This window comes from Sinohyriopsis cumingii, chromosome 6, assembly GCF_028554795.1.
Source record: "Sinohyriopsis cumingii isolate HCF-2022 chromosome 6, ASM2855479v2, whole genome shotgun sequence".
Taxonomy (NCBI): domain Eukaryota; kingdom Metazoa; phylum Mollusca; class Bivalvia; order Unionida; family Unionidae; genus Sinohyriopsis; species Sinohyriopsis cumingii.
Window position 1 is genome coordinate 5,601,167 of NC_142966.1, and position 72,089 is coordinate 5,673,255.

Below are 72,089 nucleotides of genomic sequence, written 5' to 3' on the forward strand. Positions count from 1 at the left end.
GAATTTTAGACAGAGACAGAAAGAAGAATTGGAGAAATTTATACAACGACAAAAGGAGGCGGAACAAGCTTTTCTCCTACAGCAACATCAGCAAGAAGAAGAGGTAAGAAAAAAACTAACAACAAGAAGAAGTAGCAGCAAAGAAACAAGAGGGTGAAAGTCAAACCGTCACGGTACTGTTGGAGATTTTAGCGGAGTTAAGAAGTCTGAAACAAATGTATCAGACTTCTTTATCACGACCGAAGAGAATACGACCTTCCCGAGCTAAACACGCCAACCCTGTGACTAAGCCTACCGTACCACCCTTAGTGATTTCAAACAAATCATCATCATCAGAAGTAGGCCTCGGCCGTGGCAAAGGCTTAAGACAGTTAAAGTTGATTGCTTAAACTCACCCTACACCAATAACCAAAGGCCCTTTTCAGGGCCACCCACTTCTCTCGAAAAGAGATACACTTTCAATTGCCAATAATTCAAAAAATACAAACCATTTTACCCCTATAGTACGTGTATATGAGTGCGTGAGTATACGTTCTTATTTTAAAATCAAAACCCAAAGACACTTACCTTATATAATTAGTGTATTATTTTATCAATAGTTACAATCCAATTCACAATTCACAACAGAGCACTTTAAAAAGTTCATACAATTCTTCTGTCTCACTGCTTAATTTCTCTGTTTTTTAAATTTCTTCACCGTCACAGTCTTTTCCTCCTCCTCTTCCTCCTCACTTTCTTCCCTTCTTTTCTTCTCCTGTTTCTTTTTCTTTACCTGGCTGCTTTCTTCCTCTGAAGAATCCCTCTCTTCTTCTGAAGAATCCCTCTTTTCTTCTGACTCCTCTTGTTTCTTTTTTGGGCAATCTGGAGACCAATGTCCTTTTTCTTGACAATAATAACAGGTATCTTCACTTTTGTCTTTTCTAGCCTCTTTTTTATTTTTTGACGGTCTGGACACTCTGAAGACCAATGCCCTTTCTTCTGACAGATATAGCAAGTATCTTCACTTTTATCTCGAAAGGAAAGAGTAGTCCGTCGGCTGGTCTGAAGAGAATTTTCTAATGACCCCTCGCAAAGCTCTGATGAAACGTTCCATCTGGGTAGTCTCTTCCATCGTTGTGCTCGGTTTGAAAGTGAAATGAATAGTGAAAGGACAAGACACACACCCTTTTATATACGCTGGTCTGCCAGGACTATAAATTAGTCCATGGTGTTTAAACTTGAGTCATTTGACTTTTTTCACTCAAGATGAAACGATCCAATTCATTTGAGAAGAAAGAAGAAGAAAGTAAGAGGCAGAAACGTGATCTATCGCCTCGTACCAATGCTGAAGTCTTGGCAGAAATTCATGCCAGTGATTTTGAAGAGGACATGAGTGAACCAGAATCCGAACCCTCTAAACAAAGTTCACCACCCTTAGTCAACCCTGAAAAGTACTATTCCATTCGAGAGACGGAAAAGCGCTCCTCTAGAAAATTTAGAACCACGGCTTACAAATACACGGTGAAGTTTAAAGATTTCAAGGCCGAAGTACCGTTAGAGAGAGCAGAAGGGTTCATCACCGGGGTGTGGGATTCTTTGCTCACCACACTCAAGCGACAATGTCAACCCAAAGAAGACGATCGGTTGAGACTTTCCATACAACACGACGGTTTGAAATCCCCTGTTTGGATCGAGTTTAGCAGCCCTGCAGAATTGACTGCTTCCAAAGTCATGGACAAGATTCAACACGTGCAACAATCCAATGACCAGTTTGACATCACCGATGGAAAAGCCACACTGGACATGACCCACGTGTCTCCTCCTCAAGGGACCGGACAACGCAATAAGGTGTTATTGGTGAACGACCTTCGCATCACCAAAACGAGCATCGTCCGAATTCACAACCCTCAAGACCAGATGTGTTTAGCCAGGGCTATCGTGGTGGGACGAACCTATGCCAACAAGAACGACACGGTGGAATGGAAAAGAGCCTGGGAGAACATTCGAAAATCGAACCGAGCCAAACAACGAAGTGAAGCAGAACTCCTGTTACAACAAGCTGGCCTGTCCAAAGACACACCCTGCGGTATTCCTGAAATGCAAGCATTGCAAGATGTCCTAGCTCCATTCTACACCTTGAAAGTGCACCCTCAAGAAGTGCGCGGACCTCTGTTGTTTCGAGGCCAAGACTTTAAGGATGGAAAATACGTTCACCTTTATCAACACGATGACCATTTCGATACCATTACCACTATCACTGGATTCCTGGGATACAAATATTACTGTGAGAAACGTGACTATGGTTATAATAATCGAGAGCAACACAAACATTGCGGATTGAAATGCTCAGGATGTTTGGCCTCTCCACCCTGTCTGAGCGAAGGACAAGAAAGAGTACATTGTCATGCTTGTCTGCGCACGTTTGTCAGCCCTGCCTGTTACCAACAACATTTGAAGACGCACGGTTCACAGCAAAAATGTGCTTGTCAACTGCTGAGATTGTGCCCTACGTGTGGACAAAGCCTACGTACCAATAATGCCAAGGCACACGTATGTTCAGGAAAGAAAAAATGTCGCATTTGTCACCACATAGTGGACTTGGAACACGAATGCTACGTGCAAAAATACCAACCCCCACCAGAGAAAGAGGACGGTCACAAGAAGAAAGGCAATTTCATCTTTTTCGATTTCAAATGCATGCAAGAGACCGGCATTCACATTCCTAATTTCTGCGTGGCTCATCGAGCGTGCGAGAAGTGCATTCAGGAACCTATCTTCAGTCATTGCCCTCACTGCAGCAAGATTCCCGGAGGGCGTGAAAAAATCTTTCGAGGACCGAACACGTTAGCCGATATTGCACAATGGATCTTAGACCCCGTCGACAAGACGTGGAGCCAAGAGGACATCGAACGTAACGGAGATTGTCATCGTCATGCCACGGTGATGGCTCACAATTTTTCCGGATACGATGGACAGTTTCTTTTGAGATACTATACGGAACAAGGCACCGAACGTCCTAAAGTCACTTTGAACGGAGCCAAAATCATTTTCATGCAAGTGGGACAAGTGCAGTTTAAAGATTCGATGAGTTACTTGGCCATGACTTTGAGACGACAACATGCGTACCGAACAACGAGAAGCTTTCTACGCTTGGTACCAGGCTCATGCCTCCGACCCCTTCGACTTTCAGGAAGAAATGTTAAAGTATTGTCGTTCCGACGTGGACATTTTACGGCGTTGATGTGGAAAATTTCGAGAACTGTTCATGGAACACGGAGGGGTCGATCCTTTGAAAGAAGCTTGCACTATTGCCAAAGCGTGTTCCTTAGTGTATCGACAACGATTCATGCCTGAAAACACCGTGGCTGTCATAAGCCCTCAAACGACCCACTATGTCAAACGTCAATACTCGGTCAAAGCCCTACGCTGGTTACATTACTTGTGCGACAAGGAAGACAAATGGATTCAGCATGCCTGCAACGGAGGAGGCGAAAGACCATCGGAACGTATTCGGTCGATGACTCGGACTTAGAAAATCCCAAGATCGTGTACGAGTTTAACGGTTGCTTATTTCACGGATGTCCCGTCTGTTACCCTGATCGTAGCACTAAAAATCAGTTTTTACAACGAACCATGGAAGACTTGTACCAGGACACTTGTCAGCGACGCCTAGTGTTAGAAAAGCAAGGATACCAAGTGGTGGCAATGTGGGAACACGAGTACCATCACCGTATGAAAACCGATCCCGAGTTTAAACGCCTCGTGGAAAGTTACCTGTGGGTGGACCCCTGAACCCGAGGGATAGTTTGTACGGAGGAAGGACCAATGCCACCTGTTTGCTGTACCAAGCCGACGAAGAGAAAGGAGAAGAAATCAAATACTTGGACGTGTGTTCGCTGTATCCCTACGTGTGTAAATATTGTCGCTTTCCTGTAGGGCACCCATAATTGTTGACGGAACACATCGACCTGAAAAACATTCGACAATACGAAGGTCTGATCAAGTGCAAAGTTTTGCCTCCCAAGGACATTTACCATCCCGTGTTACCTCACCATTGCCAAGGCAAACTGATGTTTCCTTTGTGCCGTACTTGTGCCGAAACGTGCAACCAAGACTAACCTTGTCAGCACACCCAGGAAGAACGTGCCTTGACGGGAACCTGGGTCAGCGTAGAATTGTTCAAAGCTCTGGACATGGGATATCAACTGTTAGAAGTGTACGAAATTTGTCACTTTCCCAATACACAACAATACCACAAGGGTGACCCCACGCAGAAAGGCATTTTCGCCGACTACGTGAATGCCTTTTTGAAACTGAAACAAGAAGCCAGCGGCTCTCCTTCCTGGTGTCACACTCCCGAAGACCAAATACAATTCAAAGAGAAATACTATGAACAAGAAGGCATCTCTTTAGACCACATCGAGAAAAACGAAGGCAGGCGATCGTTTGCCAAAGTGATGTTGAATTGCTTGTGGGGTAAAATGGCACAACGACCGTGTTTACCCAAGACGGAGTATTTGACAGAACCTTCCCGCTACTTCCAGATGATTCACGACAGAACCAAATACATGAACCACGTGGACGTCGTTCGCGAGGATTTGATCTTGGTCAATTACGAAGAAGGTCTGGACTTTGTGCAAGACGACCCTTTTGGAAATGTCATCATTGCGGCTTACGTGACAGCTCACGCTCGCTTGAAATTGTACGAAGCTTTGGAACTGTTAGGGGAATGCGTCCTGTACTTTGACACGGACAGTTGCATTTACATCCATCACCCGAGTCAACAGCACCCTGACATCGAAGGAGACCGTTTAGGAGCCTGGACAGACGAGCAACCTGACGACAAGATTCTAAGTTTCGCCAGTGGTGGTCCTAAAAATTACGGTTACGAATACCGGGACAAACAAGGAGAAGTGCACACACAGTGCAAAGTGAAAGGATTGACTCTGAATTATCGTACCAGTCGAGTGGTCAACTTTGGGGTACTGAAAGAAGCCTTGCAGTCTGGAAAAGATCAACACTTTAAAGTGACCACCTATCAACCCAACAAGATTGTACGTTTACCCACTCACCACATCGTCAGTCGACCCTTGGAAAAAGTCTATCAAATCGTGTACCAGAAGCGAGTGCGACTTCCCAATCATTTCACTTTACCGTATGGACACGTTGGTATTGGTCTGTATATAAAAAGGAACCCTAGGCAAGATCGATAGTTCATTGTGACTACCAAGACCAAGTGAACAAGATGAATACTTTCAGAGAAACACAAAACAAGTTTAGAAAGGCACAATTCAAGTGTGGGCTTCGGAAGTGGAATGCGATTGTGAGCCTTGCGATGGGTACGATGCTGTACGTTGTGACCTTAGCGATGCCGTAAAGCATCATGGGAACTTTGTTCTCTCTACCCCTATCATGGAAAGTGATGATGTGCGTGTCAAACCTGAGGAATGCGAAAGCGATGCCGCTCGTCCTCTTGGACATTTTACTGGGTTTCGTTTTAAAGGTGGATGTTCACCTTCACGTCTACCCCCCTACGGATGTCATCCAGCCCTGAGCAAACTCCTGTCCATGTCACCCAACCCTCATCGAAACGAACCTGTGAAAGACGAATATTCGTTTCCTGTGCGTTTGTCGGAATACTGCGACTATGAAAATCGTCTTCAATCGTTCAAAGGAAAATGGCCTAAGTATCTGGGAGGACCGACCCCCGAAGAATTAGCCAGAGCCGGATTGTTCTACTTGGGCGAAGGAGATAAAGTCAAGTGCTTCAGTTGCGGTGTGTCACTTCACCACTGGGAACCGCAAGATTCGGCCTACGTAGAACATGCTCGATTGTCACCGAGTTGTCATTACTTACCCTTAGTGGGACCGAGGCATTAAAGTAACTTACCATGTCGTTGACGAAGAAGAAACCAGATTGGCTAGGAGTGAAATGTTGGACATCACCGAGACCGGTATTTAAACTTCATTTCAAAAATGATATTGAATCATTACCTAAAGAACTGCAAGAGAAGATTTACAAGGAAGTTTGGCAGGGGTTTGCCAGAGTGAAATCTCAATGGGTCACTGTAGACCTTTTGTGCCGAGAAATTCACAAGAGGAAAGTGAAAAAAGTCAACCAGTGTGTTAGATTTCTTTGGGTCAAGTGTCCGTTCGTCCTATTATATCACTCTAGGCCGTTTACATCAAAAGAGTTCAGTGAGATTCTTGGACGTTACCCTGAATGGCAGTGGTCAGAAATTACTTGCTATGTGGATTACTTTTGCTCTATGAGAAGATTGTGAATTGCACGGACTGACCTATTCATGGATACTTTACAAGAGAACATTCGTGCTTTGCCTGTGGAGTTGAGAGAACGCATTTACCGAGAGCTGGTCAAAATACAAGTCAAACGTAAAGAACAGTTGCATCCGTTACGCCACCAGATCTTTAACCACTGGTACCTGAATGGTATAAGAGAACTGATTCGTCAGAAATTGTTTCAGTGGTCAGACCTCGTTCAGTACTTCCAGGCCCCCGATGATCCACGTGTTGATCATTTTGGTTACTTCGAGATTCAACTAGTGCAACGCATTGAGGAAGACAAGTTAAAGGATTATCAACATATTTTACGTGGAATCTACTTAGCGGAAGAGGAAACATCTAAACAAACTTTGAAGTTTAGGTTACAGTATGCAAGATTTAGATTCCCCACTGGAGAACGAAGATCTCTGGCTAGAAAGTACGTGTATTGTTTCCGAAACAAAGAGACTATAAAAACAGGCTGCCATGCCACGACTTATGTCGTATGTAATTGAACAGATTCCGTGGAAGGAACTCAATGACATATTCAAACCGTGGATCATTACCATCGATTATTACGAGAACTGTATCCATTCAATTTGGGTCGACAAATGGTGTGTGTCTTAGTGACTTGTTTTCTGGGATGTCGTTTACCAGCCGATTCTTTGTGGACTCTTTACGATCAGTATTTACCACCCCATTCAACATGAAAGTGGTACCTTTAAATGTTCACGAGAGACTCCTTTTGCTCAAAGCCTTAGGTTTTCATCTGGATACTTCCCGACCTCTACGGGAAAAAAAGATTCGTCAACTTTTAGCTACCCAAGACGTGTATGACGATGTGTGTGTAGCTTGTGACTTACACCCCCATTGGACAGATGTCCGTGCCTGGAAAAAATGGGATTTTGAGGCTTGGACCCAAGAAGTGTCCCAGTATGCTCGAGAGTTGTGATCCTTCCTTTCAACGTCCAAAGAAAAAAGTTACTTTTCAACCTGTGTTAGTGACAGTACCAGAAGAACCCGTCACCCAGGACAGGACTGTCGTGGACAGGCCTGAAAGACTCTTTCGGGAGGACACTTGTGTGACCTTACCCCCTATAGAACTGGTCAGAATTTTACCCAAAACATGTTGTACAGACACTTATGTTTCTTCCACGTTGATGATTTTCATGTGCCTTTTATCGTTGTACTTAAGCCTTTGGCTTTTATGTATTTTTGTCTTTCGTATTCATGTTTAAAACATTCAATAAACGTGTTCTGAAAAAAGTATATAAACTCTCGTCTTGCTTGTTTTCGTGTCACAAGTGACATTCCTGACACTACGGATACTTCTGCTGTCTCTGCTCCCTCTTCCTCCACTGTCAAAGTCATCGAATAACACTTAGGTCGTGCCAGTTGGGAGGCTTTGTATCTTCGCCATCCCTTTAACATGCTCATTGCTGGACCAAGCTTTTCAGGCAAAACCGAATTCGTCAAACGCTTGATCGAACATAAACATCATTTGATCGATCGTCCACCTCAATGCATCGTGTGGTGTTACAAAGAGTGGCAATCGGCGTACAGCCTCTTGCGAGAAAGTCAAGGCGATTCCATCGTGTTTGTGGAATGCGTTCCTAAAGAAGACCGCGTCATCGTCTCTGACTCCCGTCAAACCCATTTGGTCATTTTCGACGACATGTTAGGAGAAGACGAAGAAGAAATTAAACTATGGTTCACGCGCAAAGGGCATCACCGTAATGCCAGTGTCATTTACATCACCCAAAATTTGTTTCAACAAAGTAAAGCCCATCGCACCATCAATCTCAATGCGCATTACGTGGTCTTGTTTAAAAGCCCTCGAGATAAATCGCAAGTGCAAGTCTTAGCCAAACCGTTAGGAACGCCTTGGCTGACTCAGGCGTATGACGATGCCACTCACACTCCACACGCCTATTTACTCGTCCATTTGAAACCTAAGACCCCCGAGGATTTGCGATTTCGTTCCCACTTGTTTCACCACTGGGGTCAAGACGGAGGGCCTGTCCTGTACACGTCTCCGTCCTCGACTTAACCGCACCAAAAAAAATCTATAAAAACGTCAGACCCTTTTCGTCTGTCTCACATAGTGTGAACATGACGTCCCTTCAATCACATATCCCCGTCAAATTGATTCGTGCCTTGTATGGCATCAGTCGAGAAAAAAATCCACAAACACGAGCTCGTGTCTTAGAAGCTAGTCTCCAAGAAGTCTTAAGATGGTTCACGGTGACAGCACGTCAATTACTCCAAGGGATCATTCAGATTCCTCATCAAACCAAACGCTTTTTTGATCGAAACAAAGTCGCTTTGACCAAACTGGCCGATCCCCGCATCGACACTCAAGCCAAAAAACAAATCATTTTGAAACCTGGAGGGAGCGGTACTCTAGGAGGGGTCATCATTCGTTCTCTCTTAAGATCGGATCCTAATGACCCCAAACTTCTCCTCAAGAAAAAAGTGAAACGAAGCTCCAAGAAGAAAAAGACCAGGTCCCCAAGGAGAACTTCACCAGTGGCGGGACCCTCCTCTTACCAGACACCACCCCGGAAAAAGAAAAGATGCCCCAGAAAAAGAAACAGAGAAAAAGTCCCCAGAAAAAGAAAAGTCCACAGAAGAAAACTAGTCACAAGAGAGGCACTTCGGCCAGGACGCAACCTTACACCCGCAAACCACGACCTGCAAAGGCGGTGACCGCGTCTCCGGCATCCTCACGTTCATCCACTTCTCCGTTGATGACACCAAGAACTGAAGAGTACTTGGAGACGTTGATCACACTAAGAACTTCTCCGTTGATAACCCCAAGAACTTCCCCAGTGGCAGGACCCTCCAATTTAGTGGCAGTGGCTGCTGCTCACAAAGTACCTTCTCCCAAAATCAAAGTCCAAGAAAGATCGGGCATGTTACAAAGTTTACTGGATTTGTCCAAGCAAGAACTGGCTCGATTTAGTCCGTTGCGTACCCCTGCACGACGTGTCATGCCTGTCCTGAAGTTGATACGACTTAAAGACAATCAGTGGCGACGCGTTCCAGTATAAAAAAAGGTCTGTGACCAAGTCGGGGTATCAGTGATTTTGGTACTGAAGACTCAAAGATGTCACCCTCCAGAAAACATCCCTCTTCTAAACAGCCCCAAGGAAAGAAAAGAAAAGGACTGCCTCCTCGCTTAGTCAAACATATGGACATGTTATCTGTCCTGTCCAAAGCTTCTCCACCCCTACGAAAAAAACTCATTCAATCAGCCTCCAAAGAGGTCATCGATACCGTGTGCGAATGCTGTTTGAACGTCTTCAAAGGCACGATCCCTTTGTCCAAACACCAGAAACAATGCTTAGGCAAACATCGTCACGTTCTTCGCCGAATGGTTCAAAAGAAAATTCAATTAGTCAAAAGAAGAAGATGTTGGTCCAACGTGGAGGCATTTTACCCCTCTTGTTATGCCCCTTACTGAAAGGAGTCTTGGGAACCATGTTGGGAGGACTGGTGGGAGCAAGATAAAATTGGCCCTCGGAAGTGCCAAGATCTCAGAATCGACCCCTGACATCCCATGGAAGGACGAAAACTAGCTTTAGTGCCTTACAAACGATGGATGGAATACCATCGTTGGCAAGAACAACACACCCCGCATTTACCTCCCAATTCCCATTTGAGCGAAATGTCGCAGTTGCAACACGAATTGCAGTCCTTGATGGATCGCCAAGATTTGCCCGAAACAGAAAAATCGGAAAAGTACGGTCAACTCTTGCAACGGCTGCAACTCTTTCACCAGAAAGCTTTAGACGAAACAGCTTTACCCACTCTGAAAGATTTTAAGACCTTGATGAAATGTCCAGCACCATCATCACTACCACCACCACCACTACCATCCCCAGGGGTCACCAGTGATGCTACCCCACGAAGACCTGAGGAAGAAGAGATGCGAGAAGTGTTTCAAACACCGTCAGCAGCTCCCCTTTCGAGTAAGATTGCAGCATCCTTGTTGACCCCGTCCCCCACACCCCAACGAGAAGAAATGAAAGTTTGGGTTAAAAAGATGATGTCCACTCCTCCTTCGACAGAAGTGAAAAAGAAAGAAGGGAAACCAGAAGTGAAAAAAGAAAAGAAGGCCAAAGCCATTACATTGCCACCTCCACCACCACTACCTTCGACTTCTACTCCCGTAGCCCATCGGACACGTAAATCCGTTTCTAAACCACCCTTTCGACCCGCCCAAAGTAGCATCACCGAAGAGTGGGTGACTTATTAACACACAAACAAACACAAAAATGGAAAAAGTCTTAGCCAGCATTTACTACGATCCCTCCCATCCTGCAGGTTACGCAGGAGTTCAAAAATTGTATCGTGCTGCCAAAACTCAACTGAAAAGTCTCCGTTTACCTCAAGTGCAACGATGGTTACAAGAACAAGCTTCCTACACTTTACACAAACCCATTCGACGCAAGTTTTCCAGAAGTCGCACCCGAGTGGAAGGCATCGATCATCAGTGGCAAGCCGATTTAGCCGATGTCTCTCATTTGGCCAGCTACAATCGCGGCTACAAATATTTGTTTTGTGTCATCGATGTCTTTTCCAAATTTGCCTGGGTCGTGCCCTTGACTTCCAAAACCAGCAACGAATTAGTGCGAGCCTTGCAACGAGTGTTGAAACAAAGCGGTCGTCACCCTCTTCGATGGCAAACGGACAAAGGTACCGAATTTCTGAATCAAGCTTTCCAAAAATAATTAAAGAAACGTGACATTCATTTTTTTACCACCGAGAATCCCGAAACCGAAGCTAGTATCGTGGAACGTGTTCAACACACTTTGAAAGAACGTATGTGGAAATATTTTACGCATCACCACACTCTGAAGTACATCGACATCTTACCGCACCTGGTGCAAGCGTACAACCATTCTTACCATCTAAGCATTGGACGCGCCCCGCAAGAAGTGACTCCCGACAACGAAGTGCTGGTGTTTGAGCACCTGTTTGGTACGTCCCCGACGAGCGCTGTCCCCAAGAAAAGTGGAGAGTTGACCGTAGGAGATTGGGTGCGCATTCGACACTTTCGACAAAGGTTACTTACCTAACTGGACGACCGAATTGTTTCGTGTCACTGGACGAGTACATGGCCGTCATCCTGCCGTCTATAAATTGGAAGACATGAGCGGAGAAGTGCTAAAAGGAACATTTTATTTGCCCGGGTTACAACGTGTCACCAAAAAAGAAGACGACGTGTACGACATCGAAAGCATTCTCGAGCGCAGAACCCGTGAAGTATGTAAATGACGTGTCAAAGAAGTCAAAGTACGTTGGAAAGGATATCCACCCAGTTTTGATTCTTGGATCGACGCTTCGCAAGTCATCGACTATAAAAAGAAGTGACCATCATGCCCTTTCACACAGACGCAGCTACGTCGACCGCTTCTTCACCTAGTTCTTCTCTGCAAGATTTACAAAAACAACCTTTGTGGGTGTGGTGTGGAGAACGTGTGCCTAAAACGCAAATCGTCTTTTTCTGCCAAATCTTCGTGGTGTATTCTGTCATCGGTGCAGCCATTGCCAATTTGAGTTTGCAACAAGGAGACAAACAATTGTGGACCATTTTATTGAGCAGTTGCATCGGTTACCTGCTTCCCAATCCCTCCCTGAAATTCTCCTAGAACGGGAACCACGAGAACCTTGTGTCCAGTGCCAGTACCAGTCACCACTTCAATAATAACAACAACGAACCCATTTTAGGCGGAGAGACGCCTCTGACGTCCAGTAACCCCTCGGACAGCCACAGAACTCTGGAATTATGAGTCACCAAAACCAATTTTACTTAACCTTACCCAGTGACAGTTCCATGGAGGTGTTTCCCAACAACACGTTGTGCTGTTTCACGGCCAAATTACCTCAGGCCATCCCATTAGATCACGAAGCCCATTGGGAAGTGGCTTTAGTGGAAATCATTCACCCGACCCAAGTCCTCAATGTCCTTCCCAATCAAAACTTTTTTGATGTGCACGTTTATGACGAGCAAATGCAACAGTACTTGGATACCCATGGCAAATATGACAAGAAAACCCCTGGCACAAAAAATCAAAAGTACACCACCTATCACTTGTTCATTCCCCCAGGCTATTATTTTAGTGGTCAACATTTGGTGAGCACCATTACCTCCAGGTTTAATGTCGTGTTTCTGAAAGCTTAGGAAAGTGTCAAAAAAAGTGTCACCATGGAATACCACAAAGGAGCTCGTCGCTTCTCGATGAAATTTGACGGGAGTAAAATCGTGTCCATTTTATTTTGTCCTGAATTGTTTGACATGTTGGGCGGAGACATGGACATGAGAAAGGCCATGCTCAAGAAAAACGAATTACCAATCGTTTACGACAACGAGTCTTTCAGCAAGTTATTTCGTGCCCCGGTAGAACTGAACCAAGGACTGAATTTGATGTTTGTGTACTCCGATGTGGTGGAGTACAACGTGGTGGGACACACCTCCGTACCGTTACTGCGTGTCATTCCTGTCAAAGTGGATTCTGCCACGGTCGCTGACGAGGAAGGTGGAAACACTTACCACGTTCACCGCGAATTTGTACATCCTCAGTATTTGCCTGTCAGTAAGTCTTATTTGGACACTGTCAACATTGCTATAAAAGGAGATCTGGAACAAAATATTCCATTCACCAAAGGAAAAGTCACGGTGAATCTCCATTTTCGAAAACGGTTCTCTCACGAGTTGTAAGTCATGTATCCAGTGTACCGAGGGGTTGCTCGACAGCGAGGACACGGTTTAGGAGATATGCTGAAATCGGCCTTTCGTTTCGGTGGCCCCAGTCTTGAAATCGATGGTGACACGCGGATTGCACGCCTTGAAAGAGGCGGCATTGACACAAGGCAAATAATTTCTCCAAAATGTCATCATCGACAAACAAAACCCTAAAGAAGCCTTCATGAGGGTAGGTAAAAATGTCTTGCTGCAAACGGGCAAAGACCTTTTGGGCCGACGAGAAACACCTATAAATGCCCTGCACACTACCGAGTCAGACATTCAGCAAGGACAAGGCAGAAAGAGACGACGAAGAAAACACCCTTTCACCAGACTTCACAAATCTAAAGCTAGAAAGACAAAGGAAAGAAGAACCGTTCGAGACTTAGACGTTTTCGATTATTGAGAAAGAACAAAATGATGCACCGAGAATCTTGCGCTTGTTCCAAGTCGGAACTGGATCTGTTTGCCATGCCCCCCACCATGACGACCATGCAAGAATGCCAGTGGGTGGAATTTCACCCCGTCTCCTCTTTGACACCCTCAGCTCCCATTGAGTTTGAAATCAAAGGACAGCTCGAAGATTACATCGATATGAATAGCAGTTACTTGTACCTGAAAGTCAAAGTTGTCGATGAGGATAATACGCCCCTAGATGGTGATGAGGTAATAGCTCACGTCAACAATTTCATGCATTCCTTGTTCAGTGGAGTGGACTTGTACTTGAATAACAAACTAGTCAGTAGCAGCATGGATACTTACCCTTATCGAGCGTACCTGGAAAATCTCTTGACGTACGGAATAGACGTCAAGAACACTCATCTCAATGCCTGTGTGGTATGGGAAGCTGACGACGCAGGCCAGTTTGAAGAATTCGAAATTAATACAACCAAAGAACACAATGCGGGATTTGTAGAAGGAAGAGACAGAATCGAAAGTGGAGATAGTTTAGAACTGATGGATCGTTTGCATTTGGACATGTGGTTACAAGAAAAGTATTTGCTGAACGGAGTGAATCTCCGCCTGAGACTGAATCGTAGTAGTGCCGCTTTCCATTTGATAGGTACTAGTGCTTGCAAAACTGTCATCGAGGAAGCCAGGCTCTACGTACGACGCGTGGAAGTGTTACCTAAAGTGGGTAACGACATCAGTCAGACGTTGAGCATAACGACCGCCAAGTATCCCATACGACGCGTGGAAGTGAAAACCTTCACCATTCCTACGGGGCTGCGATCCATGATCGAAGATCATCTGTTCCAAGGACAGTTACCCAAACGTTTGATTCTTGGTATCGTCGAGAATGTAGCCTTCAACGGAGCTTTGGCTAAAAATCCTTTCCACTTTAAACACTTTGACGTGTACAAGATCGAAGTCAGTCGCGATGGCAAGACCGTGTGTACCCGACTTTTCGAACCTAACTTTGACAAGAAGAATTACTTGAGGTCGTACTTGTCCCTGTACGAAGCCACCGGTCAGTTAGGAACCAACACCAGTCACGGCATTACGTACGAGGATTACGCAGGAGGCTACGCTTTGTGGGCTTTCGATTTCACTCCAGACCAAGGCAGCGACGAGGGACATTTCCACCCTATAAAATCTGGCCAGATTCGTGTGGAAATTCAGTTTACTACAAATCTAACAGAGACGGTGAACGTCCTCCTGTATGCCGAATTCGATAATACCATAGAAATCAACAGTTTGAGAGAAGTCATTCTAGACTATTAGAAGCCATGGAAGACTGTTATCCCTCTTTACCTAGTGGAGAAACTTTGGAGATGGAATGTGAGGAGACCGTGGAAGGAGAATCCCAAGACAAAGACGATGAAGTTATGATGAAGTTAAGATGGCCAGAACAAGAAGCCCATTTAGTCTCCTGTTTTGCCTAACACTTGGTCGAAAAAATGACGGAATTGATCAAGAAAGATTGCTATGGATGTCAAAACGATCATCCCAGTCAAATTCAGCGCGATAAATGCCTGATGCTGAGTCAAGAATAAAAATTGGACGAATATCTGGACGAAGCTTGGAGTCTCATCTCGGACGAAGTCGTGTTGCATCAGTGGTATGAAGACTTGCGTGAACATTCTTGTCCACCATTAACCACGCAAGAGATCCATCGTATCGAAGCTCTCCTGAATCAGAGTGGGGAGACGAAGCGAAGAAACGGTTACTTGTCAGACATTTTCAAGCAAAAAGTCAGGATCGAATTGACGACTTATTATTACCTGTGAAGAAGAATAAAACATGGATACCTGCGAACTTTATTACCTTTTGAACCACAGCTCGTACACGGCTTCTTGGAATCCTGTCGTCTGTGCTAAAGATGAACTCCCTCATCGCAAACCTCAAGACCATCAAGCTTATGTGATCAACACGGACGACAGTCAACTCCCAGGAACCCACTGGGTAGCCGTCTACTTTCCTCAAGAAGGATGTGTAGAATATTTCGATTCGTATGGATTGCCCCCTTTGGAAGACGATATCATTAACTTTATGAGAAGAAATGCTCAGACCACCCGATTCAATAATGTGAAATTACAAGGCACAGATTCCTTGGTGTGTGGACAATATTGTGTGTATTTTCTGCATCATCGTAGCCTGGGCTATTCCTTAGAACATTTAGTGACTCATTTTGATCCTCGTTCTTCTTCTAGAAACGATGTGAAAGTAGATTGATGGTTTTGTGACCATTATGCTTATCTTTTGTCTCAAGTTAGGAAACGTAGTGTCCATCAATGGCCTAATGACTTCCAACAGTGGAAATCACAATTTCATTCACAACGTTGTCAACCTTGTTTAAAGGAGAGTGTTCATTGAAAAAATGTTTGAGATTTGAAAAAATGTTTGATGTTATATTGTTGGATTATTTTTAAAAAATGTTAGAGTTGTTGGTTAGTGTTAAGTGATTTTGAATAAAAGAATGTTGTGTTTTGAAAAAAAACGCCTTTGTGGTTTGTTTGGCTATAAGAATTTTGATTCATGCTCTTTGACTTCTTACTATCCCTCTCAGGACACTCATTGAACGTTCCGGCTCGAAAACCGTGGAGGGATGTTTTCCTTCACGTCCGCGCTTTGACTTTAAGAACCGGGGTAGCCTCCAGTCTAACCATCCATTGTCGACTCATCCTCCTACGAAGATGTGCTCCAAACTAGCTAAGCTCAACGAAGCCTACGTGAATTTGCATAGGGTCAGACAGTCTGATACCGAAAGCTGAAGAGATAGAGAATGTTAGAATGTTAAAAGTCACTGAAGACCTGATAGAAGAGCTCTTCAGAGAAGAAGTGAACGGGGAGAAAGAAGAATGGACAGAGAAGTACGGACTTCAGAGACAGCAGCAGCAACAACAACAACAACAACAACAACAACAGCAGCAGCAGCAGTAGCAGGAACCTGAATCTGAGAGAGGCTTTGTCGATTGTCGGATCGACACCAAAGAGTTCTTCTTCTCTTTCCGAAGAAGCAGACCTATCGTCAGAAAGTCTATCGTCAGAGGACGTCGCATTCATAGAAACTAAAATATTGCCATAGCAAACAAAAAACAGCCCTTTTCAGGGCTACCCCAAACTCTAGAAAAGAAATAACAATCGATTTGCCAATGTGTGTAGGTAGAGTAGTGTGAATATAAACACTGACTCTTTTTTATAGTGTGAGTGTATGTGTTTGTGTGGATAGTAGATCATGTTCATGATTTTTTTGCTGTTTGACGTGTGGGGAGAGTAGATTTGGGGTTTTATTGGATTGCTTTGCCTATGTGAATAGTATATTATTAGTTTAATAAATTTTTTTAGAATAGTGATGGGTAGTATATGAAAGTGAGTGAATGTTTCTTTTAGGTCCGCGCGTTTGTTCGGTTATAATCTAGGTAAGATGAATTTTGTTTTAGGGGTATGTTTTCCATCACGTCCGCGCTTTCAGTATAAATTAAAAATCGTTCGGCAGTCTAGCTACCCTTGTTGATTGATCAACACCACCAGAATGAACACCAGACTAGCTAAACTGCTTGAACTTCATGCACACCTGGAATATGCCAGGCGTGTAGTGAATGAGCTGGCTGCGGAGGTCATCGTAGAAGAGGGAAGGATGAAAGAGGAGGAGAGAAGAAACAAAGAAGAGGAGGAGAGAAGAAACAAAGAAGAGGAGGAGAGAAGAAACAAAGAAGAGGAAGAAAAGGAGAAAGGAAATTTCATAATCCCAGAGACAGAAGATTGGGGTTCTGAAGCCACTTATCCCGCCTCTGCTCTCCCACAAAAAAGAGTGAAAAGAGACTGGGGTAGAAGATGTGTGTGTGATGCCAGGCCTGGAAGGTGCCATCATTAGCCAGGTGTCACTGAAGTTCAAAAACAAACAGCCCTTTTCAGGGCTACCCCAATCTCTAGAAAAGAAATAGTAATCCGTTTGCAAATGTGTGTTCGTAGAGTAGTGTGAATATAAACACTGACTCTTTTTTCCTACTGTAAGTATATGAGTTTGTGTGTGTGTGTGTGTGTGTGTGTGTGTGTGTAAACGCTCACGTACGTTTGTGTGGATAGTAGATTATTGGGTTATGTAAGAGCTTACGTTGGTTCGTGTGAATAGTAGATTAGGGTTTCATTTTAATGCTTTGCGTGTGTGGATAGTAGATTCGGGGTTTGTTTATTGCTGTTTCACGTATGTGGATAGTAGATCATATGAAATGAGAAAAGTAGGGGATGTTTTCCTTCACGTCCGCGTGTTTTAAGTGATAATCGAGAAAATATCAATTTTGTTTTAGGGGATGTTTTCCATCACGTCCGCGCTTTCACTATAAGAATCCACAGTATTAGTCATTCGCACCATTCTAAGGAATACACAAAGAAGATGGAGGTGACAAAATTATTTAACGATTTGAGACATAGCTATTTTTGGATCATGGATGGGACTTACGTAGCAGAAAGATTGAATAAGGAAGGAAGATTTGAAGGTAGCCTGAACAATGTGAATAGTCTTGAGTAGCAAAAGATCAAATAGGGGGAATGATTGAGGAAGAAGTAGAAAGAATCAGATGATTCATTGACCCATCTTACCTGAGAGTAGGTACTTTAAAGGAAGCCTTGGATCATATCATAGAAGTCAGGAGCTTCCTAGAAAATAGCTTTCATTGGACTGACTGGTGGTACGTAAAGTGGGGTTGTAACCAGTTGATAAAAGCAGAAGAACTAATTAGAGAGGTAATGAAAGTAGAAGTGATGAAGATAAAAGAAAAATGGAGCAAAGAGAGAAAGGAAGAAGAGAATCCCGATACAGTCACATATCAAAGCCATCCAATAAAGATTTGCATTGCATTGTATTGTGTTGTATTGTATTGTATTTATGTATGTATACATGTATGTATGTATGTATGTTTGTATGTATGTATGTTTGTATGTATGTATGTTTTGTATACTATGTATGTATGTATGCGTGTGTCTGTGTATGTATGTATGTATGTATGCATGTATGTTTTGTATACTATGTATGCATGTATGTTTGCTACCAAGAAAACAACATAACTAAAGATAGATTTAGATATTTAGATAGTAGAATGTCATTTATAGAATGACTAGAAACCTGTGCAACTGTTGTTAGAAAACCTATCTTATTATTTGGCATTGTAATAATTCGGAGGTAAAATAATATTACTTAGCTTCGAACATAATTAACCTCTTCATTTTGCAAATAATGAGTTAAAATAAAACCTATCTCAATTGTCTTAATTATGTCTTCTTCTTAATTATTCGTTCTGTTTTGTCACTGTTTTTGGTACAATGCAAATAAAGTATGATTAATGTCACATATCGTCCGGTAAAAGTAACATAACGTCTAATTAACGTATCATATTAACAATTTTGTACCCTCCAACCTTGAAATATCGCAGAATCTGGTAGAGGAAACTGGAGAGTCATCAGTAATGTCCCAGCGTGCATACGTTGCACGGCGGAATTTTGAGCCAGGTGTTAATGAAATAAGGTCAAAGCATTCAATGGTGTATCGTCCTGCTACCTGGTCTGCTACACGTGTCTCCTGCAGACATACTATATCAACATTATGACGGTGTGCTATAGTGTTGATGATGGTTCATTTAGCTGTTGAGCGCCAAGCGAGGAAGCTGTTAGTAAAAAATTTGAAAGTCTTTGGTATGACTCGGCCGGGGATAGAACCCGCCACCTCCCGCATCCGAGGCATATGCTCTAACCACTAGGCCACCGGAGTGGTCTTAAGTGTCTGAGAACTAGCGCTACAGGTTCAGCCAGCCAGTTTGCAGAGTTGGTTGTTTCGAATGCTAAGTGTTGCTGCAGCTTTCTTCAGGTGGTTGTAGAATTTCAGAGATCTGTCCAGAGTCACACCAAGTTATGTTGGTGTCGGGTCGTGTTTTATTTGCTGCTAATTGAGGAGGATGCACAGCTCACGCTTCTAAATTGCATTGTTAAAGTGGTAGACGCTGGCGACTGCCTTTTTGTGCTTGGCTCCAGACGAGATTTCTTGAAAAGGTCCGTCATATCCTCCATGTTCTTGTTCAGTGCCACTCAAGCTCAGTAAATGAGAGATTTTGGGTCCCGAGAGCTATGTCATCTGCATACATGAACTTGCGTAACTGTGTTATAGGAAAGTCATTTATATAGACATTAAACAAAATTGCCGGAAGAACAGACCCTTGTGGAGTCCATTAGCCTGACGCCTCCACGAGCTGCACATCTCTCTCTCTGTCTCTCTGTCTCTCTCTCTGTCTCTGTCTCTCTCTCTGTCTCTCTGTACCGCCTCTCTCTGCACTCTGAAGCACCTGTTGAGAAGGAAGAGCCTAATAGTCTCAACTATCCAGCGCAGAAATACCGAATTACTCTGGAATGTTTCAACAGCAGCACTGCATGCTAGACCGAGTCATATGCCACTGTTAGATCCATGAAAACAGCTCCAGTTTTAAGGTTTCTCTGAAACCCGTTTACAACAAATGTAGGCAGGGCAAGGACTTGATCGCAAGGGCTACGGCCATGCTTGATGCATGCCTGCTCAAAAGGTATGATTTCTCCAAGACAGGACCAATTCTCTTGATAATCAGGCGCTCCAGTCCCATAAAACAGACTGAAAGGTACAGAGCACATAGGAACTCAAATCGTCTTCCTTTGAAACACAAAAAATTGCCGAAATTAACTTGACCATAAGAGAAACAAAGATGAAATCAGCAATATGCACTGAAAATAAATGCAGTGGGTCAAGACTTGAAAGTCTATAAAAGAAAAGAAGAATTCAAAGTTTAATACACAAATTGAAGATCTCTGCAGATGGACTTGCACTGAAGGCAGTCTACAAAGGGAAATGTACATGGATTTGTGAATCTAATGCTTTTCGACATAAATCTAACGAGAAGAAATTAACCGGAAATGGAGATAACGTGAATGAACTTTGGCTGATTCGTTTGTTGTTAGCTCTGGTGACAGCTTAGCATTTTAACTGCTCGTACTGAGTTGGAATGACAATTATGAATGATTCAACGAGTATTCGACAATTACAAACTGGTATTATGTAATTAATGTGTCTGATAAATGTAGTGATCGTATTTTCTTCAAACGTAAGAGCTTTAGTTCGAACTAATTTTTCTTTAATTTCTTTACATTACAGTGTTTTATATAATCGACTCTGTCAAAAGACATTCTAATTTTAGTTTTAATTTATAAATCTGTTAAACTAGGATCCTTCTGTTTCTACATTATGAATGCCTGTATGATTTAGTTGGGCAAAAGCCATGCAAGACACTTAAACGGTAATTATGACATTTAAATAAATTTTGGTAATGACTGTGCAAATGTATTATATGTCTACATTTCTATTAAAGGTCACCACAAGATAAGTCGACGACTGCGGAAGAAATTTTCACAGATTCTGAAATTGGAGAAGAAATTAGTCAAACTGAAGTTGGCCTTGGTGGGAGAACTTGGAAGACATAATATGCTAAACATTCTTTTGAAATGACAGAAGGATTATATTTATATTTTGGTGTGTATGTACATAATTTCTACCCCATAACTTACCTATTAGTATTTTGTGAAAAGACCAAGTAAGGTATTTGTTCGATATTAGGAACAAAGTTTTCGCCTTTGGCAATTGTGACCTAATTTAAAACCAAGAAGCTACAGTAATAATCCCCATGGCAATCTCATTTGTGAGGTACTGGCCTACGGTGTATGTGTGCGTGCACATGCTATTTTGTGCGCAGCCTGGTAAAGATTTTCATGGAAAAAGGATAAGCTTGGTGTGGTTTATTTGGTTGGTGTAGTTGGATGTTTGGTGTGCTTTAGTGTTTGGTGTGTTTTGGTGTCTTGTGTGGTTTGGTGTTTAGTGTGGTTTGGTGTTTGGTGTTTTTTTTTGGTGTTTGGTGTGGTTTGGTGTTTTGTGTGGTTTGGTGTTTGGTGTGGTTTGGTGTTTGGTGTGGTTTGGTGTTTTGTGTGGTTGGATGTTTGGTGTGCTTTAGTGTTTGGTGTGGTTTGGTGTTTTGTGTGGTTTGGTGTTTAGTGTGGTTTGGTGTTTGGTGTTCTACAGTACAATAGTACAGATAGGTTATTTAGTACCTAGACAATTGCAGTAAACTGTATTGCATATGGATACAACATTATTGCTTACCCGAACTAACCCTGTGGTAAGATTCGAACATATACTCTTTCAGTCGCGAGTTCAAGCACGCTAAGCACTAAGTCATTCTGGCTCTTTCCTCCATTAGTCGCCTTTGATAACATGCAGGAGAGTCCATCGGGACTTATTGGGACTTATAAACATCCCTGAACAAAAATAAACTTTTCACAACAAACTATACAGTGTCTGTTTCCATCCCACCAAGTCATCTCGTTCCGTGTGGTTCAGATCGTATTTCCGATGCTCTTCGATATATCTGCATGCATATTTCAAGTGGTCCCACCAAATATATTTTTTCTGTAACGGTGTAGTCAAAGATTAACTATACAAGAAAAAAGATCTCGCCTTGATTCTCCATGTTCTCATTGAATTTATCAGGATGGGCATCAAGGATATGGACTTTGTGGGACATCCTGCAACCATTGTGCCGTAGTTGTTCACCAGAGTCTTAACCAGCTCCACATAGTTTTCGGAAAAGGGATTGCCCAGGAAGCCCCGAACCACTGCGACAAAAGTGCTCCAAGCCGCTTTCTCCTTATTAGTGAGAATTAATTACACTCTATGATGTTCATGATCTGTGGTCCGACGAAGACACTGGGTTTGACCTTTACCTCAGACAGCATAGAGAAGAAGTCTTGAAGGTACTTGAAGGCTGTTGACTCTTTATCTAGAGCTATGACATATTATTTCATAGGGCCCAATTTAATGTGTCGTGGTGGAATCGGTACCTTCCGGGGCTCCAGCAATGTCTCCCATTTGACGTTGTTCCTCCCCACAGAGAACTCGATCCACTCTGTTAAGTCCCGCTTGTGGTAGTATGTCTTGGTGTCCTTGTTGTTCCAAAGGTAAAATATAGCAGGGAAACTTGGTAAAACCACCTTGGAGACCCATCATAAATGTCACCACTTTAAAGTCTCTGATGACCTCCCAGCCGTACCCATCATACTTCAAGGCGTCAACGCAAGGTATTGATGTTGTTGTAACCAAGGGAAGAGACGGGTACTTGTTACCACTATGGAACAGCACAGCTTTGAGGCTCCTGGATGAAGGAGGCTCCGGATACGTGACGGCAGGTGCATTATTGCCAGTCCAACGCTTGGAAGGGTCCACCATGCAGAAGTAGCAGTTGCTTGAGTGGTCAGTGTGTTCCCGCCGAAGTTTTGGGACAGGCGAACTTCTAGGGTCTCTTTTCCCCTCTGTACCATCCTACAAAAATACGTTTATTTCACCCATGACTAATGTGTAAGAGATTCTAGCAACATTTTTCATATATGATATATTGTTTCAATAACAGTGAAACTTTTAAATCATTTTAAAATTAAACACTTATACAATTATAAAACTTTTCACAAATTTAATAACATAAAATTCCGAGCAACAATTTTCCCCACTATGTTCCAGAGTTTCTTTGCAGTGCTGGCAAGTGAAATGAGGTGCCCAGGGTTTGTCTTGATCCCCGACAGGCATGCTGAAATATACCTTGTAGGCCTCACAAATCGTGGCAGATGTATCCACTTAGGTGGAACTGAACTGATGGGCGTAAGGCTTCTTAATTTATACTACTATTTATATTACTGGAAAGTTCTATAAGGTTCTATAAGTTAGTCCAAGTTACTCAGCACTAAATCTATCTAGAATGTCCATGAAATAGGTAAGTTTCAAAATATCACTGTCCTGGTCGCAAAAGCAAAACTGGTAGCGAATAATAGACATCTTCTATATTGTTTAGGCATAAGCAATCAGGAAATAACACTTACTACCCAGGAATAAATAAAACGTTTGTTACACGGTGTTATTAAACAATACTATCTGAAAAAGTTACACCATTGCCTTAAGTAAAGACATTTTACAGTAGCCAATTTACGATACTATCGCCTGCCACCCAGGAACGTACCGTCGAATAGACAATACAAGTGAAGTATTCAATTTGGTGGAAAACATCAAATCCGTTATTTTGAGCTGTGTCGCCACATGCGTGTTCGTTGTATTATTTACTACTATTTTAATTAAAGAAGTAATGTGTGTTTTTAACATGTAACCGTACAATGCAATGATTTTCAGACGTTGTATGGGAGTATCATGGGAGGATGGGATACCAGGCCCAGAAACTGGCGGTTATGTTCCTTTGTAACACCTTTTGACGTGATACATAAAAAAGCTGATTATGTATCTCACGTAAAGGACGGCGATAAAAAGAGACTATGCTATCAAGACACTTCCAAAGATAGACAGGCTCTCGCACTAGTTTCAGAAAAGCAGCAAGAAAACGGGGAATAATAATAATAATAATAATAATAAGCTCAAGTGTTTTAGATTGTATCTTTCATAGATAAAAAAATTAAAATCATTTCTAATTTTCATGGAAAAAGAAATTAGCAATATACAATGCAAAATTATGAAAAAAGATTCCAACTAGTAGGTTTGCTTCAAAACCTTAATCAATTAAGGATATTATATTAGTTTCAAAAAAAGAAAGATAATAAAAACATCTTCTACTTCAACATCGCTGACATTCATTGCATAGTCTAACTTGACTTATTTTGCATACCATACCACGATACATTGTATAGTCTAACTTGACTTATTTTGCATGCCATACCACAATACATTGTATAGTCTAACTTGACTTATTTTGCATACCATACCACGATACATTGTATAGTCTAACTTGACTTATTTTGCATACCATACCACGATACATTGTATAGTCTAACTTGACTTATTTTGCATACTATACCACGATACATTGTATAGTCTAACTTGACTTATTTTGCATACCATACCACGATACATTGTATAGTCTAACTTGACTTATTTTGCATGCCATACCACAATACATTGTATAGTCTAACTTGACTTATTTTGCATACCATACCACAATACATTTTTTAAAATTCAAATGCACTACAAGTAAACATTTTGTTAGTTTTGCCTTTCGTTCTCTGGCTATTGAGTGCATAATTGTTTTTACCGTATCTATTTCGTTTTATTCATTTGATGAAAAATTAAAATTATGCTTTCTTTTGTTTCTCAGTGATATATTTTGATTTTGTATTCAATATGTTAAAATATATCGTTTAATAACGATCAAGATTTAGTATTCAAAAGAAACTCCAATAATTAGTAATGAGGGCATTATATATATTTATGGGTTTTAACTGCACTTTGAACACACTGACCAGGGAAACGGGGCCTAAGTGCCATTCCCAAGGACGCACCTTGAGGCAGCGACTCTGGCTTGTCTCGACGGCTTAAGAAAAAGTTGATAGCAGTTTCAAAATAGTCCACAAATGGTGTTGGTTTAGTAGTGGTCGTACACAACGGGAGATTTATGCTCATTTTATATTTCAAAACGTAAATGGAACTTGATTGTGTCATATTATGTAACGGATTGTAAAGCTAACGTGGGTGTACAAAAGAGGTTATATGCAGCATTATGTTGGAAAACCCTGTTAAAACATTACGCAAATTTCTTTTATTTCAGTCAGTGTGCCATTGTCAAATGGAAACCTTAAAATTAGAGATTTTCTTTGACGAACAAAAGTTGTTTTCGTTGTGTAATCCGCACTTAACGGTACAAATAATGTAATATTATGTATTTGTCTGGGGAAAATAATTACTGGATCTGTCAGCAAGAATTTTGATTGGTAAATAACATAAGAATGCTGAAATCTAATTGGCTCATTCAGTGGATAGACTCCTATAAAATCTAATTTTTTCCGAAGTCTTTAGTTTCCTGATCGCTAAGTGAGAAGAAGAAAGTAACAATTTGACAACAGATTGTTTTTATTTTTAGGTAAGTACATAATTTTTCAATACCAGTAGGAAATTTATTTATTGTTTCATAATTTCTGAGTTTATATTTCCTTTCAACTTAATTCAGATATTTCGGATGAGACTGGAATTTGTAAAAAAAAGTTACATCTGAATTGGTATCTGTAAGAACGTTACATTACAATTGGTATCTGTGAGAACGTTACAGTCAAACTGGTATCTGTAAGAACGTTACATTACAATTGGTATCTATAAGAACGTTACATTACAATTGGTATCTGTAAGAAAGTTACATTCAGATTGGTATCTGTAAGAATGTTACATTCAGATTGGTATCTGTAAGAAAGTTACATTCAAATTGGTATCTGTAAGAAAGTTACATTTATACAGCTATCTGTAAGAAAGTTAAATTCAAACTGGAATCTGTAAGAACGTTACATTCAAATTGGTATCTGTAAGAACGTTACATTACAACTGGTATCTGTAAGAACGTTACATTCAAATTGGTATCTGTAAGAAAGTTACATTCAAATTGGTATCTCTAAGAAAGTTACATTTACACTGTTATCTGTAAGAACGTTACACTCAAATTAGTATCTGTAAGAAAGTTACATTCAAATTGGTATCTGTAAGAAAGTTACATTCAAATTGGTATCTCTAAGAAAGTTACATTTACACTGTTATCTGTAAGAAATTACATTCAAATTGGTATCTGTAAGAAAGTTACATTACAATTGGTATCTGTAAGAACGTTACATTCAAATTGGTATCTGAAAGAAAGTTACATTACAGTTGGTATCTGTAAGAACATTACATTCAAATTGGTATCTCTAAGAAAGTTACATTACAATTGGTATCTGTAAGAACGTTACATTCAAATTGGTATCTGTAAGAACGTTACATTCAAATTGGTATCTCTAAGAAAGTTACATTACAATTGATATCTCTAAGAACGTTACATTTAAATTGATATATGTAAGAAAGTTACATTTAAATTGGAATCTGTAAGAAAGACTGATATCAATTAGAACGTTGCATGGTCTTTCTCGGAGTAATTTATACACGCAATTAGCTGACAAAAATCTAATTTTGCATGATAATTTTTTCCTTGAAAATATTTTATGATGACTGTTAACATTAAGAGTCAATCATGCATTTTTCTTTCTTTTCTCCGTCATATAAGTATACAATCTATACACTAAAATCCAATTGACATTATAAATACACTATCTATACATTAACATTCATTGAAGCTAGTTATGCATAAACGAAAAATGTAGTAATTTCTAACATACAATTGAGTTGGTAAAATTGCTAAGGACGTTATACAATTTGATCTGTTTTATGAGCTTTGCGTAATTGTCACAGTCCGGAGATTTGCACATAAAAAACAACAACAGAATTACGAGTTCTTAATCTCTTATTGTGACTTCATTAACTAGCCCAGCTCAACAAAGTGCTTTCAAGCAGCACTGAACTTGTACACGTATTCACTAATACTGACAGTAACACGTATGCATGTATGTATGTATGTATGTATGTACGTACGTACGCACGCACGCACGCACACACGCATGCATGCATGTGTGCATGTATGTATGTATGTATGTATGTATGCATGCATACATGCATGTATACGTGTGTGTGTGGCTTATGCATGTATGTATGTATGTATGTATGTATGTATGTATGTATGCATGCATATATGCATGTATACGTGTGTGTGTGTGTGGCTTATGTATGTATGTATGTATGTATGTATGTATGTATGCATGCATACATGCATGTATACTTGTGTCTGTGGCTTATGTATGTATGTATGTATGCATGTATGTGTGTCTGTCTGTCTGTCTGTATGCCTGTATGTACGTATGTATGTATGTATGTATGTATGTATGTATGTATGCATGCATACATGCATGTATACGTGTGTGTGTGTGTGGCTTATGTATGTATGTATGTATGTATGTATGTATGTATGTATGTATGTATGTATGTATATATGTATGCATGCATACATGCATGTATACGTGTGTGTGTGGCTTATGTATGTATGTATGAATGTATGTATGTATGTATGTATGTATGTATGCATGCATACATGCATGTATACGTGTGTGTGGCTTATCTATGTATGTATGTATGCATGTATGTGTGTCTGTCTGTCTGTCTGTATGCCTGTATGTATGTATATATGTATGTATGTCTTCTCACCTTAATTTATTTTAATTCACTTCAGCACAAAGATGGCTACCTAATGCCAATCGTATCACGTGTTAGGCTCCAATTTAATCTCTTAAATTGAGAGGCAGATTGGAAAGATTATTTCACACCTTAAGATATTAAATTGCAGACCAGGACTAGTCTATATACATCCTTGGAATCACTACAGAAGACAAGTATTATTAGTCACTTATTGAATATTCATACTAAAAGGCAGGTATTAAGTCACGTATTGACTACACATGCAAGCAGGCAAATATCATTTATGTTTGCTGATATATAGAATACTCCGTTTTATATATTTATATTTATCCAAAATTAACAAAGGTTCTCATAGGAAGTTTTTGAAAATGTCGGTTATTTCATGCAGATTTCAAAGTATTTAGAAGACACATGTTGCCACAAGCATATTAGAGTAACTTGAATATGAAATGAATGATACAGTATAATGACAAACATTCAACTGACATTATCCTAACCAATTTTCAAGCTTTCTTAATAATATTTTGAAGATAAATTTGAGTAAACGTTAAAACTGACATCACTGTAATACACTTTTAGGTATGCATGAAACATATGTAGAAAAAAACGTATTAAGAAAACCGGTCTGTTTATAAAATTCTTGGAACGACGTGACGCGGCACACGAAAGACAGGAATAAATCTCTTCAGATATTGTGACCAGGTTTTGTTTGTTAGTTTGAAAAAGTATTAAAAGAAATTGTTTAATTATTTGCTATGGCGACTACCTATGTTCTACATCTGATGCCTGGTTTATTCAGTGCTATTTTTATACCAGGGCCGCATTCAGTCGCTCGGAACTTACATCAATGTATACGAGCTATTTCAAACCTTTTCTCCCTCTACAATATACTGAACATTTTCTTTTTAAGGAGTTTTGTATCATGGAGAGACCCGTAATTATCCTGCAGTCTTTGATTGTGCTGTTAGCGACTTTCCACGTTGCCACTGGTTGTATGTGCAGCGAACTGGATTTAGACTCTGTTTTCTGCAATCCGGACTTAACAGGTAAGTAAAAGTGCACCTTACACCTGTTAAACATTTGGTACGTTGAAATCAATATAATAATGAGGATAACACACTTGAATGACGATGATGATAGCGATAACGATAGCAATTTCAATAACGACGACGACGACGATGATGATGATAAAACTATTGCATCAGCTAAAGTCATAACTATCTTCATTAATTGTTGTATTTATACTTGTTAAATTACTATAAATGTTTTCTTAAAGACACCATTAATCACAAGGACTAGCTTATTTTGTAAAAACTCTACTCAAAAAGTGTGTCGTTCTTCAAACCTGAACGAAAGATTATGTTTTTAATTCATTCTTCATAAACATACAAACATTTAAAAACGTTTGAACATTATACATAAAGAAATTAAACAAACTTTGTATTTGAAGTAGAAAATGTAAACATTATAATGATCATCCAGACTACTGGAATTAAAACACTTTCAAATTAGTGATCTCCACAAACCACATAAATGTTTCGTCGTGAAGGGTAAAATGTGTTCTTTATACGAAGACGTTTCAAGTGTTCTGTGACCTTGTTCAGATATTTTGATCAATGTTGTGTTGCCTGTGAAAAAAACATTCCTCTTATAATATATTACTATTTAATGGCATACATACCTATTTAATAACATCAGTCATGTTATAAAATACTTGTTTGTAAAATTATGAAACGTGCAGAATATATATCAACTAATGCAAGTTTCCATATTTCATATTGTTGCCATGTCATTTTTATGCAGCGGGAAGGATTATACGTTTGACATAAATCCGTCCACATTAGACAGATGTCATTCGTGTATAAGACACTTATGTAAGATGTCTTCCTGAAGATTATTGTATGTGTTCTCTACATAGAGGTGACCTTCAAGACGGATTTCTCGTATTTCATATAGTCAAGATAAAACATTGACGTTGATTCCCTTACCACTGTAAATATGGAATTATAGCTTGACACTGGAAACATTTTCTAACTGAAACATTGTACAAAATAACCAAGAACATTAACAAATTGCGATCTGTTTAGTTCAATACAGTCACCATTTGAAGAATAATTACGCAGCAATAAAGAAATAAAGCCACAACTCGAAACTTGTGTATGCTCGAATAAGTAAATAAGGTCACAGCTTGAATAATAATTATGCTGGGATAAGGAAATAAGGTTACAGCTTGAAGAATAATGTAGCTATAATAAGGAAATAAGGTCACAGCTTAAAGTCACGACTTTGAAGAATAATTATGATGTAATAAAAATTATTACATAATAATATTAAGTACTACTAACTGATCTTCTTGAGCATACATGTTTTTGGATTTCAATAAATTGTCAGTTACATCGACGCTCAGATTCGTTTATTGGGAAAGGAATCCAACATGTATACATAAGGATCAATGCCCTTTGGGTCGTCGTGTAGAAACACTATAATAAGGATCAATGCCCTTTGGGTCGTCGTGTAGAAACACTATAATAAGGATCAATGCCCTTTGGGTCGTCGTGTAGAAACACTATATCTGCAAAACGGGCACTTAAAAAAATGAAAATGTGCAACATATGAAAGAAATACCTTTTTAACATACGTACGTAGGTACGGACTTAATGTCAGATCGCGAACCCAGCGCTCTTACTTAAACACGAGGTGGACTTATGCGAATGAAATTTACAAGTAAAAAAAAATGAAGTCAAACCCATAATAGAAACGTTGACGATATAATCTTACCTGGTGTTCTGCAAACTTTGTTATGCACTAAACTTGATTTTAAACTCGGTAGATCCAGACAAAATGTATTATAATTTACATTATGTTTTATAATTTTTAAAGATGGATTGGTAAAGTAGATGGATATAAACACATAGATTTGAAAGAAACTGACCAAACAAACTATGAAACTGGTGTTGTTTGGTAAAAAACACATGCATAAAGGAGAAACACAAATCAAATAACAAAGACAACAATTAACATGAAATCTTACATTTAATATCCAATACGATCTTACCACTTTTTAATCGATTGAGGGAACTCTATGTTAGGCATTAGAATCAAGGACATTATTCCTACAATAACGTTCTAAGGAAAACATACCAACGTTTCAAACAATCATTCAAAGGATATCGTTTCAAGGTAAACAACGATAGCATTCATGTGATAGCGTTGGAAATACACCGATCCAAGGTAAGCATCCCAACGTTAGCTTTACAAGGAAAGCGTTGTAAGGAAAGCAATGTAAGGAAAGCGTTGTAAGGATAGCGTTGTAAGGATAACGTTGTAAGGATATCGTTGTAAGGATAGCGTTGTATGGATATCGTTGTAAGGATATCGTTGTAAGGATAGCGTTGTAAGGATAACGTTGTAAGGATATCGTTGTAAGGATAGCGTTGTATGGATATCGTTGTAAGGATAGCGTTGTAAGGATAACGTTGTAAGGATAACGTTGCAAAGAAAACATTCCTCTGCGACATCAATGTTTTACATGATTAATCCTTGAATGTTATCCGGATTATATTATTGTGATATTTATATTTCTTTAGGTATTCCTCTCTACAATAGCAACACATAATAACTTTGTAGAGCAACAAACAATAACAGCAGTAACAATTAATAACAACAACCATAAAGACATACTACTACTACTACTACTAATAATAATAATAATAACAATAATAATATCAAGAAGAAAAAGATTAAAAGTAACTATAACATTAATGAATGTACTTGAAGATACCTGTTTGAATTAGTCCTTGTTTAAGCGGCTGATTTGGGTATCCTTAGGCGGCAGATCCAATTCGGATTTTATCATTCCTGAGTTCCGGACTTCAGGTATGGCTGTAGGCTGTTTCATTCCAAAATTCTGGACTTCATGTTTTGGGTTATTTTAGATGTAAACTGTTAAGCCACAAGGCTTCTTTCCAGTATTCACGTCGTCCTGTCAGATGGATGGAGGTTCATCCTTAAAAAACCGGAGAAATTTACCCCCACTTAAATCAAAACAACAAAACAAAGAAACCATTTCCGTCGCTCCAACGTACGTAAGACCAGGGCCAGCGCCAGACCCGGTCAGACTATCTGGCGCCCTAGGCAAGGTTAGACTCTGGCGCCCCCCCCCCCCCCCAATATCAATTTCAAAATTTATAAACAATACATTTTTTAAAAAAAATGCGCCCCCTTGAAATAAGCGCCCTAGGCGGCTGCCTCGTTTGCCTATATGTAGCGCCGGCCCAGCGTAAGACTACGCATCCTGCATGCGATGAGACAGATCCCTATTTCTTTCTTGAATGGAGGGGGCCCTGAGTGGCCGAGTGGTCTAAAGCGTTCTTCATTACGGATCACTGCCATCTCACCTCTGTCTGCGGCGGTTCGAGTCTAAGATTCAGCCAATGTGGGCATGTGAGAAAGCTTGCCAGTAGCTTCTCGTGGGTCGGTGGTTCTTTCCGGGGTTTTCCGGGTTCTTCCTCCACCATTAATACTGGCCGCCATGTATAGCCTATCGTGTGCTGAAAAATGGCGTTAGACCCCATAACAACAACAACAACTTTCCTGAATGGAGCGAATATATTCGTACATTTAGTTTGTGGTTCACTGCAGCTCTGAACCAACAACCGTGTCCCTTAGATCATTTAGTGTAAGGTCGACTACGGCAAGTTTATTAGGGAAAACCGTTTAAGAAGATCTTTGACATAATCATGGATTTGCGTTGTTGAGACGGTTATCAGGTTGAGACGGTTATCAGTTGAGATGGTTATCAGGTTGAGACGGTTATCAGATGTTATTTCTAACGCTTTGTTGTCAGAGAAAATCTTTTATACTCTCAGTACCGGGTGTTCTAAATACAATCAGAAAGTGTAACAGCTTTATATGATAATGTACTGGTGTTTGTCGGTTGTTTTTAAAATAACTGTTCGTACCGACATCAGTCATAACAATATTTATTCTTTTGACCAGAAAAAAAGTAGTTTGTATTTAGAAAGTCAACTATAGACTCGATAGAATAGTGAATATTTGTGTCTTTTAAATTAATTCATTAAGCTTTCACTTTCCATGTTGCCATTTGATTTCAACGTTTTCCATGAAACGTACCACTGGCAGGGAGTCTCAAGTTTACCGTCTAATTTTAGCATAAAGCCGCATCAGTAGTAGGCTGACCTCTCGGATCCCGTCCCATTGATTAAAAGATCGTTCATTCTATTAAAATCACACTTATTTATTTTAATAACGAGTTCCAGTATTCCGAGTAAGAAGAGTGTTGGTGGCTTCTTTGCTATTCTTACATCGTGTAGAACACAATACATTCGCTGGATTTACTATTCACTTGGTCGTATGTTATCTCCTGAAGGTAGAAAACTAACGTGTAGACATGGAGTCTCGTGAAATTGCCTCGTTACTCGTATACTTGTATCTGGTGCGATGCATGATAGCAAGATAAGTGGTTGAAAACAGCCATTAAATCACATTATCCAGAGAGCTGCGATGGCTCAGTGGTTAGTGTGCTGGAATCACGACCAAAAGGGTGCTAGAGCAATCCTACCATCGGACTAGCCTGGGCCAGCTACTGTGGCGTATACTTAAACCAAGCACTTTGCTTCAATTGTCTCGACACTAAATAAACTACTTGGTTTGTTGTGCCGTAAAACACCAAACCAAACCAAACCAAACCATCCCAAACCATCCCAAACCAAACCAAACCAATCCAATCCGAACCGAACCGAACCAAACCAAACCAAACCAAACCAAACTAACCCAAACCAAACCAAAATATGCACAACCACTGATTCGCTATTACGACTTGATAAAGTGGCAAAGTGATATCACCAATACTCCAGTTATAGCAAAGAACAAACAAAAATGTCCAAGGGATACAATTATTTTGCCTATATATTTGTAACACTAACATGGCTCAGGATACAATTATTTTGCCTACATATTAGCACCATTAACAGGATTCAGGATACAACTATTTTGCCTATAAATCAGTAACACTAACATGGCTCAGGATACAATTATTTTGCCTATATATTAGCATCACCAACAGGATTTAGGATACAATCATTTTGCCTTTATTATTAGCACCAATAACAGGACTCGGGATACAATCATTTTGCCAATATATTAGTACCACTAACATGACTCAGGATACAATCATTTTGCCTATATATTACTATCAATAACAGGACTAAGGAAACAATTACTTTGCCTATATATTTGTGACACTAACAGGACGCATGATAGAATTATTTTGCCTATATATTAGTACCACTATTAGGACTCAGGATACAGTTATTTTGCCTATATATTTGTACCACTAACATGACTCAGGATACATTTATTTTGCCTATATATTAGTACCACTAACAGGACTCAGGATACAAATATTTTGCCTATAAATCAGTAACAATAACATCGCTCAGGATACAATTACTTTGCCTATATATTAGCATCACTAACAGGACGCAGGATACAATTATTTTGCCTATATATTAGTACCACTAACAGGACTCAGGATACAATTATTTTGTCTATATATTAGTACCACTAACAGGACTCAGGATACAATTATTTTGCCTATATACCAGTACCACTAACAGGATTCAAGAAACATGTTGATTATTGCTTTTAATTTCATTTTATATAAGTAAGTGTTTGCCTTTAACGAATTCACGTTAGGATCCCAAAGCTAGTAAGCCTAGATGACATTAATATTGGAATTCGTACTGACAAACTATTGTATGTATAAACTCTCTAGTAAGAGTTCTCTCTCTCTCTCTCTCTCTCTCTCTCTCTATATATATATATATATATATATATATATATATATATATATATATATATATATATATATATATATTTATTTATTTATTTATTTATTTATTTATTTATATATATGTAAGTAGATAGATAGATGGATAAATAAATAGATATACAGTGAGTAGGAATATGGATGGATACTAGTTTGGTCACATTCATGGAAGTTGAAAAAGGGGTCTTAATACTAGATTTGGCTTCATGTAACGTTCGTTTGTTTCTACAATACAGTGGTACGTGCGATAGTACTCGATGCTGAACGGGAATCCGTGGAACGTTCCACAGACTCTATAGAAGAAGAAACTTTAACGAAGGCCTTTGCCGGTACAAAATATCGAATGCAACTCCAAAATAGGTTTAAGGTGAGTGAAAAAGTATTATAATTTTGGCAGATAATACAAACGATACGTGCAGTTATTATACCTTACATGGGTACATACCTAATAATAATGTACAACGGAGATACGCAGATATAATATCATTAAAGGGAATTACACAGATATAATACCATTAAAGGGAATTACACAGATATAATACCCTACAAATGACAAATACGTATATAATACGAAACAAAGAAGATACGCATATAAAATACCTTACAACAAAGATTCACAGATATAAAATACCTTATAAAGGACAAAGGATATATACAGATGGAATACCTTACAAAGGACAGATACGTATATAATACCTTGCAAATGACAGACACAGACATAATACCTTACAAATGACAGACACAGACATAATACCTTACCAAGGATATATATATATATATATATATATATATATATATAATACCTTAAAAAGTACATACATATATATAATACCTTACAAAGGACAGATATATACATAATAACGTACAAAGGGTAGATATAGATATAATACCTTACAAAGGATAGATACAAATAAAATACCTTAGAAAGGACAGTTACATATATAATACCTTAAAAAGAACAGACAAAGATATAGTACCTTACCAAGAACAGACAAAGATATAATACCTTACAAAGGAAAGATATAGATACAATACCTTACAAAGGACACACACACACACACACACACACACACATATATATATATATATATATATATATATATATATATATATATATATATATATATATATATATATATTACCTTACAAAGGACGGACACAGATAAAATACATTACAAATGACAGACCCAGATATAATACCTTACAAATGACAGACCCAGATATATTACCTTACAAATGACAGACCCAGATATAATACCGTACAAATGACAGACCCAGATATATTACCTTACAAATGACAGACCCATATATATTACCTTACAAATGACAGACCCAGATATATTACCTTACAAATGACAGACCCAGATATAATACACTGGACAACAAATTTTTACAAAAGTCATGTTACTGAAATAAAATTAGTCAATTCTTATCAATTTTTATGTGCTGAACACGAATATGACAGTCAAATTGCAAAATTGGCTCTAGTTTTTTTGTAATCTGCAAGAAATTAATGTTTACATAACGAAATGCATTCCAATAGTAAAAGGTCAACTGTAATAGCCTACCTATAAAAAATCAAGTCATTGACTACATCTTAGATTTCTTCGCCTGTCTCTTGTACAGCTGTTCGGGAGCATCTCTGAGGAGTGTCCAGCAGTAGTCAGCCAGCATTGTAGTGGACCATTTTCCCTGGTATCTTTGTTCCATTGTTGCGATATCTTGATGAAAACGTTCGCCGTGTTCATCACTAACAATACCACAGTTGCTAGGAAAGAAATCCAAATGGGAATGAAGGAAGTGAATCTTTAGAGACATATTGCAGCCAAGTTTCTTATACTTCATCAACATGTCTTCTACTAGTTCCTTATAGTTTTCTGCCCTAACATTTCCGAGGAAGTTTGTAGAAACTAGGCGAAAAGCATTCCATGCTTGTTTCGCGTCACCTTCCAGCAAGTTGTTGAACCGGTCATCTTTGAAAAGCTCTCGAATCTGAGGACCCACAAAAACTCCCTCTTTAATCTTTGCTTCGCTGAGTCGAGGGAATTTTTCATGCAGGTATCGGAATGCTGGCAAAGTCCGGTCAATGGCTTTCACGAAGTTCTTCATCAAACCTAGTTTGATGTGAAGGGGTGGTAGCAAGATTTTCTGAGCCTCAACCAGAGCTGGGTGTTGGATATTCTTCTCTCCAATGGCTACATTCTGCCTGTGAGTCCATTCCTTCCTCATGTAGTGCATTTCCCTTGCTCGGCTATCCCACTCGCATAAGAAACACATGTATTTTGTATATCCTTGCTGCAGTCCCATTAAAAGGGCAACTACCTCAAATCACCACAGAGGTGCCAGCTGTACTTGTTATACTCAATGGAATTCAGTAGCTGCCTTAAGTTATGGTATGTCTCTTTCATGTGGACAGCATACGCTACTGGAATAGATGGAAGAATGTTTCCATTGTACAAAAGCACAGCCTTGAGACTCAGTTTCGAAGAGTCCACAAATAGTCTCCATTCTTGTGGGTCATGAGTGATTTTTAAAGCATTCATGAGGCCCTCAATATCGGAACAGAATATCAGATTACTTTTCTTTCTGAAGAAAGGCTCCAATTGCTGGTGGCGCTTTCGATATGCAGTAATTGTGACATCTTCTTCTAGAAGATTCCATTGTTGGAGTCTTGATCCTAGCAATTCTGCCTTGTTCTTTGATAAGTCCAAATCACGAATCAGGTCATTTAGTTCTTCCTGTGTTATTCTGTGTGGGGTTGATGATGCACCACAGTGAAAATCTGGATCACTGCATGCTGATGGACCAGGAGAAGAACAGGTCGACTCACCTTTGTCTTCGTCAGATGAATCAAGAGAATATTCTGCTGGAGGTTCTGGAATAGGAAGTCCCTCACCATGTGGAACTGGTCTCAATGCAGACGGAATGTTTGGGTAGACTATTCTCGACTTCTTTCGCTTCGTTATTCCGCCGGAAAGAGGAGGAACCAAGCAGAAGTAACAGTCATTTAGGTGGTTGCTTGGCTCTCTCCACACCATTGGGACTGCAAACGGCATTGATGACCTTTTGCAATTCAACCACTGTGAAAGCTGTGTTGTACATGTAGCACAGCATATATGCGGAGCCCAAGGCTTGTCTTGGTCACCAACCTTGCATCCGAAGTAAAGATGATATGCCTTCTTCACTTGAGAATTGATACTTTTCTTCTGGTTGGCAAATGTCACTTCCCCACAAATAGAGCAAAAATTGTCCGCGGTATTAACACACTTTCGAGGCATTACTGTTCTTTATTGTACGTAAATGGATAAAATAATAAGTTTTATGTAACAGTAGCTTGAACTGTCTCGCACAACGTCTAAAATATTTTAAATGCTGAACCTATCTGATTGGGCTTTATATAGTACACTGCTTACGTCAGCTTCAGCAGCCGCCTGGCATTAGTATAATAGGCCTACACATGTATAGTACACTGCTGACGTCAACTTACTTCAGCAGCCGCATGGCATTAGTATTGCATTGCATCAGAAAATGATGCAATCAACTGTGGATGATGTGAGCATGATGGTATTATGCAATGTTACATCATTATTCCGGATGTTGCTGCAGTCCTACTGGAGAAATTTACACAGTGAAACATAGAAAATGAGGTATATGAATATCTTCAAAACGAGAGCCAATACAAATTTTTCACGGTTATATTCGTGTTCGGCACACCAAAATACTACAGATTAGGGTCTTTTCAAGTCAGTAATGATTTCACTGTTGACCAGTGATATCGTACAAAGGACAGGTACAGATATAATACCTTACGAAGGACAGATTTGGATACAATACCTTACAAAGGACAGATATGGATCACTTATTTTGACAGCAAGAACAAACTTAAAGATATAATAATGTTTCCTACCTGAAATATTCTCAGCATGTTTTTTTTATAATGTTTTTCTAACTTCATGTTTGTTTTTGTAATAATATTATTATGTTTCTTATCTTACAGGTGTTGTCTGAAGTTGTAAAGCGCTTAAAGCTTCTAAAGATTAGGCGTTATACAAAGTCCTCATTATTATTATTATTATTATTATTATTATATAATACCTTACAAAGGACATATATAATAACAGATATTTATATAATACCTTACAAAGAACATACACAGATTTATTACCTAACAAAACAGAGATAATACCATATAAAGTACTGATATAGATATAATACTTTACAAAGGACAGATACAGATATAATATCGTAAAAGTGATAGACACATACATTATACCTTACAAAAGAGAGATACATATATAATAACTTACAACGGACATATACAGATACAATACCTTACAAAGGACATATATAGATATATTACCACACAAAGGAACGATATAGATATAATACCTTACAAATGACAGACACATATAATACCTTAAAAATGACAGATACAGATATAATACCTTACAATGGACAGATACATATATAATACCTTACAAAGGACAGATAAATATATAATACCTTAAAAGCGACAGACACAGAAATCATACCCTGCAAAGGACAGATATATACATAATACCTTACAAAGGGCAGATACAGATCAAATACCTTACAAAGAACAGATACAGATATAGTATCTTACAAATGACAGATACAGATATAAAGCCTTATAAAGGACACACATAGATATAATACCGTACAAAGGACATCTACAGATATAATATCTTACAAAAGACAGGTACAGATATAATACCTTACAATGGACCGTTACATATAAAACGTCTTACAAAGGATATATACTAATATAATACATTACAAATGTTAATCACATATATAATATATTCAGAAGGATAGATTTAGATATACATTTTTTATATCTGTATTAGACTTACACAATATATTTGCATGAGTTTCATCAAATTCACTACTTGCATAGAAAATATGTTCTAGGGTTTTACCCAGAATGCTTACTCTTTTTTGTGATGAAATAAGGACAATATGGCGCTTTTAAACTTGATCAGATGCAAATATTTATTGTGTAGGTGGAGCCACTTGTTTAAAACATGTATAGATAATATCACTGACAATGCAACATAACTTGTTACTACATAAACTAGAGATTTCATGATAATTATATTTATTTCCTTCTTAGGCTGTTCGTCATAAACTCTAATAGTATTATTAAAAGTTTTATTCCAATTCCTGGATCATTTATTTTGCAGTCAGATAGGTGATAATAAGATAAAATAATTTTATTTAGGAGTCGAATCGTGTTACTGATTGACCATAATATATTACGTCATGTTTTTTAGGCTGGAGCAGAGGAAATGAAATCGAGTGATTCCATTTTCGAAATTTTTTCTAGGAGGGAAGGATCAATGTGCGGCTTTGAGTTGGAACTTGGAGCCGACTATCTCCTTGCCGGTATGTGTGTGTGTGTGTTTGTGTGTATGTGTGTATATTGTTATGATAATATCGTCATAAACTAAGTAGCATAAAAAACAAAATTAATAAGTTCCTCAAAATAAAACAAATGATTTATTCTCCTGAAATACAAAGTGATAATTTAAAAGGAAGTAATAGTATTCTGAATTAAATCACACATGGTCCTAAAAGTACTACCATGGGTCCAAAAGAATAGAGTGTTTCGAACGAATTCAAGTTTTGAATGTGCTTATGTTCCAATTGTCTTCGGTGAGCTCATATGACATGACGACAATCAACTGTATCACAATGATGTAGTCTAGAATGTCCTTTAATGAATTCACAATAATCCCCAAATTTTTTATTCAGTCTATAATATTCAACGAACACTTTGTAATTTAGATGAACACACATTAAATGTGTCCTCTCAAATTATATCTGAACACAGCCTTCAGCGATTCTAGAAACTGAACTTAAAGTAGGAAGGCCGTGTTTTTTCCAAACGAAAAACCAATGCCCTGAACTCAAATCCAAGTAAACATGTTCACTAATGGTTATGATCTTAAAGTATAATCTATTCTCATGAACAAATGTTAGCTACGTATTAAAGTATAATATATTATCATGGACAAAAGTTAGCTACGTAATATGTTGTTTACAGATGACACATAAACACTACAATAATCGATAAACTTTAAATACATGCAAATAATACATTCCTTCGTATCGATAAAGAAACATTTATACAATAAAGCTTTATGTTCCATTAAATTATTTAAAATTACATAGGAAGGTTTCTTATAAATTATACAAAATAAGAATATATGAAGTAAACCGATGTTGTACTGCTACACGTGATCGTGTATCTTCAATCTGATTATTTGTCATGAATGTACCTAATATCAATTTTGCATTCATGCAACATCCAAGTGTAACTCAACAATATCTGATGTTTGCTTCTCATTTTGTTAATGAAATAAATTAGTTATGAATACAATAATCAGAGAAGATGGTAAACTAAAATACACTTCAAAGTGTAGAATAGTCAATTTCAAAGTCAAACATACCTTCTCGATTGTGTAACCCTAACCCTAACCCTATGTGATACTTTACTGATATAAATTTAAACGTCATCTTTATGTTTTTGCAGTTCAACGCCTGATGTTTACAATGTAAAATTCCGAACATACATTATTACCCTTTTAACGGATGTTATAATCAGCCTATTAGGTAAAAGAAGATTTCATTAGAACACATATAGTAAGAATGCATTCAAAAGAAATGCAAACAAGTATAGAAAAATATTGAGTTCAAGGAGAATTATATATATATATATATATATATATATATATATATATATATATATATATATATATATAATGACGTGGAACTATTTTTGTAGGAAATTAATAAGCAAACAGATTAGGATGTTACATTTGGTAGCGTGAAACCGACCTAATTATTTTGTAATCAATTGGTGAATAATATACCAAGAACAAACATGGAAGCATAATGATAATATAATTCCCAATTAATGATATTTTCAAAAACGATGTTGATATGTTTAAAACAAAACATTAATCAATTAGTAAGTAATGATTTATGTGCCATAAAACTACAAATCGTAAACTTACCTGTATATGAATCTAGACCTTAATAACTGATTACCATCGTAACTCTAGCTGTATATGGATATAGACCTTTAACAGCTTATTGACATCGTTACTCTACCTGTATATGAATGTAGACCTTTAACAGCTTATTGCCATCGTAACTCTACCTGTATATGAATGTAGACCTTTAACAGCTTATTGACATCGTAACTCTACCTGTATATGAATGTAGACCTTTAACAGCTTATTGACATCGTTACTCTACCTGTATATGAATGTAGACCTTTAATAGCTTATTGACATCGTAACTCTACCTGTATATGAATGTAGACCTTTAACAGCTTATTGACATCGTAACTCTACCTGTATATGAATGTAGACCTTGAATAGCTGATTGACATCGTAACTCTACCTGTGTATGGATGTAGACCTTTAACAGCTTATTGACATCGTTACTCTACCTGTATATGAAATGTAGACCTTGAATAGCTGATTGACATCCTAACTCTACCTGTATATGAATGTAGACCTTTAACAGCTTATTGACATCGTTACTCTACCTGTATATGGATGTAGACCTTTAACAGCTTATTGACATCGTTACTCTACCTGTATATGAATGTAGACCTTTAACAGCTTATTGACATCGTTACTCTACCTGTATATGAATGTAGACCTTTAATAGCTTATTGACATCGTTACTCTACCTGTATATGAATGTAGACCTTTAATAGCTTATTGACATCCTAACTCTACCTGTATATGAATGTAGACCTTTAACAGCTTATTGACATCGTTACTCTACCTGTATATGAATGTAGACCTTTAACAGCTTATTGACATCCTAACTCTACCTGTATATGAATGTAGACCTTTAACAGCTTATTGACATCGTTACTCTACCTGTATATGAATGTAGACCTTGAATAACTGATTGACATCCTAACTCTACCTGTATATGAATGTAGACCTTTAACAGCTTATTGACATCGTAACTCTACCTGTATATGGATGTAGACCTTTAACAGCTTATTGACATCGTAACTCTACCTGTATATGAATGTAGACCTTTAACAGCTTATTGACATCGTTACTCTACCTGTATATGAATGTAGACCTTTAATAGCTTATTGACATCGTAACTCTACCTGTATATGAATGTAGACCTTTAACAGCTTATTGACATCGTAACTCTACCTGTATATGAATGTAGACCTTGAATAGCTGATTGACATCGTAACTCTACCTGTATATGAATGTAGACCTTTAACAGCTTATTGACATCGTTACTCTACCTGTATATGAATGTAGACCTTGAATAGCTGATTGACATCCTAACTCTACCTGTATATGAATGTAGACCTTTAACAGCTTATTGACATCGTTACTCTACCTGTATATGGATGTAGACCTTTAACAGCTTATTGACATCCTAACTCTACCTGTATATGAATGTAGACCTTTAACAGCTTATTGACATCGTTACTCTACCTGTATATGAATGTAGACCTTTAATAGCTTATTGACATCGTAACTCTACCTGTATATGAATGTAGACCTTTAACAGCTTATTGACATCGTAACTCTACCTGTATATGAATGTAGACCTTGAATAGCTGATTGACATCGTAACTCTACCTGTGTATGGATGTAGACCTTTAACAGCTTATTGACATCGTTACTCTACCTGTATATGAATGTAGACCTTGAATAGCTGATTGACATCCTAACTCTACCTGTATATGAATGTAGACCTTTAACAGCTTATTGACATCGTTACTCTACCTGTATATGGATGTAGACCTTTAACAGCTTATTGACATCGTTACTCTACCTGTATATGAATGTAGACCTTTAACAGCTTATTGACATCGTTACTCTACCTGTATATGAATGTAGACCTTTAACAGCTTATTGACATCGTTACTCTACCTGTATATGAATGTAGACCTTGAATAGCTGATTGACATCCTAACTCTACCTGTATATGAATGTAGACCTTTAACAGCTTATTGACATCGTAACTCTACCTGTATATGGATGTAGACCTTTAACAGCTTATTGACATCGTAACTCTACCTGTATATGAATGTAGACCTTTAACAGCTTATTGACATCGTTACTCTACCTGTATATGAATGTAGACCTTTAATAGCTTATTGACATCGTAACTCTACCTGTATATGAATGTAGACCTTTAACAGCTTATTGACATCGTAACTCTACCTGTATATGAATGTAGACCTTGAATAGCTGATTGACATCGTAACTCTACCTGTATATGAATGTAGACCTTTAACAGCTTATTGACATCGTAACTCTACCTGTATATGAATGTAGACCTTGAATAGCTGATTGACATCCTAACTCTACCTGTATATGAATGTAGACCTTTAACAGCTTATTGACATCGTTACTCTACCTGTATATGGATGTAGACCTTTAACAGCTTATTGACATCCTAACTCTACCTGTATATGAATGTAGACCTTTAACAGCTTATTGACATCGTTACTCTACCTGTATATGAATGTAGACCTTGAATAGCTGATTGACATCCTAACTCTACCTGTATATGAATGTAGACCTTTAACAGCTTATTGACATCGTAACTCTACCTGTATATGGATGTAGACCTTTAACAGCTTATTGACATCGTTACTCTACCTGTATATGAATGTAGACCTTTAATAGCTTATTGACATCGTAACTCTACCTGTATATGAATGTAGACCTTTAACAGCTTATTGACATCGTTACTCTACCTGTATATGAATGTAGACCTTGAATAGCTGATTGACATCCTAACTCTACCTGTATATGAATGTAGACCTTTAACAGCTTATTGACATCGTTACTCTACCTGTATATGGATGTAGACCTTTAACATCTTATTGACATCGTAACTCTACCTGTATATGAATGTAGACCTTTAACAGCTTATTGACATCGTTACTCTACCTGTATATGAATGTAGACCTTTAATAGCTTATTGACATCGTAACTCTACCTGTATATGAATGTAGACCTTTAACAGCTTATTGACATCGTAACTCTACCTGTATATGAATGTAGACCTTGAATAGCTGATTGACATCGTAACTCTACCTGTGTATGGATGTAGACCTTTAACGGCTTATTGCCATCGTAACTCTACCTGTGTATGGATGTAGACCTTTAACAGCTTGTTGACATGGTAACTCTACCTGTATATGGAGGTAGACATTTAATAGCTTACTGACATCGCAACTCTACCTGTATATGAATGTAGACCTTTAATAGCTTACTGACATCGTAACTCTACCTGTATATGTTGACCTTGAATAACTGATTGACATCGTAACTCTACCTGTATATGGATGTAGACCTTGAATAACTGATTGACATCGTAACTCTACCTGTATATGGATGTAGACCTTTAACAGCTTATTGACATCGTTACTCTACCTGTATATGAATGTAGACCTTTAATAGCTGATTGACATCGTTACTCTACCTGTATATGAATGTAGACCTTTAACAGCTTATTGACATCGTTACTCTACCTGTATATGGATGTAGACCTTTAATAGCTTATTGACATCGTAACTCTACCTGTATATGGATGTAGACCTTTAACAGCTTATTGACATCGTAACTCTACCTGTATATGAATGTAGACCTTTAACAGCTTATTGACATCGTTACTCTACCTGCATATGAATATAGACCTTTAACAGCTTATTGACATCGTTACTCTACCTGTATATGGATGTAGACCTTTAATAGCTTATTGACATCGTAACTCTACCTGTATATGAATGTAGACCTTTAACAGCTTATTGACATCGTTACTCTACCTGTATATGAATATAGACCTTGAATAGCTGATTGACATCGTAACTCTACCTGTATATGGTTGTAGACCTTTAACAGCTTATTGTCATCGTTACTCTACCTGTATATGGATGTAGACCTTGAATAGCTTACTGACATCGCAACTCTACCTGTATATGAATGTAGACCTTCAATAACTTATTGACATCGTTACTCTACCTGTATATGTTGACCTTGAATAACTGATTGACATCGTAACTCTACCTGTATATGGATGTAGACCTTTAACAGCTTATTGACTTACGACTAGGACAGTCCTGTATTCATAGTACTTAAAATTGAAGTTGTCACGGAATTTGGCTAAGAGTATACACAAAACCGAATATTTTCTTTGAATGGCATAGAATATAAAAAATATTGACATTTGGAAAGTGATATAGAAATTAGCGGAGACTAACCTAACCTTGAATAATTTATTAGAGTGGCCGATACTAAAACTAATATTTAACATAATTTAGTATGAATTTTCAAAATAAGAAATAAGAATATTTATGTATAAGTAACAGCATTGGATAGAAATCATTTATTAATTCAAATTTCTGTTTCATCTCGTGAACCGAAGTGCCGCCATTATGATGATGTTGTCTTGCTATGGACCGATACATAAACATTTTACGCTTTTGTTTGCATAAACCTATGTATATATGTATGCATGCATTTGTGTGTGTGTGTGTGTGTGTGTGTGTGTGTGTGTGTTTTAAAGCGTTTATTTGCATTGAGCGATATATGGACTTTTTCACATTTTTCTTACTAATGTATATATATTTTATCTCCTCAGGACATGTAAACAAAATGGGTGAATTTAACACCAATCTTTGTCTGATAGAACATTGGGAATATTTGTCAGAAGCACAGATGAATCTTGTGGAAGGGAATGGAGCTGCTCCTAAATGCGATCCCAATAGTGAATGACCCGATTTCAGTCACGTGTTCCAGGCTATGATGAGGATGTGTTTGCATCTTATTTCACTGAGAGTATTTTAAATCATGTATCAGTGAAAAATTAAATATAATGAAAGAATGAAACATGTATCTGAGTTGCTTTATTTTATTACCCTGCTTCACCTGATATATATATATATATATATATATATATATATATATATATATATATATATATATATATATATATACTCTATCGAACATGATGCAGAGACTGTATGCTATTAAAACAACTAAAATAATAATAATAATAATAATGAGGACTTTGTATAGCTCCTAATCTTTAGAAGCTCTAAGCGCTTTACAACTTTAGACAACACCTATAAGATAAGAAACATAATAATATCATTACAAAAACAAACAACATGAAATTAGAAAAACATTAAAAAAATAAAAACCATGCTGAGAATATTTCATTTAGGAAACATTATTAGGTCTTTAAGTTTGTTCTTGCTGTCGAAATAAGTGAGCTTTGGGAGCCCTCTTGAATGTGATCACCGTGTCTTTGTGTTTACGTTCAGTGGGCAATTCATTCTACGTTGCTGGGCCCTGGTATGCAAAAGAACGCTGTCCATATGACTGTTTTCATGCTTGGAATACTGAGTATACGATTGTCAGAAGAGGAGCGTAAGTATCTTGCTGGTGTGTACACATGGGTGAGGTCAGATAGGTATGTTGGACTAGAGTCCGACAGTGATCCGTAGCACAGAGAACAAATATTGTGTTTGATTCTGGATCGAATGGATAGCCAGTGTAGGATACAGTGCAGCGGGGAGATGTGCTCTGATCGTGGTACTCTAAGTATGATCCGAGCAGCTGTGTTTTGAACTTTTTGAAGTTTCTGGAGTAGATATTGAGATGAAGCAGACAGAATTGAGTTACAATAGTCCAGTCTTGAAAGTACTAGTGAACACACAAGTGTTTTAGTGGCATCAACTGAAAGACATTTGCGAATTGAGCTGATGCGTCTCAGCTCAAAATATGCAGCCTTGCATATGTTCATGACATGTTCGTGCAATGTGAGAGTACTGTCCAGAGGAACACCCATGTTTCGTACTGGTTGTGTGAATTTAATGTTGGCGTTGCTGATATTTATTGTTTGAGGTAAAGGATGTGAATGAGAAAGTCTTTGTGTTGTGATCAGAATGGCCTCAGTTTTATCTTCATTTTTCTGCAGCTTGTTACATATCATCCATGATTTCACATCAGAAATGCACCTCTCTACACCTTGGATGGTAGCATCATTATCAGTTGGGTGGCTAGATTTGTATATTTGGGTGTCATCAGCATACAGTTGATGAGACACTGGATGATGGTCATGACACTTGAGCGCGAATGAGTGTACAGAATGAAGAGAACAGGTCCAATTACACACCCCTGTGGAACAACACAACATAGATCAACTGGGTTGAAGTGTATTCCATTTGCAGATACAATTTGTGTCCTGTTGACCAAGTAGGACTTGAACCACAGTAAGGCTGTATCATGAGTGCCAAATACATGCTGGAGACGGTGAAATAATATATCATGGTCTATTGTGTCAAATGCTGCAGACAAATCAAAGAGGGTCAGGACTGTAATCTTTCCGCTATCCAAAGCAGGGAGAATGTCATTAACTACTTTTAGAAGAGTAGTTTCAGTACAGTGGCAAGGGCGATATGCAGATTGTACATTGCTAAAAAGACTGTTTGAATTTAGATGAGATACAAGCTGGGATAGAACAACCGTTTCTAAGATTTTTTAAATGAATAGGAGATTAGAAACTGGGCGGTAGTTCTTTAAATCGTTATGGTCTATTGTTGGTTTCTTCAGCAGAGGCTTTACAATGGCAGTTTTAAAAAATGATGGGAGTTCCCCAGATGAGAGTGAGGTATTAATAACATCAGTTAGTGAAGGCAATACTGGATCTAAGCACTCAAGAAGCAGTGATAATGGAATTGGATCAAGTTCACATGACTTTGGTGCACTCTTCATCACGATTGTATGTACGAAATCCATAGAGACAGGTTCAAATGCTGCTAATGGTTGCAGCTCAAATTCTGTATCCCAACTGTATGGTGACGACGAGTCAATTGAAATGGTGGTGTGAAGCTTATCTTTAATGGTTTGTACTTTGTCACGGATATAATTTGCAAACATGTCCGGAAGGTCGACTTTAGTGCCGTTTACCCGTGGACCTGTGTTCAAATCTCTGTAGAGTACGAATTAAAAATGTTCTAACCTCTAAGTTATATTTGTTTTAAATATTAAGACCGCCAACAATTATCAACCATTCTCCTATACAATCCAATGATTTCATTTTCCGTTATATATAATAATAATAATAATAATAATAATAATAATGGGGACTTTGTATAGCGCCTAATCTTTAAAAGCTGTAAGCGCTTTAAAACATTAGACAACACCTATAAGATAAAACGCATATAATGATATGATTACAAAAAACAAACACCATGAAATTAGAAAACATTTAAAAAAAAAAAAAAAATCATGCTGAGAATATTTCAGGTAGGAAACATTATTGCAGTCGAAATAAGTGAGTTTTGAGACTCCTCTTGAATGTGATCACCGTGTCTTTGTGTCTAAGTTCAGTGGGCAATTCATATCTTGAGCTGAAACGCAAAATCTCCATTCCCAAATATCTTTCAGTCGATGTCGTTGTTGTTGTTGTCGCCATTTTTCAGTACACGATAGGCTATGCATGGCAGCCAGTATTAATGGTGGAGGAAGAACCCGGGAAAACCCCGGGAAGAACCACCGACCCACCAGAAACTACTGGCAAACTTTCTCACATACCCACATTGGCCGAATCCTAGACTCGAACCCACGTAGACAGAGGTGAGATGGCAATGATCCGTAACGGAGAGCGCTTTAGACCACTCGACCACTCGGGGCCCTCAGTTGATGTCACTAAAACACTCCAGTAACTTCAACAGTTGCTCGTCTTCATACTTAGAGTACCACGATCAAAGCACACCTCCCCGCTGCTCTGTTCCCTACACTGGCTATCCATTCGATCCAGAATCAAACACAAAATTTGTTCTCTGTGCTACGTTTCACTAACAGACTCCAGCCCAACATACCTATCCGACCTCACCCATGTGTACACACCAGCAAGATACCTACGCTCTTCTTCTGACAATCGTATACTCGTTATTCCGAATATGAAAACAAAGTCATATGGACAACGTTCTTTTGCATACCAGGGACCAGCAACGTGGAACGAATTGCCAACTGAACTTTGATACAAAGACGCAATGATCCCATTCAAGAATGTTCTTAAAACTCACCTATTTCGACTGCAAGGACACACTTAAAGACCTAATAATGTTAACTATCTTAAATATTTTCAGCGAGTTTTTATGTTTTCTTATTTCGTGGTGTTAAGTCCTATGTGACCGACTGTGATGCGTTGGGGTGGTGTGCTCCAATATCTATTGGAATTACTATGGAATTCCCACCCTGGCGCGTTTTTGTAGTAAGTGAAATTAGTGATAGAAAGAGGTAAAGCTCCGAGCCCCCAGTCAGCAATACCGACAATTAAATTATTAAGAACACAAAGGTGAAATTCAAAGAATAACAATTTAATACAAATTAAACGATATTAATTTCTCAACCAATCTTCTTCCTCTCGACCATGATTATAGTGTGAGATGGCTTTCCCCTGTACTTGGTTTCTACTCATCTGTGTTTACTCCGCAAATTCTTTTCCCCCTTCCGGCGTTCTCCGTACTCCGATTCGTCCTATCCTCTTCCCCTTTTGTCTCCTTTTCTCCTCCTCCTTCTCTCTCTCTTTCTCCAGCAAGGAGGCTTGTTCTCCGCCTACTTCTATCCTGTCTCTCTGAGACTCGGGGCTTGACTACCCGGTAGTTCTGTCACCAAAAGCTTCCTACAAAAAACACAATGACGTTAGCATTTGTGTTAGCCATCTCGCCTCATACTACATCAGCAATCAATCAATCATCAGATCAAGGCTATCTACATCTTTGGTCACGCATTCATGCACATCGAAAAACCCACACGTTCTTATAGAAACAACGTTGCAGTAAGAGCGGTATCCTACTTATCTTACAGAAATCACTAAATTGCGTCACATCAATATATATATATATATATATATATATATATATATATATATATATATATATATATATATATATATATATATATATATATATATTCTTAATCTCATTATTCTCAACAATATCACAACAATCTGACGCATTTCTGTACATTACACTCCCACAAGTGTACACAAATATTCAAATATCCATATTATTTAAATTTACACACTACAACCATTTCTAAAGTTGCAATTCAGTTCAACAGTTGCTAAATCTAGAATATCACATAAATAAATACACCAGTTTACCACGAAGTAACTAAATAGCTAATTACAATATTAATTCTGACGAGCGAGAAATCTTCATAATCATAGCTCATTTCTCAAGTACGCGTGTAAATTAAACAATACAAAGGTAATTCTACGTACTAACGATTCTAGTAAGTAAATATACATACTGCACATAATTACAATTACAATGCCGTAACATTCTGCAAGAACCGAGCTAACAACTCACTGACCTTTACGAAGCTTTCTGTCCTTGAATGTACCAAGGGTTTTCCCGCCAAATCACGAGTGGTTCCCGGAGTTATTGCTACAACTTGTCAGCACGATGCTTCACAATGACTAATTCGTTCCCAGCCAAAATGACTGTTAAATTCTCGTTCGAATTGATGGCCCACCCTTCCTCAGTTCCGATTGGATAAAAATTGTACCCCAGTCGGTCTAGTTTAACAGACGAGCGTCAGGCCATCTGTCAAAGCGGGGCGATTTACAACAGCATCGAGGGTCCTTTGTTCAAAGCTTCCAACTTCTGCATGCGAGTTTTAACACCTAACTTGTACAAACGCGAATCGACACGACAGTGCAGGGTAGACATACTCATGGCGCTAACCCATTCCTTTGTTCCTGACTTACGTAATCGCGGGCAGGCAAACGTGACACATGGTGTTTGTTTTTCGTAATCATATCATTATATGTTTTTTTTTATGCTATAGGTGTTGTCTAATGCTGTAAAGCGCTTAGAGCTTCTAAAGATAAGGTGCTATACAAAGTCCTATTTATTATTATTATAGTGGCGTCGACCTTGAGGGAGACCCCACCCCATCATGGCCCCATTGCCTAATTCAGGCCGTGTAAGAGTGTTGATTTTATATGTAGAAATACTTATTTATTAATCTCCGAAGGCCAATTTGAGCCTTGTATCAAAAAACAAAATGAGATGACTGCGACCAACTTGATTGATGTTGAACATCTATTGAATGACTTTCTTTGGTAAATGTTATAGTTTCTTTCCCTATTGTGTGTGAACACACCCACCTCCCACCCCGGACGAATCGCTAAGTGCGAAACGGAATTCTAGACCGAAATTCAGAAGAATGTCCAGGCTGAATATCAATTGTGTAATCAATAATCAAGCACATCTTATAACGGTACCAATTGCGCAAGTCCAGGTGGGCAGAGCATAAGAAAAACACTAGCTGTGATTGGTGCATTATGTAAGAGTTGAACTTTCTGATAGGCTTAAATAAAGTTGTTCCTCTTATGTTAATTTATATCTAGATCATATTTTGTATTTTTAGTGATTTTGTTTTTTATTGTGTTACACAAAACTGAAACTGTGTATGTTGTGACTAGATAACACTAACCCCTGTCTAGTTCCAGAAGAATTATCTCTCTTAAAATGCAATGGAGTACCTGGTTTTGTCCTTGTCAAATTGACAATTTAGCATTGGTCTTTATGACAGTGTCTGACATGCATTCTGAGGTAGGATAAAAAGTATATTTATTTCACAAAACATTAGCATTGTGGTATGTGGAAAAACAATTGGTACACGGATACCACTTACGCCCTTAATAGTCTGGTTCCCTACTTAGTATGATCCCTGCGTTGCACTCCGCTATACTGTATTATAGCGGAGTGCAACGCAGTGAGTATACTAAGCAGAGAACCAGACTAACAGCACTAAGTGAATCCCGGGTGATATAAAACGTTCACCGATATTGGAGTTTTGGAAGGGGAGGGCAGGCAAGTGCACCTAGGTTAAGTTTTACAAGTTTACAATTACCCGTTCCACGATATTTCATATTTCATTAGTGCAACGTCGGCACCATCACTTATAATTAAAAAAAATTAACGCCGCCAATATGTCAGTCTTGGTCGTAATCTATCTGGAAGTAAGTTTCCACAGGTCGATCGAAAGATTTTCCGTAAGCTCTAAACACTCACTACAGTCTGTGTTAAGAATATACAGCTAAAAACATTTTTAATTGAACTATACTAGCAGTGCTGTTTACAGAATGTATCAGTACATTTCCTTGTGAAAAGACATACATAAATAAAGCTTCATCCTGGTCAGCCCCGGTGAGACTTATAACCTCATCTCGAGTGACATACGCGGAGAAATCAACTTACGTGTAGCAGATCGTCCGTAAACATCTAAGTAGTGAATGGGGGCACCCTACGGACAATGGGAATTAGCATTAAAAACACCCTTGGGGCACTCTACGGACAATGGAAAATTAACATGGAGAAAAATCGTGGGGCACTGTACGGACAAGGGGATTTAACATGGGAATAAATCGTGGGTCACTCTACGGACAAGGGGAATTTAACATGGGAATAAATCGTGGGTCACTCTACGGACAAGGGGAATTTAACATGGGATTTTTTTCTTTAAATTTTTTTAAAAAAGGGGTAGGCAATGGAAAGACTATCTCTTTTCGAGAAATATGGGGCCCTGAAAAGGGCCATTGGGTTTTCTTCTTCTTCTTCTTCTAATTTCTTCTTTTCCTCCACCAACTTCTTATTTTATCTCCAACATTCTTTCTCTTCTTTTTTTTCTCCTTCTCTTCTTTCTTCTCTTCCTCCTCTTCTTCTTTCTTCCTCTTCTCATTTTCCCCTTCTTTTTCAATTTTTTCGTTCCATGTTCTTATTCTTATCTTTTCCTCTTCATCCTCCTTCTCCTCCTTGATCTCTTTCATGACACCACTAATCTTGTCCTTTGCTTTCCTTAAATTGTTAATTTCCATCTTTACACGATGGGGACTATAGGAATAATGGTCTTCAACGAGTCTTATTAGCATCTGTTCCATTATTCCTAAGTTGTCTAAAACGTCTTGCAAGGTTTGTAATTTGTCCATTTGGTTTGACGCCATCTTCTTTTTATTCTTTGCAGAATGGTTTGAACGACGAATACTGTGGGTTCTTATACGAAAAGCGCGAACGTGAAGGAAAACATCCCCCTAAAACATAAAATGGATCTTACCTAGATGATGACCAAACATCGCGCGTACGTGAAGGAAAACATCCCCCTACTTTCTCATTTCATATAATATAACCCTAACTATACTCTCCACATTTGCTAAGAAACCCATAATCTACTATTCACACAAACATACCTGAGCTCTTACAAACACAAACACACCAACACATACCCTCAAAATTTTTAAGAAAGAGTTAGTGTTTATTTTCACACTACTCTACCTACACACATTGGCAAATCAATCGTTATTTCTTTTCTAGAGTATTGGGTAGCCCTGAAAAGGGCTGTTTTTTTTAAAACTCCAGATGCACCTATCTAATGGTTGCACCTTCCTGGCCTGGCGCCGCACACGCATCTTCTTCCCCAGTCTTCTTTCACCTTTCTTCTGGGGAGCGCAGAGGGAGGATGATTCGCTTCAGCACCCCAATCCTCTGTTTCAGGAATATTAAACGACATCATCTCTTCTCTTTTCTTTTCCTCATCTTCCCTCTGTCTTCTCTCCTCTTCTTCCTTCTTTATTCTTGCTTCTTCTACTATAGCCTCCGCTGATAGTTCGTTTACTATCCGCCTGGCATATTCCAGGTGCATCTGGAGTTCTAACAGTTTCACTATTCTGCTAGTCATTCTTCTGGCTGTGTTGATCAATCAACAAGGGTAGCTGGACTGCCGAACGAGTTTCAATTTATACTGAAAGCGCGTACGTGAAGGAAAACATCCCCCTAAAAACATAAAATTCATCTTACCTAGATCATGACCAAAAAAAAACAACAACGCGCGGACCTAAAAGAAACACTCGCTCACTTTTTTATGCTATCCATCACTTCAATAGAATATCCACATACGCAAAGCAATCCAATCTAACCCCAAATATACACCTCAAACAGCCCAAAAAAACAAACATCATTTTAATCTACTATCCACACCAACCTACTTTATCACTTACAAACACAATCACACAAACACATACCCTCACATTTTTTAAGAAAGAGTTAGTGTTTATTTTCACACTACTCTACCTTCACACACTGGCAAATCGATCGTTATTTCTTTTCTAGAGTATTGGGTAGCCCTGAAAAGGGCTGTTTTTTTGTTTTTTTGTTATGGCATTCTTTTTAGTTTCTAAGAATGCGATGTCCTCTGAGGATAGACTTTCTGGCGATAGGTCTGCTTCTTCGGAAAGAGAAGAAGAATTCTTTGGTGTCGATACGACAATCGACAAAGCCTCTGTCAGCTTCAGGTTGCTGCTGTTGCTGTTGTTGCTGCTGTTGCTGCTGTTGCTGCTGTCTCTGAAGTCTGTACTTCTCTGTCCATTCTTCTTTCTCCCTGTTCATTTCTTCTCTGAAGAGCTCTTCTATCAGGTCTTCAGTGATTTTTAACATTCTCACATTCTCTATTTCTTCTGGTTTCGGTATCAGACTGTTTCTGACCCTATGCAAATTCACGTAGGCTTCGTTGAGCTTAGCTAGTTTGGAGCACATCTTCTTAGGAGGATGAGTCGACAATGGATGGCTAGACTGGGAACAACCCGGTTCTTAAAGTTAAAGCGCGGACGTGAAGGAAAACATCCCCCACACGGTTTTCGAGCCGCAACGTTCATGAGAGGGATAGTAAGAAATGAAAGAGCATCAATCCAACATTCTTATAGCTAAACAAAAGACAAAGGCATTTTTTTCTAAACACAACATTTTTTATTCAAAAATCACTTAACACTAAAGAACAACATTTTTAACAATAATCCAACACTATAACATCAAACAATTTTTTTTCAAATCACAAACATTTTTTTCTTCAATTACAATCTACTTTAAACAAGGCTGACAACGTTGTGAATGAAATTGTGATTTCCACTGTTGGAAATCATTAGGCCATTGATGGACACTACGTTTCCTAGCTTGAGACAAAAGATAAGCATAATGGTCACAAAACCATCGATCTACTTTCACATCGTTTCTAGCAGAAGAACGAGGATCGAAATGAGTCACTAAATGTTCTAAGGAATAGCCCAGGCTGCGATGATGCAGAAAATACACACAGTACTGTCCACACACCAAGGAATCTGTGCCTTGTAATTTCACATTATTGAATCGGGTGGTCTGAGCATTTCTTCTCATAAAGTCGATGATATCGTCTTCCAAAGGGGGCAATCCGTACGAATCGAAATATTCCACACAGCCTTCTTGAGGAAAGTAGACGGCTACCCAGTGGGTTCCTGGGAGATGACTGTCGTCCGTGTTGATCACGTAAGCTTGATGGTCTTTAGGTTTGCGATGAGGGAGTTCATCTTTAGCACAGACGACAGGATTCCAAGAAGACGTATACGAACTGTGGTTCAAAAGGTAATAAAGTTCCCAGGTATCCATTGTTTTGTGTTTTTTCTTCACAGGTAATAATAAGTTGTCAATTCGATCCTGACTTTTTGCTTGAAAATGTCTGACGAATAAACGGTTATTCGTTCTGTTTCTTCACTCTGATTCAGGAGAGCTTCGATACGATGGATCTCTTGAGTGGTTAATGGTGGACAAGAATGTTCACGCAAGTCTTTATACCACTGGTGCAACACGTCTTCGTTCGAGATGAGACTCCAAGCTTCGTCCAGATACTCGTCCAATTTTTCTTCTTGACTCAACATCAGGCATTTATCGTGTTGAATTTGACTGGGATGATCGTTTTGACATCCATAGCAATTTTTCTTGATCAATTCCGTCATTTTGTCGACCAAGTGTTTGGCAAAACAGGAGACTAAATGGGCTTCTTGTTCTGGCCATCTCGACTTCATCATGATCACTTCTTCTTCCACAGTCTCCTCACATTTCATCTCCAAAGTTTCTCCACTAGGTAAAGAGGGATAACAGTCTTCCATCGTTTCTAGTAATCTAGAATGACTTCTCAAACTGTTGATTTCTATGGTATTGTCGAATTCTGCATACAGGACGACGTTCACCGTCTCTGTTAGATTTGTAGTAAACTGAATTTCCACACGAATCTGGCCAGATTTTATAGGGTGGAAATGTCCCTCGTCGCTGCCTTGGTCTGGAGTGAAATCGAAAGCCCACAAAGCATAGCCTCCGTCATAATCGTCGTACGAAATACCATGACTTGTGTTGGTTCCTAACTGGCCGGTGGCTTCGTACAGGGACAAGTACGATCTCAAGTAATTCTTGGCACCAAATTTAGGCTCGAAAGGTCGGGTACACAAGGTCTTGCCATCGCGACTGACTTCGATCTTGGACACATTGTAATGCTTAAACTCAAAAGGATTTTGATCGTGGACTCCGTTGAAGGCTGTATTCTTGACGATACCAACAATCAAACGCTTGGGTAACTGTCCTTGGAACAGATGATCTTCGATCATGGATTGCTGTCCAGCAGGAATGGTGAAGGTTTTTACTTCTACGCGTCGTATGGGATACTTGGCGGTTGTTCTGCTTAACGTTTGACTGATATCGTTTCCCACTTTAGGTAACACTTCTACGCGACGCACGTAGAGCTTGGCTTCTTGGATAACAGTTTTGTATTCATTGTTATGGGCCATCAAATGGAAAGCGGCACTGCTACGATTCAGTCTCAGACGGATATCCACTCCGTTCAGCAAATACTTTTCTTGTAACCACATGTCCAAATGCAAACGATCCATCAGTTCTAAACTTCGCCCTTCCTTAATTTTAGTTATACGTGTGTTAAACCCCACATTGTGAAGATTGTCATCTTCTGTCAGGGCTGTGTCGGTAAACATGTTTGCACCGGCCGTGTCAGGTTTCCATACCACGCAAGCATCCAGATGAGTGTTCTTGGCTTCTTTTCCGTACGTCAAGAGATTTTCCAGGTAGGCGCGATACGGGTAAGTATCCATGCTGCTACTGACCAGTTTGTTATTCAAGTACAAGTCCACTTCGCTGAACAAGGAATGCATGAAATTGTTGACAGGCGCTACCCTATCATTGGCTCCAGGATTGGTGTTGTCAGTTTTGATCACTTTGACTTTCAAATACAGGTAACTGCTATTCAGATCGATGTAATCTTCGGGTTGTCCTTTGATTTCGAACTCGATGGGAGCTGATTCCGTCAATGAGGAGACGGGATGAAATTCCACCCACTGGGATTCTTGCATCGTCATCATGGTGGGGGGCATGGCAAACAGATCCAGTTCCGTCTTGGAACAAGCACAAGACTCTCGGTGCATCATTTTGTTTTGTGTTTCAATAATCGAAAACGTCTAAGTCTCGAACAGTTCTTCTTTTCTTGGCCTTTCTCGCTTGAAGTCTGGTGAAAGGGTGTTTTCTTCTTCCTCGTCTCTTTCTGCCTTGTCCTTGCTGAATGTTTGACTCGGTAGCGTGCAGGGCATTTATAGGTGTGTCTCGTCGGCCCAAAATGTCTTTGCCCGTTTGCAGCAAGACATTTTTGCCAGCCCTCATGAAGGCTTCTTTAGGGTTTTGTTTGTCGATGATGACATTTTGGAGAAATTCTTTGCCTTGTGTCAGTGCCGCATCTTTCAAGGCGTGCAATCCGCGTGTCACCATCGGTTTCAACACTGGGGCCACCGAACGAAAGGCCGATTTTAACATGTCTCCTAAACCGTGTCCTCGCTGTCGAGCCACCCCTCGGTACACTGGATACATGACTTACGAGTCGTGAGAGAACCGTTTTCGAAAATGGAGTTTCACCGTGACTTTTCCTTTGGTGAATGGAATATTTTGTCCCAAATCTCCTTTTATAGTAATGTTGACCGTGTCCAAATACGACTTGCTGACCGGCAAATAGTGAGGATGGACAAATTCGCGGTGGACGTGGTAAGTGTTTCCACCTTCCTCGTCAGCGTTCGTGGCAGAATCCACTTTGAAAGGAATGACACGCAGTAACGGCACGGAGGTGTGTCCCACCACGTTGTATTCCACCACATCGGAGTACACAAAGATCAAATTCAGTCCTTGGTTCAGTTCTACCGGGGTACGAAAATACTGGCCAAAAGTCACGTTGTCGTAAATGACTGGTAATTCGGGTGGTGTTTTTTGTTCTAATTTCTTCCTCAGTTCCATGTCCCCGCCCAACATGTCAAACAATTCAGGACAAAATATAATGGAGACGATTTTACTTCGCTCAAATTTCATCAAGAAGCGACGAGCTACTTTGTGGTACTCCAGGGTGACACTTTTGTTCTTGAAATTGTCCTTCTTAAAAACTTCCCCAAACGCACCATTAAACTTGGAATCTATGGCGCTGACCAAATGATGACCACTGAAATAATAGCCTGGGAGAATGGACAAGTTGTAGGTCCACGTTTTAGTTTTCTCATCATAGGTTCTATTGGTATATGTGCCAATCTTATCCAACTCCTCTTGCAATTGTTTGTCATGAACTTCCACCTTAAAAGTATTTTGATTGGGAATGACATTGTGGACTTGGGTCGGGTGAATCATTTCCACTAAAGCCACTTCCCAATGGGCTTCGTGATCTAACTGGATGGCTTGAGGTAATTTGGCCGTGTAACAGCACAACGTGTTGTTGGGAAACACCTCCATGGAACTGTCACTGGGTAAGGTTAAGTAAAATTGGTTTTGGTGACTCATAATTCTAGAGTTCTGTGGCTGTCCGAGGGGATATTACTGGACGTCAGAGGCGTGTCTCCGCCCAAAATGGGGTTCTGGTTGTGGTTTTTGTTGTTGGAGTGGTGACTGGCACTGGCACTGGACACAACGTTCCCGTTCGAGGAGAATTTCAGGGAGGGATTGGGAAGCAGGTAACCGATGCAACTGCTCAATAAAATGGTCCACAATTGTTTGTCTCCTTGTTGCAAACTCAAATTGGCGATGGCTGCCCCGATGACACAATACACCACGAAGATTTGGCAGAAAAAGACGATTTGCGTTTTAGGCACACGTTCTCCACACCACACCCACAAGGGTTGCTTTTGTAAATCTTGCACAGAAGAACTAGGGGAAGAAGGACTGGTCGACGTAGCTGCGTCTGATGTGTGAAAGGGCATGATGATCACTTCTTCTTTTTATAGTCGATGACTTGCGAAGCGTCGATCCAAGAATCGAAACTGGGTGGATATACTTTCCAACGTACTTTGACTTCTTTGACACGTCGTTTGCCCACTTTACGGGTTCTGCGTTCGAGAATGCTTTCGATGTCGTACACGTCGTCTTCTTTTTTGGTGACACGTTGTAACTCGGGCAAATAAAACGTTCCTTTGAGCACTTCTCCGTTCATGTCTTCCAATTTATAGACAGCAGGATGACGGCCATGTACTCGTCCAGTGACGCGAAACAATTCGGTCGTCCAGTTAGGTAAGTAACCTTTGTCGAAAGTGCGTTTGGTTTTGCCAATGCGCACCCAATCTCCTACGGTCAACTCTCCACTTTTCTTGGGGACAGTCCTCGTCGGGGACGTACCGAACAGGCGCTCAAACACCAGCACTTCGTTGTCGGGAGTCACGTCTTGCGGGGCACGTCCGATGCTTCGATGGTAAGATTGGTTGTACGCTTGCACCAGGTGCGGTAAGATGTCGATGTACTTCAGAGTGTGGTGATGCGTAAAATATTTCCACATGCGTTCTTTCAAAGTGCGTTGAAAACGTTCCACGATGCTGGCTTTGGTTTCGGGATTCTCGGTGGTAAAAAAATGAATGTCACGTTTCTTTAATTCTTTTTGGAAAGCTTGGTTCAGAAATTCGGTGCCTTTGTCCGTTTGCCATCGAAGAGGGCGACGACCACTTTGTTTCAACACCCGTTGCAGGGCTCGCACTAACTCGCTGCTGGATTTGGAAGTCAAGGGTACGACCCAGGCAAATTTGGAAAAGACGTCGATGACACAAAACAAATATTTGTAACCACGATTGTAGCTGGCCAAATGAGAGACATCGGCTAAATCGGCTTGCCATTGATGATCGATGCCTTCCACTCGGGTGCGACTTCTGGCAAACTTGCGTCGAATGGGTTTGTGTAAAGTGTAGGTAGCTTGTTCTTGTAACCATCGTTGCACTTGAGGTAAACGGAGACTTTTCAGTCGCGTTTTGGCAGCACGATACAATTTTTGAACTCCTGCGTAACCTGCAGGATGCGAGGGATCGTAGTAAATGCTAGCTAAGACTTTTTCCATTTTTTTTTGTGTTGATTGGTGTCTTAATAAGGCACCCACTCTTGGAAGAGGCTACTCTTTTTCTCTTGGGGTATTTTCTTGGATTGCAAGGCTTTGCGTGTGCGGCCAGCAATAGGTGTCGAAGAGGAGGAGGATGTCTGAGCGGGGGATATCGGTTCTTGTTTCACTTCTGTCTTCACTTCTGTCTTCACTTTCTTTTTCTCTTGTGAGGAAGAAGGGGTGGCCATCATCTTTTTAATCCATCCAATTCTGGAGGTAGGTGGTGTTGTTAACTTGCGTACTTTTTCTGGTGGAGTTTGAAACCCTTCTTCTTCTTCTTCTTTTCCTTTTTCTGTCTTGGTCACGGGTACTGGTGGTACTGGTACTGGTACTGGTGATGGTGCTGGACTTTTCATCAAGGTCTTAAAATCTTTCAAAGTGGGTAAAGCTGTTTCGTCTAAAGCTTTCTGGTGAAAGAGTTGCAGTCGTTGCAAGAGTTGACCGTACTTTTGCGATTTTTCTGTTTCGGACAAATCTTGGCGATCCAGCAAGGATTGCAATTCGTGTTGTAACTGGGACATCTCGCTCAAATTGGGATTGGGAGGTAAATGCGGGGTGCGTTGTTCTTGCCACCGATGGTATTCCATCCATCGTTTGTAAGGCACTAAAGCTAGTTTTCGTCCTTCCATGGGGTTGTCAGGGGTGAATTCTGAGATCTTGGGACTTCCGAAGGCCTTTTTATCTTGCTCCCATCAGTCCTCCCAACATGGTTCCCAAGACTCCTTTCAGTATGGGGCCTAACAAGAGAGGTAAAATGCCTCCACGTTGGACCAACATCTTCTTTTTTTGACGAATGGGAATTTTCTTTTGAACCATTTTCCGAAGAACGTGACGATGTTTGCCTAAGCATTGTTTCTGGTGTTTGGACAAAGGGATCGTGCCTTTCAAAACGTTCAAACAACATTCGCACACTGTATCGATGACCTCTTTGGAGGCCGTTTGAATGTGTTTTTTTCGTAGGGGTGGAGAAGCTTTGGACAGGACAGATAACAGGTCCCCATGTTTGGCTAAACGTGGTGGTAGTCCTTTCCTTTTCTTTCCTTGGGGTTTTCTGGAGGGTGACATCTTTGAGTCTTTAGGAGCACCTAAAAACACTGATACCCTACTCGGTCACAGGCCTTTTTTATACTGTAACGCGTCGCCACTGATTGTCTTTAAGTCGTATCAGCTTCAGGACAGGCATGACACGTCGTGCAGGGGTACGTAACGGACTAAATCGAGCCAGTTCTTGCTTGGACAAATCCAGTAAACTTTGTAACATGCCCGATCTTTCTTGAACTTTGATTTTGGGAGAAGGTACTTTGTGAGCAGCAGCCACTGCCGCTAAATTGGAAGGTCCTGCCACTGGGGAAGTTCTTTTGGGGGTCATCAACGGAGAAGTTCTTGGTGTAATCAACGTCTCCAAGTACTCTTCAGTTCCTGGTGACATCAACGGAGAAGTGGACAAACGTGAGGCTGCCGGAGACGTTGTGGCAGGTCGTGGCTTGCGAGTGTAAGGTTGCGTCATGGCTGAAGTGCCTCTCTTGCGACTAGTTTTCTTCTGTGGACTTTTCTTTTTTTTTTGAGGACTTTTTTCTGTTTCTTTTTCTGGGGGCTTCTTTTCTTTTTCCGGGGTGATGGTGGTGGTGTCTGGTAAGAGGAGGGTCCTGCCACTGGAGAAGTTATTCTTCTTGGGGACTTGGTCTTTTTCTTTTTCTTCTTGGGGCTTCGTTGGACTTTTGTCTTAGGGATAACTTTGGGGGCATTAGGATCCCATCTTAAGAGTGAGCGAATGATGACCCCTCCTAGAGTACCGCTCCCTCCAGGTTTCAAAATGATTTGTTTTTTGGTTTGAGTGTCGATGCGGGGATCGGCCAGTTGGACCAAAGCGACTTTGTTTCGATCGAAAAAGCGTTGGGTTTGATGAGGAATCTGAATGATTCCTTGGAGTAATTGACGTGCCGTCACCGTGAACCATCGTAAGACTTCTTTGAGACTAGCTTCTAAGACACGAGCTCGTGTTTGTGGATCTTTTTCTCGGCTGATGCCATACAAGGCACGAATCAATTTGACGGGAAGATGCGACTGAAGGGACGTCATGTTCACACTGTGTGAGACAGACGAAAAAGGGTCTGAGGTTTTTATAGATTTTTTTCATTGGGAGTGAAATGAAGTCGAGGACGGAGACGTGTACAGGACAGGCCCTCCGTCTTGGCACCAGTGGTGAAACAAGTGGGTACGAAATCGCAAATCCTCGGGGGTCGTAGGTTTCAAATCGACGAGTAAATAGGCGTGTGGAGTTTGAGTGGCATCGTCGTACGCTTGAGTCAGCCAAGGCGTTCCTAACTGTTTGGCTAAGACTTGCACTTGCGATTTATCTCGAGGGCTTTTAAACAAGACCACGTAATGCGCATTGAGACTGATGGTGCGATGGGCTTTACTTTGTTGAAACAAATTTTGGGTGATGTAAACGACACTGGCATTACGGTGATGCCCTTTGCGCGTGAACCACAATTTAATTTCTTCTTCGTCTTCTCCTAACATGTCGTCGAAAATGACCAAATGGGTTAGACGGGAGTCAGAGACGATGCCATCGTCTTCTTTAGGAATGCCTTCCACAAACACGATGGAATCGCCTTGACTTTCTCGCAAGAGGTTGTACGCCGATTGCCACTCTTTGTAACACCACACGATCCGTTGAGGGGGCCGATCGATCAAATGATGTTTATGTTCGATCAAACGTTTGACGAATTCGGTTTTGCCTGAACCGCTAGGTCCAGCAATGAGCATGTTAAAGGGATGGCGAAGATACAAAGCCTCCCAACTGGCACGATCTAAGTGTTCGTCGATGACTTTGACAGTAGAGGAAGAGGGAGCAGAGACAGCAGAGGTAGCCATGGTATAAGAAATGTCACTTGTGACACGAAAAAACAAACAAGACAAGAGTTTATATACTTTTTCAGAACACGTTTATTGAATGTTTCAAATATGAACACGAAAGACAAAAATACATACAACCCAAATAGTGATGTACAGGAATATAAAACACAGCAAAGCTATCAAAGTGGAATATAAACAAGTGTCTGTACAACATGTTTTGGTTAACCAAGATGTCCTAGGGACAGTGTGTAATGTTCTTACAGTCTCTACATGAGGTATTGTCACACAAGTGTCCTCCCGGAATGACCTTTCAGGCATGTCCATGACAGTCCTGTCCTGAAGCGAGTGGTTGTTCTCGGTGACGGGTTCTTCTGGCACCGTCACTAACACGGGTTGAAAAGTAACTTTTTTCCTTGAACAACTCTTGTGCATACTGGGCCACTTCTTGGGTCCAAGCCTCAAAACCCCCCTTTTTCCAATCACGAACATCTGTCCAATGAGGGTGTAAGTCACAAGCTACACACACATCGTCATACACGTCTTGGGTCGCTAAAAGTTGACGAATCTTTTTTTCCTGTTGAGGTCGAGAAGTATCCAGATGAAAACGCAAGGCTTTGAACAAAAGGAGTTTTTCGTGACCATTTAAGGCCATGGAGGTGGTAAGTACTGATCGTAAAGAGTCCACAAAGAATCGGCTGGTAAACGAAATCCCAGAAAACAAGTCACTAAGACACACACCACTTGTCGTCCAAAATTGAATGGATACAGTTCTTGTAATAATTGATGGTAATGATCCACGGTTTGAATATGGTCATTGAGTTCCTTCCACGGAATCTGTTGGATGACATGTGACATAAACCGTGGCATGGCAGCCTGTTTTTATATTCTCTTTTTTTCGGATGCAATAGACGTACTTTCTAGCCAGAGATCTTCGTTCTCCAGTGGGGAATCTAAATCTTGCATACTGTAACCGAAACGTCAGAGTTCGTTTAGGTGTTTCCTCTTCCTCTAAGTAGATTCCACGTAAAATATGTTGGTAATCCTTTAACTTGTCTTCCTCAATGCATTGCACTAGGTGAATCTCGAAGTAACCATAATCATGAACATGTCGATCATTAGCGACCTCAAAGTTTTGAACAAGGTCTGACCATTGAAAGAATTTCTGACGAATCAGTTCTCTTATACCCTTCAGGTACCAGTGGTTAAAGATCTGGTGACGTATCGGATGCAATTGTTCTTTACGTTTCACTTGTATTTTGACCAGCTCTCGGTAAATGCGTTCTCTCAACTCCACAGGCAAAGCACGAATGTTCTCTTGTAAAGTATCCATGAATAGGTCATACTAAATCCTCTTTGGTCTGACACAAGAAATGTACTCTTTGCACAAACATGGTTTCACTTCAGTGTCGAATTTAAATCGTTGAGTCACTAATCTACACATTACAATTCGTTCAGAAGTTTCCTCTTTCACCAAGTTGACATTGTGTTCAAGATGTTGGTAATTCGTTAACTCTTCCTCTGGAATTCGATGCAGTACGTTTACAATGTAGTAGATAGAATCGTCAATACCAAACCATTCCTTTTTATAACCAGGAGGTCGTTGATCAATGTCTGTCCAATGGAACACTTTCAACTCAATCAGTCCTTGTATAGCCTTCAGGTACCAGTGGTTCAAACACCGGTGACGTAACGGATGCAATTGTTCTTTACGTTTCACTTGTATTTTGACCAGCTCTCGGTAAATGCGTTCTCTCAACTCCACAGGCAAAGCACGAATGTTCTCTTGTAAAGTATCCATGAACAGATTATTATGGTAAGAAATTACTTCAATGTCTCGGTCCCACTAAAGGTAAGTAATGACAATTCGGTGACCATCGAGCATGTTCAACGTAGGCCGAATCTTGCGGTTCCCAGTGGTGAAGTGACACACTGCAACTGAAGCACTTGACTTTATCTCCTTCGCCCAAGTAGAAAAATCCGGCTCTGGCTAATTCTTCGGGGGTCGGTCCTCCCAGATACTTTGGCCATTTTCCTTTGAACGATTGAAGACGATTTTCAAAGTCGCAGTATTCCGACGAACGCACAGGAAATGAATATTCGTCTTTCACAGGTTCGTTTCGATGAGGGTTGAGTGAAATGGGTAGGAGTTTGCTCAGGGCTGGATGACATCCGTAGGGAGGTAAACGTGAAGGTCGACATTCCCCTTTAAAACGAAACCCAGTAAAATGTCCAAGAGGACGAGCAGCATCGCTTTTGACACGCACAGCATCACTTTCCATGACAGGGGTAGGGGCACTAAAGTTCCCATGATGCTTTACGGCATCGCTCAGGTCACAAGGTACAGCATCGGTCCCATCGCAAGGCTCACAATCGCACTCGTCTGCAAACTCCGTTACGCAAATTACAATGGTAACCACATGGACAATCGCAGTTTCCTTCCGGACATTTTCCGTCGCAATGTCTGGGTCTTATCCATCCAGTATTAGTCACACTAGAGAAAGATACAGCTTTTTTACAATCCCCAAACTGGAACGATGTCTCTTTCAAAGTATTCATCTTGTTCGCTCGGTCTTGGTAGTCACAATGAACTATCGATCTTGACCATAGCCCCCTTTTTATACTAGTCTCAATGCAGTCTCCAGCTTGTACATCTTTCCTTTTTTATGTCTTGTTTCGGAAGGTACCGTCTCTAAGGTACCGTCAACATTGTACCGTAGTGTAATGGGTGGAAAGGCCATAGAAAGGTAAGGGCAGTGAGGAGACCATCGAGTATGTTCCAGAATAGCTGAATCTTTATAGATACATAGATCCATTCGTAACTTCAGTCCGCAAGCGAAACACTGTACCTCGTATCCCAATCCTGACTCAGGTCCCAAGTAGACAAATCCTGTTCTAGCTAAAACATGCGAAGAAGGTAATCCTTCCCTATCCGTAGGCCATTTCTGAAACGTGTCCAATCGACGGGCACAATCACAATAGTCAGGTAAGAAGACTGGAAAATGGTAGGGTTTGAACTTGGAGTTCTCATCGGGTTTCTCACTCGATTCTTGCTGTGGCGAAGTCATCTTTCTGGTGGGTGGCTATCCCCTTACAACCAATGTTTTATACCAACGTGTCCATACGGTAAGGTGAAATGATTGGGAAGTCGAACTCGCTTCTGGTACACGATTTGATAGACTTTTTCCAAAGGTCGACTGACGATGTGGTGAGTGGGTAAACGTACAATCTTGTTCGGTTGGTGAGTGGTCACTTTAAAGTTTCCATCCTCTCCCGATTGCAAGGCTTCTTTCAATACCCCAAAGTTGACCACTCGACTGGTACGATAATTCAGAGTCAGTCCTTTCACTTTGCACGTCGTGTGCACTTCTCCTTGTTTGTCCCGGTATTCGTAGCCGTAATTTTTGGGACCGCCACTGACGAAACTTAGAATCTTGTCGTCGGGATGTTCGTCTGTCCAGGCTCCTAAACGGTCTCCTTCGATGTTAGAGTGATGTTGAATCGGGTGATGGATGTAAATGCAACTGTCCGTGTCAAAGTACAGGACGCGTTCTTCTAACAGTTCTAAAGCTTCGTACAATTTTAAGCGAGCATGGGCTGTCACGTAAGCCGCAATGATGACATTTCCAAAAGGGTCGTCTTGTACAAAGTCCAGATCTTCTTCGTAATTGACCAAGATCAAATTCTCTCGAACGACGTCCACGTGTTTCATGTATTTGGTTTTGTCGTGAATCATCTGGAAGTAGCGGGAAGGTTCTGTCAAATATTCCGTCTTGGGTAAACACGGTCGTTGTGCCATTTTACCCCACAAGCAATTTAACATCACTTTGGCAAACGATCTCCTGCCTTCGTTTTTCTCGATGTGGTCGAAAGAGATGCCTTCTTGTTCGTAGTATTTCTCTTTGAATTGTATTTGGTCTTCGGGAGTGTGACACCAGGAAGGATAGCCGCTGGCTTCTTGCTTCAGTTTCAAAAAGGCATCCACGTAGTCGGCGAAAATGCCTTTCTGAGTAGGGTCACCCTTGCGGTATTGTTGTGTCTTGGGAAAGTGGCAAATTTCGTACACTTCTAACAGTTGGTATCCCATGTCCATAGCTTTGAACAATTCTACGCTGACCCAGGTTCCCGTCAAGGCACGTTCTTCCTGGCTGTGCTGACAAGGTTGGTCTTGGTTGCACGTTTCGGCACAAGTACGGCACAAGGGAAACATCAATTTGCCTTGACAATGGTGAGGTAAGACGGGATGGTATAGGTTAGTGGGAGGCAAAACTTTACACTTGATCAAGCCTTCGTATTGTCGAATGTTTTTCAGGTCAATGTGTTCCGTTAACAATTGCGGGTGCCCTACAGGAAAGCGACAATATTTGCACACGTAGGGATACAGCGAACACACGTCCAAGTATTTGATTTCTTCTCCTTTCTCTTCGTCGGCTTGGTACAGCAAACAGGTGGCATTGGTCCTTCCTCCGTACAAACTATCCCTCGGGTTCAGGGGGTCCATCAGCTTGTAACTTTCCACGACACGTTTAAACTCGGGATCGGTTTTCAAGCGGTGATCGTATTCGTGTTCCCACATTTCCACCACTTGGTATCCTTCCTGTTCCAACTTTAGGCGTCGCTGACAAGTGTCCTGGTACAAGTCTTCCATGGTTCGTTGTAAAAACTGATTTTTAGTGCTACGATCAGGGTAACAGACGGGACATCCGTGAAATAAGCAACCGTTAAACTCGTACACGATCTTGGGGTTTTCTAAGTCCCAGCCATCGACCGAATACGTTCCGATGGTCTTTTCGCCCCCTCCGTTGCGAGCATGCTGAATCCACTTGTCTTCCTTGTCGCACAAGTAATGTAACCAACGTAAGGCTTTGACCGAGTATTGACGCTTGACAAAGTGGGTCGTTTGAGGACTGATGACAGCCACGGTGTTTTCAGGCATGAATCGTTGTCGATACACTAAGGAACACGCTTTGGCAATGGTGCAAGCTTCTTTCAAAGGATCGACCCCTCCGTGTTCCATGAACAGTTCTCGAAATTTTCCACAACAACGTCGTAAAATGTCCACATCGGAACGACAATACTTTAACATTTCTTCCTGAAAGTCGAAGGGGTCCGAGGCGTGAATCTGGTACCAAACGTAGAAAGCTTCTCGTTGTTCGGTACGCATGTTGTCGGGGTCGTAATAGTGAGCCTCGGGTAAATGGGGTAGAACGGCGTGTTGATTGGCTTCCGTATTGAAAAAGTGTGGAAAGTACCCTTTAGCCATTTCTGTCATTCCAAACGTTTTAGGCATTCGACTCAAAGGCATGGCCAAATAGCTCATCGAATCTTTAAACTGTACTTGTCCCACTTGCATGAAAATGATTTTGGCTCCGTTCAAAGTCACTTTAGGACGCTCGGTGCCTTGTTCCGTATAATATCTGAGAAGAAACTGTCCATCGTATCCGGAGAAATTGTGAGCCATCACCGTGGCATGACGATGACAATCTCCGTAACGTTCGATGTCCTCTTGGCTCCACGTCTTGTCGATGGGGTCTAAGACCCATCGAGCGAAATCGGCTAGCGTGTTCGGTCCCCGAAAGATTTTTTCACGTCCTCCAGGAATCTTGCTGCAGTGAGGGCAATGACTGAAGATAGGTTCTTGAATGCACTTCTCGCACGCTCGATGAGCCACGCAGAAATTAGGAATGTGAATGCCAGTCTCTTGCATGCATTCGAAATCGAAAAAGATGAAATTGCCTTTCTTCTTGTGACCGTCCTCTTTCTCTGGTGGGGGTTGGTATTTCTGCACGTAACATTGGTGTTCCAAGTCCACGATGTGGTGACAAATGTGACATTTTTTCTTTCCTGAACATACGTGTGCCTTGACACTATTGGTACGTATGCCTTGTCCACACGTAGGGCACAATCTCAGGAGTTGACAAGCGCATTTCTTCTGTGAACCTTGCGTTTTCAGATGTTGTTGGTAACAGGTAGGGCTGACAAACGTGCGCAGACAAGTGGAACAAGGCACTGGTTCTTCGCTCAGACAGGGTGAAGAGGCCAAACATCCTGTGCATTTCGATCCACAATGCTTGTGTTGCTCTCGATTGTTATAACCATGGTCACATTTCTCACAGTAATAACTGTATTTGAGGAATCCGGTGATACTGGTAATGGTATCGAAATGTTCATCGTGATAATAGACATGAATGTATTTTCCGTCCTTAAAGTCTTGGCCTCGAAACAACAGAGGTCCGCGCACTTCTTGAGGGTGCACTTTCAAGGTGTAGCGTGGAGCTAGGGCATCTTGCAATTTTTGCATCTCAGGAATGCCACAGGGTGTGTCTTTGGACAGTCCGGCTTGTTGTAACAGGAGTTCTGCTTCGTTTCGTTGTTTGGCTCGGTCGGAACGTTGAATAGTGTCCCAGGTTCTTTTCCATTCTACCGTGTCGTTCTTGTTGGCATAGGTTCGTCCCACCACGATGGCACGGGCTAAACACATCTGGTCATGAGGGTTCTTAATTCGGACGAGACTTGTTTTGGTGTTGCGAAGATCGTCCACCAATAACATCTTTTTGCGTCCAGTCCCTTGAGGAGGAGAGACGTGGGTCATGTCCAGTGTGGCTTTACCATCGGTGATGTCAAACTGATCATTAGATTGTTGTACGTGTTGAATCTTGTCCATGACTTTGGAAGCAGTTAATTCTGCAGGGGTGCTAAACTCGATCCAAACAGGGGATTTCAAACCGTCGTGTTGTATGGAAAGTCTCAAGCGATCGTCTTCTTTGGGTTGACATTGTCGCTTGAGTGCAGTGAGCAAAGAATCCCACACCTCAGTGATGAACACTTCTGCTTTCTCTAACGGCACTTCAGCCTTGAAATCTTTAAACTTCACCGTGTATTTGTAAGCCGTGGTTCTAAATTTTCTAGAGGAGCGCTTTTCCGTCTCTCGAATGGAATAGTAATTTTCAGGGTTAACTAAGGGTGATGAACTTGGTTTAGAGGGTTCGGATTCTGGTTCACTCATGTCCTCTTCAAAATCACTGGCATGAATTTGTGCCAAGATTTCAGCCCTGGTACGAGGCGATAGATCACGTTTCTGCCTCTTACTTTCTTCTTCTTTCTTCTCGAATGAATGGGATCGTTTCATCTTGAAAGCAAAAAGTCAAATGACTCAAGTTCAAACACCATAAACTACTTTATAGTCATAGCAGACCAGCGTATATAAAAGGGTGTGTGTCTTGTCCTTTCACTATTCATTTCACTCTCAAGCCGAGCACAACGATGGAAGAGACTGACCAGATGGAACGTTTCGTCAGAGCTTTGCGAGGGGTCATTAGAAAATTCTCTTCAGACCAGCCTACGGACTACTCTCCTTCCTATAGAGATAAAAGTCAAGATACTTGCTATATCTGTCAGAAGAAAGGACATTGGTCTTCAGAGTGTCCAGACCGTCAAAAAAGAAAAAAAACAGGGGATAAAAAAGACAAAAGTCAAGATACCTGTTATTATTGTAAAGAAAAAGGACATTGGTCTCCAGATTGCCCAAAAAAGAAACAAGAGGAGTCAGAAGAAAAGAGGAATTCTTCAGAAGAAGAGAGGGATTCTTCAGAGGAAGAGAGGGATTCTTCTGAGGAAGAAAGAAGACAGGTGAAGAAAAAGAAACAGGAGAAAAAAAGAAGAAGGGAAGAAAGTGAGGAGGAAGAAGAGGAAAAGAGTGTGACGGTGAAGAAATTCAAAAAACAGAGAGACTAAACAAGGAGAAAAGAAGAAATTAATGAACTTTTCTTTATTAAAGTGTTGTGTTATAAATTGTGAATTGGATTGTAAAAAAATGGAGAAAAGAATAAATGAATGATATAAGGTAAGTGTCTTTGAGTTGTGATTTTAAAATAAGAAGCTACACTCACGCACTCATACACAGACACGTACTAAAAGGGTAACATGGGTGAGTTTGTTTTTTTTTGAGTTATTGGCAAATTGAAATTGTATTTCTTTTCGAGAAATGTGGGTGGCCCTGAAAAGGGCCTTTTTTCTTCATGGTGCAGGGGTGAGTTTAAGCAATCAATTTTAACTGCCTTAAGCATTTGCCACGGCCAAGGCCTACTTCAGGACTGCGTAATGTTGATGATGATAATGATTGGGTTGAAATCACTAAGGGTGGTACGGTAGGCTTAGTCACAGGGTTGACATGTTTGGCTCGGGAAGGTCGTATTCTCTTCGGTCGTGATAAAGACGTCTGATACATTTGTTTCAGACTTCTTAACTCCGCTAAAATGTCCAACAGTACCGTGACCGTTTGATTTTCACCCTCTTGTTTCTTTGCTGCTTCTTCTTCTTGCTGTTGTTGCTGTTGTTTTTTTCTTACCTCTTCTTCTTCTTGTTGCTGTTGCTGTAGGAGAAAAGCCTGTTCCGCTTCCTTTTGTCGTTGTATAAATTTCTCCAATTCTTCTTTCTGTCTCTGTCTAAAATTCTCCACTTGCGGTAATG

General features: G+C 40.0%; 1 protein-coding gene across 1 annotated transcript; it reads left to right on the forward strand.

Annotated features, from left to right (window-relative positions):
• Positions 1-25,374: 25,374 nt before the first annotated feature.
• Positions 25,375-46,369, forward strand: LOC149796308 (uncharacterized). Its single transcript, XM_089960206.1, has 5 exons — positions 25,375-25,428; positions 28,522-28,657; positions 34,698-34,828; positions 39,756-39,867; positions 46,135-46,369. Exons 2-5 carry the CDS (start codon positions 28,534-28,536, stop codon positions 46,266-46,268), a joined length of 501 nt encoding a protein of 166 aa, XP_089816332.1. The 5' UTR covers positions 25,375-25,428; positions 28,522-28,533; the 3' UTR covers positions 46,269-46,369.
• The last annotated feature ends 25,720 nt before the right edge of the window (positions 46,370-72,089 follow it).

What these genes read in the sequence shown, in the direction of transcription:
- LOC149796308 (XM_089960206.1), top strand. Translation starts at nt 28,534, where the DNA reads ATGGAGAGACCCGTAATTATCCTGCAGTCTTTGATTGTGCTGTTAGCG. An exon ending in CTGCAATCCGGACTTAACAG is followed by an intron (nt 28,658 to 34,697) that starts GTAAGTAAAAGT and finishes TCTACAATACAG; the next exon opens with TGGTACGTGCGATAGTACTC. An exon ending in AGCCGACTATCTCCTTGCCG is followed by an intron (nt 39,868 to 46,134) that starts GTATGTGTGTGT and finishes TTATCTCCTCAG; the next exon opens with GACATGTAAACAAAATGGGT.